Here is a 61,490-nt window from a genome sequence, read left to right on the forward strand (position 1 = left end):
ATGATATATTTAAATTTGAATTGATAAATTCACAAACTATGAATCTTGTACATAACTGTTGAGTCATTGATTACTCTTTTTGGCATCACCAAGTTCTTGGATCCTATTCAGTGTTATTATTTCTCGAACTTGCTAAGTTTTGTGGCTTACTTGATCTTCTTTGTCATTCCAGGTAAAGGAAAGGCTGTTATTGGGGGCGAGTCTAGTGGGACTAAGGTCCAGGGATAATGGTGTACGGAGACGCGTCATAGTTTAAAGATTCTTAGTAGTATTTTGGAGAGGCTTGTAATGAAATGAGTTTTATTTTGTTAATTCACACTAGAGTTTCTTATTTATTTTGTACGACCTTCGAACCTAGACTTATGAGGTATTGGAAATGTAACTGAATCTTACTTAAGTTTTCGCTGCTAATAATGAAATGAATTGTTTGTTTTAATATGATTTTGTTCTATATCATCACCGTGACGACCTCCTTTCGAATATCCTATACTAGTGAGAATTTTTTAGAGTAGGCCCTTACATATTCATCAATCGATTGGAGACAAGATCTTAAAAATATCAAGCTTTTGTGCTTGCATAAAAAAATCAAGTGAACTACTCATCAATGATGCAATTATTTGTGTCCACAAAAAGTTGGCTCGAATTTGCCTATAATTTCATGGGGCAAACCTGGAATGATCTTTCAATGTGTAAGTTAATATTTGATAAGGGAACATTTAATGGGTGAGATATTAAATTATCTCTAGTGGACGATGAAAAATCCTAACTTGTTACCAAATAATGAAACAATAATAGGTGTTGTTCCTTCTTGACCAAAAGAGAACGATCGGATGCGGGGCGCAACTCCAACGACGGATTAGTCCGGGGGGCGGCTGGCACCTGCAAGCACTTCGACAGTCAAGTGAGTAAAAGAGTAAGATGAGATAGTATATCAGTAAGTCAGAGGTCAAAACATACATTGACCCTAAAGAGAATTGGTTGATATAGGAGGATGAGATGTCCTCTTGCATGCGTGAGACGTGCACTTGCAGGTGATGGGACTAGTTATACGACGCCCTGGAGGTTCTCAAGTGGTAGTATGGTGGCGATGAGACCTCATTAATGTAGATGAGATTTGTCATTAATGAGAATGAGATCTGAGAAGGCTATGCGGATATCCAATGGGTTTGCAATGATGTCGTAGCAGGCTGGTGTTGGGTCAAAATTGGGTCCAAAAGGGAGATTAGATTGGGCCGAGGTCGGGTCTGAGGGAAGGGGCCGAGATTGGGGATGGATTGTCCAAGTGTCATTTTGAAAAATTTGGAACAAATATAGGGGATTTACTATTGTTATTCTAATCTGACCCGAACGAATCCTTCATCAACTCGTAAATGTTGAGCCCAAGAATCTTAAAAATAAATAATGAGTATTTGATCTCACCAAACTTACATAAGGATTAGGACCCTTCTCAGTTAAGGACATTTAATTCATCTTGTTCTCTATATACTTGCGAGTATTCATATGAACTTAAGACATTGAAAATTATATTGAGAGATTCAATCCCACTTCTTTTTATAATGTGGACATTAATTTAAAATACTGATAATCAGTCCCAACCATTATTGATATCCAAATCCACAAAAAGATATGCCAACTACTATGTCTTGCCGCTCCTGCGACTCCCTTGTGGCTACTGAAAACCATCGCCGACAGTGGCTTAGGCCAGGATGATTACGTTCTTGTTGACCAGGCGGCGATTGTGAGTTGGCATGGTACTGCAACCCACCATTCAATTTGTAGTATAGGCAGTGTGCTTTTCAAAATGGATTTAGTATGGAAAGGTTCATAGTATTTGTTGGGCGTAACAGAATTTTCTAGTGGTGAGGTCTTACGATGAGGCGTTAAGTGGTGTAACTCTCATGTATCCAATCCCATTATAAATACTTTGAAATAAATGTTTGTAGGAGAATGAGATTTTACTTGTTTGTTAGAGAGTTGAATTAGTAAATTATGGAAAAAGCATCAGATAAATTATTTGTTGAGAAATTTATATTTTGATTTATTGAGAAAATAATTTTTAAAAATTTTAAATAAATAAAAAAATATATTTTCAATAAATTTAGTTTATTAATAATTTTTAAAATATTTTGAAATACTCTTAAGTTTGATACTTTTATATTCAAGTATATTTTCAAAATAATCAAGTTATATACATTCATATTAATCCAGTAGTTCATAAAATTTGTGAGAGCCAAATTGAGTAATCTCTTGCGTTAATCAAGTAAAGATTTTAAAAATATTTTATGAAAATCAAATCAAGTAATGCTAAGCTCATTTTCAAATTAGTCGATTACATGTATTATGTTAATCGAGTAAAAATATTTTATAATCAAGTACCATAATCTCATACTTGAGTATGTTATGCAATTGTCATCTCAAAAATTAAACGAGTATCAATATTTTGTACTCGAGTAAATATTTTTGATAATTGAGTATGTTAATGTTGAATTTTCTTAGTATCTTTTTAATCGAGTAAAGCCGTTTTTATAATCGACCAATATGTTTTTATACTAGAGTAAATAATCCTTTTAATAAAGTAAAGATGGGTTGAATACTGATTATATTTCTGGTCTTAAAGTTAATCGAGTATCAAGTGTTTGCACTCCAGTAAAGATGTCTATTAATCGAGTAATCTTAGACTTGTAATCAAGTGAATAATGTAAGTTTCAAAATATTTTCAAAATTATAAAATAGTTTGAAAACATTTTCTTTTTACTTTTTTGACATTTCAAAAATGAAAATATATCAAAAATAGTGAAACGATATCCCTAAGATATTTTTGTATATCATAGCTTTGCATCATCCAAGTATTAATTCAAATATAAATTTAATAGAGGGGAACACATTCTCGACATTTTACTAATAATATGAAATGATCTTAAAATTTTTTAAAATTATAAAAATAGTCTAAAAATATTTTTTTACCTTTTTAGGTATTTTAAAAATAACGAACCGATGTTCCCGAAACTTTTTCATGTATCATAAGTGTGCATTATCTAAGTATTAATTTAAATATAATTTTAATGGACTGCATGCATATATATATATAAGTTGATAAGCATGCAAGTGGGAAAGGAGATGATGAGGCTGGCAGGTGGGGGTTGATTGTGCAATATTAGACTGCAGTAATGAAGTGGGCACAAGCAAAGATGGGGCAGGCCCTCAGGTGGTGGTGGTGGTCCTGGCGGCTGAGTTGTCAGTTAATTAAGTGATATATTGTAATTAATTAATTACTTATATTATGTGTCTTTGGTAATTGAATTTTAGGTTAAAATTTATTAAATTATTTTAAATATTACCATTTGGGATAATTAACTGAGAGCCTCGGTCTTCATTTTTTAATTAAAAAAGTTAAGTTTATATATTAGAAAAAGAAAATGATTATAATGGTCCAATTAATTTTTAAATAATTACACATAATTTTATTATTATAGATTAATTAAAAATAAAAACGTCAAATTTATCCTTAAATGAAAGAAAGTGATGTCATTTAATTATTATTTTTAATCCGTACTTAAAGTCAAGTAAAATCTCAATTTAATGATGAAAAATGATATTTGTGGCAGACATTGAGAGGAATTAATTTGAGGGCTGGTGGTGGGTGCCAAAGATAGAGCCACCTTGTGTCTCACAGATAGAGATGTCAAATTGTTTTTCATGTGTCAAAACAAAATTAACGTGAATAATGTTAAAAGTTTATTAAAAATTTAAAAAAAATTAAAATAATTTTTTTTGCATTAAAAAAGTGTATTTTTTTTCCTTATGAAGGGTACCAACAAAATCGGAAATAAAATAATTTTAATATTTAAATATTTTTTTTAAGAATTCTATGAAAAAAATAAATATTATTTATAAATATCTTAATTTTAATAAATTTCAAAATATCATGATGAACGTTATCTGAAACAATTCTAATTTTATAAAATTTGAAAAAATTGCATATTTCTTTATAAGTAGACATCATTTTAAAATATGTATATCTCTGATACTGATTTTATTATGATTTTTTAAGTTCTTAGTATCTGACATAAGAATTAGAGTGCTTGCACATAAATTTTTTGTATCCTCTTATCGTTTTCTTTTTTAACCCCAAATGACTTGATGATGATATTTTCAGTTAATAAATTTATTCTTGTGTCCGATAAACAAAATAATTTTAAATTGAAAAGCTAGTTTGGAGTAAGTGATTTAGTCTAGAATTAATCCCATGGATTTCATCCTTAATTTATATATTAATTTTTAATTTAATTTAGTTTGAGGTCAGTTTAAAATTAAAAAATAATTTAAATCAAATGAAAGAAAGTAATGTCATTTAATTATTAATTTTAATTAAATAAAAGAATGTTACAGTTTATAGTTGTGCCAGCTGGCAGCTTCAACAACCATAGGATGAGCTTGACTTAACCAGCTTACAGTGCATTTATAGCTTAATGTTACAATTTATCAATGATGGCAGACAAATCATAGAAGGTGTTGTCAATTAATGATTTAATTGTCCATAAAAGTCAAGTAACAATTAAATCATTAATTAACATCAATTGATGTTGGAAAATGATATTTAATGATGGAAAATCTCAATTCAATGATGGAAAATGATATTTGTGGGGGACGTTGTGACGAATTAATTTGAGGGCGGCTGGTGGGTGCCAAACACAGAGCTAATTAGATTTAATCAATTTAAACATTTCTCTTACTCTCTCACACACAATGGCATTGCCAGTGAGATGACACGTGATCACTAGCTGAATTTACGTGTCATGTTGGAGTTTTTGTTTTTAATAATATTTTAATAATATTATATTAAAATAATAATATAATATATATATTAATTGCTTAGATTTTTTGATAAAAAAATTTATTTGGATTATATATATGTGCATATTTTTTAAAATTTTATATTAAAAATAAAAATGTGTGACATGCTATAACTATGAGACATGTAACACGCTATAACTCACTTTTTTTTAAAAAAAAATGCATTAAAAATAAACTTATCAATAAATATGAAAAATGCTTTGCCTGCCAAAGAGACAAAGGAATAAACAAATGGATTGTCAATTGGGGAGGCCAAGAAGAATTCTAAATTCATTGCGTTTGACCAATCCAACTGCTTGGATAGGGTTGAGGTTTCATTAACAATAGACTTTGATAGGGTATATTAATTTCTAGTTTTGAATTTTGGTATAGTTTTGGACGATTAAATTAGTATTTGAAAAGGAATTGAAATAAATATGAGTGTGGCTCTAAAATTATATATGTTTATCTTCTAAAATCTTACTTATTATACATGCTAATGTATAATAGTTGTACGAAATTTTTAGTAAGATCTCTCAATTAGAATTTTTATATTCCTAGGTAAATATCTCTGGTGTATATAGATTATTTCTCCTTATAATAGTGGAGCTAGTAGATAACATATCACATTTTGACAGACAAATTACATAACATGTTATAATTAGTGAAACACATGACACCTGTGATTCACTGCTCTTTAAAAGAAGTATTAAAAATGAACTTATAAATAAACATGGCAAATGCTATGCCTACAAATAACTCAAACAAATCAATCTTATAAATGATTGATTCAAATTCTTTGTAGTTGTGGGTGGGTTTAGGTAGAAAGAGTGATTATTGGACTAGTTTGGTACTGTTATTTCTAAGTTATAGCGTGGTTAGTTCATTTTAATCGAATTATTAATAATTTTTTTATATTAAAACAAATTATATTAATTTATCTGATTTTTCTTTTACCTTTGTTTCCCAAGTGCTTGACATGCATTAGTAACGCAGGAAGATAGAAGCTTGGAACTAAATTTTTATATTATGTTAATTTTTGACTATTTTCATTTTAAGATTTAATATTGCTATTATTACATATATATATATATTGGTATTATGTACTAGTTATATTCAAATAAGTTGGAGATTGTGGTTGACATTAGTTTTATTTTATTTGATTAATTAAAATTTTTTAAAGTTATATATTGTGTTTTAAATTTCATCTAAATTGTATGGGTTGGTGTAAGTTTAGAGAAAAATAAATTTTTGTAGCTAATTTTTTATACAAAAAATTGGTTTGTTATGAAAATTAGTATGTTCCCCTATGATTTGTTATAGTGAGAAATATGTGTTTTTTCTACAATTTAACATTCATTGTGAAAAATGTGTTATTTGCTATAAAAATTAACATCACCACCTATAAAAATGGGGATAATTAGCTATGATATATATCATAGTAGAAAATTAATATTTTTTCTATATTTCTCTTATCGTAGCGAAAAATGTGTTATTTTTTATGAAATATTAAATTATAACTAAATAATATTAGTTACGAGTGTTTGGCTGCAATTCTTGCAACGAATAAATTTTTGTAGCTAATTTTTTGTTATGAAAATTGAATTTTTTGCAACAAAAAGTTTTGTAGAGAAAATCAAATTTTGTTGTAGAGATTATTTATCAGATTATTTTTTTTTTATTGGAATATAACATAACATCTCCCAATAAACATAAACGTGGTACCGGACTAGAGTCTATGGCTAATCAAACGAAATTGCAGCGAATTTAATCGGGAAGAGGGGTGGGCTCGGCTTAACAACCATAATTATGATGACCTTCACCTAACCAGCTTGCAGTGCATTTATAGTGGTCCGATGTAGCTTGACAAATATTGCAAGCAGGAGCTAGCAAACGGAGAAATGGGCAGTTGGGTGGTGGAGATGCAAGCCAGCCTCGACAACCCCGGCAATGGCCTTATTATTATATTTATTTATAACTTCAGCTTACCCCCTTCTCCAATTAGATAATATTTTAACCTTTTCGATCTTATTAGCGTCATAGCACTTTAAAAGTCCTAAACATTGTCCTAATTTGTTTTATAAGTAGTGAACAAGTAAAAGGAATAAATAAATCGATTGCCAATTATTGGGGTGGCTAAGAAGAATTGTAAGTTCATTAAGTTTGATTAATCCAGCTGCTTGGATAATATTGAGGTTTCATTCACAATAGACTTTGGGAGGGCCAACTCAAAATAATTTGGTAAATGATCAGCCATAAATTAACGTCTAATTTTGATGTTTTTAGAATTATAAAAATAATTTTAAAATATTATTAAAATTATAAAAATGATCTAAAAATATTTTTATGTGTATTTTTTTGACATTTCAAAAATAAAAACTTGTCGAAAACAATGAAACGAGACCCTAAGACATTTCCAAAATACTTTTTTAAGCGTTATTTGAACTTTTGAAATTTTCTTATTTTCTGTTTGGAATAGTGGTTACATATTTTTTTACCTTTTCTCAAGTTTTTGCTCTCAATTTATCAATTAATGTATTTTTTCTCCATTTAAGAGTATATTTGATATTTTATGTTTAATTAATTTACAATAATAGAATTTAATATAAGTTTAATGGGACATTGTGGTTTTTTTTGGGCATGTAAATTTAATTTTTGTCTAAAAGAAAATGTTAAAAAAATAAATATCTCAAATTATAAATCTTAAAGAAATTTAATAAATTTTAACCTAGATCTAATCGAATCATAATGATGAAAAAATGAAATCTGTGGTGGACGTTGAGAGGATTTAATATAGGGCGTGCTGGTGCGGGCCAAAGATAGAGCTAGTTCGTGTCTCAGCTTCTCCAACCTTTCCCCCTCACACACAGGCATTGCAGTGTGGTGATTGTCACCCCGCATGTCATCACCAGCTAAGGCTGTCTACGTGGCCCTAACTTCTTCCAATATTGTCAAAATAAAATTAACGTGAATGATGGAGATATCTCAAGTCTATGTGGACCATTTTTTCAAAAAATAATATAGTTATTAGATAATATGTCACGTTTGGACAGATAAAATATATAATATATTATAATTGACGAGACACCTAATATCTTTTGATTTACTCCTCTTTAAAAAATTATCAAAAATGAACTTATAAATCAAGGTAGAGAATGATATGCTTTCAAATAAGTTTGACTAATAACTCCTACAAATTTTGACATAACACACATAAATTTATAAGAGTTCTAATCAATTCATAATAATTTTACTCAAAATTGACAACAATTTATAATAATGAATTGAATTATTGTTAATTTTAGATAGAATTAATATGAATTTAAGTAAAACTATTACAAATTTGTATAGAATTATTATAAAATTAAGTTAGTTCATAGAGATTATTTATCAGATTATTCTTTTTTTTTTTTTTGGTGGGGGATATAATATAACATCTCCTAGTAAACATTAAACATAGAATTGAAAGCTTAACAACCATAAGATAAACTTGACTTAACCAACTTGAGGTGTATTTATAGTTGTCCAATGTAAGAGTTTATCAAGCTGACAGGCAAATCTTGTAAGCGAGATCTAGCAAACAGAGAAATGGGTAGTTGTGTGGTGGAGATGCAAGCCATGCTCAACAACCCCGAGCAATTGGGAAGGAAAAGAACGTCCATCTACAAAGTCCCTCCCTTCATCTCAAACATTAATGAGACACCCTATTTGCCTCGAGTGGTGTCGTTCGGGCCGTACCACCACGAGGAGACTAAACTAGCATCGATGGAGGCTCACAAGAAACGCACTCTAATCCACTACATCCATCAATCAGGGCTAACCATGCAAGATGTCTTTGCCCTCGTAGCAGAAATGGCTCAAGAATTGAAGGACTCATACGATTCCCTCGACGCTAAACGGCAAGATAACACTGAGAGATTTGTGCAATTGATGATCTTAGATGGCTGTTTCATGCTTGAAGTACTACGAGTTGCATACAAGTTTGAAAACTATTATTCTGATGACGATCCCATCTTTAGCCAACATGGAGATCTCTATGTTATACCGTTTATCAAGGCTGACATGTTGATGCTAGAGAATCAGTTGCCAATATTGCTTTTACTCAGGCTCAAACATATCCTAAAGAATGTAGAGGTATACATTGAGCTATTTTCTCATTCTTTTCTAAACATAAATCAGATTTGAAAGTCAATAACTAATTGAATTCATAAGATTTCATATGAGATTTGGACTATTATGAATTGATCTAAACTTGAGATTTTTGCACAATCAAAATAATTGTAATTATCTCAGAACTTTATCGAAAGATGGCACTATACTTAGATTAGAAAATAATTTGGGAGATAGCTTATAGGCATCTAATAGTAGTGTAGAGTATCATACATTTAGCTCACCCCTTAAGATCTTTCTATTCCTTTTGAGTTGAGCTTTATAGTGAGGATCATAAGGGGAATTAGTTGATCCTACCTATGTAGTTGATTTCTCCTATTTTCCTGAGTCCAATATTAATTTGGATTGAAATTACTAAATTATTATGGCATGTGACATAAAGGGAACTTAAGATGCCTACCATATGTTTCATCATATTGGGCATGGATTTATTTGTGAACTCTAAATCCTAAGGATTGCCTCATATTGAGGGATTTTCTTACTAAAATTACCTTTGAAGAAAGGCTTCATGTAAGTACTTCAAAACCTTCTCATGCGTGAACTATGCTTCTAGTGATTATTCTTATCTTACCCTTGAGGATATTTTTGGTGCCTATTTTCTACATGAGTTAGGCTATTTCACTTTATTTGTCTTCAAGTAATTCGGGAGCATAACTTATTCAAAATTTGGGTTCTTCGTGTTAATTAGGTATTCAAAGTCAATTCATAAGTTGATCAGGAGTTTGACTAATCATAAGTTGATCAAGAGTTTGACTTTCTAGAATAGATTTTGTGACATGACACTTTGTTATATGTGTATTTTTTTTATTTTTTTTTCAATATTATCAATAAGATATTATTGTATTTACTTGTAAAATACAGACACTTTCTACAGGTTTTCATATTGACAACACATATAAGGCAAACTCACATGGTGTGTCTGAGAATACTTTCTTAAAATTTTTCAAAAGGGAGGGGACACTTGCAAGACACTCGTGTTATTTATCTAGACATATGTATTATTTATTTCTTATTCTTCAATTTTATTAACTTGGTAATTGCATGATTATTTTGCTTTTTCATGTTTTGATTGCATGACCGTTTAGTTTTCATATCCTTCATTCTTCTATTCTCCCAAATTTTGACTAGATTGTGTATGAGCGACAAAGGCATCCATGTCCAAGGTTTCATACTTGCTTTACCCCTCACGTTATTTGTGCAGCCTGACATTAATGAATTGAACAAGGAGATACTCGACTTTCTCAACTACAACATTAGAGATGGCGAGTACTCAAAGATGGGTGAATGTTTGCACGTGCTTGACCTCCACCGCAAAGGCCTACTCCACACACACAACGAACATGGAAATGCAGCCCCCAATTCTACAAATCAAGGAAAAGGCAACTACCCAAAGATGGGTAAGTGTTTGCACAAGCTTGACCTCAACTGCAAACGCCTACTCCACACTCACAATAAACCCAGAGATAGACACAACGTCGTCCGCCCAGCCATAGAACTCCATGAGGCTGGAGTCCGCTTCATGAAAAGCAAAAGCAAAAGTCTCCAGGACATCACCTTTGACGGCGGCCTCTTGAAACTTCCCTATTTCATAGTTGATGACTTTACCAAATCAATGTTCTTGAATCTCATAGCCTTTGAGCGTTGCCACATCCCCGCTGGCAGCGACATCACTTCGTTCGTCGCGTTCATGGACCGCATCATTGATGACAGTCAGGATATCAAACTTTTGAGCTCAAAAGGGATTATCGACAACTATATTGGGAATGACAAGGAGGCAGCCGATTTGTTCAACACAATGTCTAAGGATTTGGTCATGGAGATGAACGAAAACCTTAAAAATGTGTACACAAATCTCATCGCCTATTGCGACATGCCTTGGCATAAATGGTACGCTAATCTAAATCAAACTTACTTCAGAAGCCCGTGGGCATTTATTTCTCTCATCGCAGCCTTCCTCCTCTTCTCTCTTACTATAGTGCAAACTGTCTACGCCATCCTACCATCCTAAATTAATCTCATGTGTTATTTGGGAACTTTTAATGATATTCATATAAATGTATGATAGATTAATGCACGAGTATTATTAAAAATATCATAACTAATGTTCAAATAATATGTCCATAAATTAATTGTTGAATCAAGAAGTGCAATAAAACCTCTCGAGCGAGTTCCACTTTTCCATTTTTTATTCTAATTTTGTGTATTTAATTGATGCGTACCTACATTTTTATCTCATTTTTTTAGTTAAATGCACTAACACGTTGATAAGAGTCTTTATTCCGTCTGAATTAACCTAGGACCAAACTAGATTGGGACCAAAATTTCTAAAAATCTCAAACTAAAGACTGGAGTGGTTCAGTTTAGGCCAATCGTAACCGATCTTGGATATTTTTTCTTACTTTTAATATGAAAGTTTTAAAAAATATATGCACATTTATCTTTTTATATATACTCAAATAAAAATTTTCACTAAAACAAATCTAAAAAAAAATCAACTGGCTTACATTTTATTAAAATGTAACCTAATCGAAGATTGGACTGGTTTGATTTGGGTCAATCGTAATCGGTCTTGGATATTTTTTCTTACTTTTTAATATAAAATTTTTTAAAAAAAATGCATATATGTCTTTATACATATCACTCAAACAAAAAATTTAAAAAATCTAAATAAAAATCAACTAGCTTACATTTCAATAATACATTATATACATATATATTAATATTATTTATTATTAATAAATAATATTGTTTATTTTAAACCAATTTTTCATCTTGGACTGAAAACTAGTTGAAGTAAAAATGTGAAACGAGAACCAAATTGGTCGGTTTGAACCAATTTTCTGGTTCATGTCAAAATTTGAGCACCCTTACACCTAGATATGATTATTTTGGTCTCTTATTGAAGTGTATATTTTGTAATTTCGAAACTTTTTTTTTTAATATTTTCAGAATTTTTGTGATAATTTTAGAACTTACCACAAGAGTTTGGTGGTCATAGTCAAGTATTTTGATTATTGCATATGGAACAAGTCAATTTTCTAACAAGTTGAGTAAGATCTGAAAGCTTGTTTAAGGAATTTAAGGTTTATATAACCTGATTTGAGATGTCCACAGCAAAATTTATACTAGGACCCTTACTTGTGTATGGTTCACTAGAGATACCAAACTCATATACCTAAGCTATCTTGATGGCCATACTCCTAATGGTCAGGGAGAAGAGGGTAAGCATACATGGTGATTCAAATGCCCTCAAAGTATGTTTAATGTAAAAGTTTTAAAATTGATTCACATGTCACTGTAGAATTAACTAATAATCAGGGGCAAATTTATGTGTGAGTTGCCTTAGGCTTTAGCCCAAGGTAGCCCATAAAAAAATTTAAATTTGTAAGGTAAATTTTTTGATTATTTAGTAATAGCCCAGTCTAAATTCAGTCCAACCCACCCTAATTTTTCCCAGCCTAGCCCTCATGCCTGCAAACCCTTATCTTCTCCTTCCTCTCTCGACCTCGCTCTAACTCACCCTTGCTGCCTTTTGCTCTTTGCTTTCTCTCTCTTGCTCGTTCGCTCGCACTTACCCTCGTTCTCTGCCTGACTGCCTTTCTCTTGCTCTCGCTCACCCTCGCCCCCACGCTTGCTCGTCTAGTCGGTCTCGCCCTCGCTCTCGCTCACTGCCTCTGATTCAAGTTTTCATTTTACCCCCCAAACTTCTAGATCTGCTTCATTGAGCCCAGATCTGTATAACTGATATGTTTTCTCTTCTTTGATTCTTTGGATTGATAACTAAATCTAGATATTTTTTTTTTTTTGCCGTAGTTTTTTACCTATTTATGCTTTATTTGTTGTTGAAGTCGCTGCCTTTTTTCAGCAAGTTTTAAGTAAGTGATTTTCCTGCTAACTTTGTGTCTACTTGCCTATTTGACTGTTGTGTTTAGTTAGGAATTGTCGTGGCTGGAAGCCTGGAATTTGTTATTATGAATCTATGATTTGAATATTTAATCGACCATACTTTTTCCTTCTCTTGTTTGAACTCTTGAAATACAGTTGTTGTATTGGCCTTACATTTGCCTCAAATCTCAAGTTAAATATTTTAATTGTTCGATTATTGGATTGTGCTATTTTTTGTTTGTGTATCTTAGAATTTAGAGGAACAATAACCTTTTGTGAAGAAAGGAAAAATATTGTTATCTTTTTTCAGAAAGAAAGATCATCATACTAGTGAAAGTACTTCAATTCATAGTGTACAAAATCAATCTAGTGAATTTACATCAATTCCTTTAAGTTTATCTCCTGAAATTGAAGCTTCTCCATATTCAAATCGTGAATGTCAATGGTCTTCTTGTATTGAACGAGATCTAGGGAAAAGAAAGCAAATTTGTGAATATCTCATTAATGCACGGGATGAGATTAGACGAGCATATCTATTAGTTGGGCCATATCAACTATCACTTTTGAATTACAGAAATACCACTTTTGGAAATCAACGTTGCAGTTTTCAAAAAAATTGGTTCAATCAATTTAGGTGGTTGGAATGTCCACCTTTAGAAGATAAAGCATATTGTTTCTACTGTTTTCTATTTATGAATTATGATCATCCATCAAATATTTTGAGATTGGCTACTGTGGGATTTGACAATTGGAAAATGGTTAACCAAGGAAATAAATGTGCTTTTCTTACTCATGTTGGTTATGCACCTTCGTCACCCCACTTGAATTGTGTGAGAATGGCTAAAGATTTAATGATGCCAAGTCATAATTGGAAATGCATAAATGCACACATATGGTCCTTGGGGCCCAAATAAGAGATCATAATTAATGGCTCCCAAGGCCTCATATACAAACCTGTTAGTAGCCATGACAGGCTACCACAACGGAACTGTGAACACCACCACATCAAAGATCTCAGGGATCTTGGGATGTTGTGGGACTCGAACCCCCAATCTTATGCATCACAATCACAAGTCGAAGCTCCATCGGGGCGGTACTCCCGACACTTGGAATAGTAGAACTCATGAGCCAACGCTCCCTCAGGACGGTCTTTCTGTCTCCGAAATAGATGTACATCTTACGGACAAAACTAGCGCGCCAAGAAACCATGTAATACAACATATAAAGAAATGCAATGGCTTATGCAGCATAAACGTGATGTCAAAGCCCCCATAAGTCAAGCATCAGGCTATGCTACGCCCACATAAGAACTCACACATACAAATGCTCCATGTGTCTATACACATCTACAATACACAGGTCAGTACTCACAAGCAAACCATGTCATGTCAATGCTCACGTCTCCATTGAATACAAAGCATGATCCCAGATGTATGCAAACCCATAGCTTAATGTCTCAATGCATCACCATGCAATGTGTAATAGTAAATAAATTGAAATACAACACCACCCCAAATAGCAACTGTAACACCTCGCCTTACACGGGCACGTCACTATAAGGGAATCCCGGAAATCTTTTTTTTTTTCCAAGTCTGTCACATGCGGTGCCATGAGAATAATCTTCATATGCAGATGAAACACTCGTCGCATACAATGGCCGAAGCCCGTGGTGATTTCAAGAGCAATCTTCGCGTGTAGGTAAAAATCCCGAGAACCCCAGTCTTACTCGTTTAACTAACAAGATCCATAGACTTAAAACTAAGAGAAATATAATATAACACAGCGGAATAATTAACATCAAAATGTCGTGGCCTACCACGAGTTTCATACAAGGTATTCCCACTTCCAAACACGTGTTACAACATTACAAAATGATAACAGCAGTATCATATAACCGTTCGTACATATACCAAAGTAAATACTGACATCTTCAAAATGGTACAACGACTATCAACTAAACACCGTCGGCCCCACCGGCCATGTCCTCGACCTTGCAGCAGTCCCTAGCTGGAAAGTTGAATGTTCCAAGGGCATAACCTAGGTTAGATGATAAAACATCTAAATGATGGCATGAAACAGTTTACATAATGCATGAAAGACATATAAGCATGGCATATACAGACAAATGACAACATGTAACGTGTCTAACTTGAGAAATCTCCCTGATATACTCAACCTCCCGTGGAAAATTCATTCCACACACCGTTGGGGTTGACCTTGCCGCGACATACTTAATCCCTTGAGTGCCCTACCGTGTCACTTGTTCACCAGGATTAACCATGTCTCATTCTCAAGAAGACCCCATCCTGTCCCATACGGACCCAACAACGACACGAACAATTGACACCCCGATGATATGAAAATCACACGCCATGCACCGACTCATTTGTAAGAAAAACAGTTGATGCAATAAACCACATATTCAATATGCAAAGTTGTCACAAGCACATAAGAGAAATGCCTTTGCAAAATAACCCAAGTTCTGGAGGGTATAACCGCTCACTAGAATTGGTCCAATCACAAATATCCTAAGTTTGGGAAGGTAAAATCGCTCACCAGAACTCACTACACATACTCCAACACACATTCAAGACAAGGTACAGCTAGAATCAAACCACTTATCCTATGCGAAAAGTCAATTTTTGCCTCGTAATGCATGTTAAGCCTTAAAATGCGCATCTGAGTAATTTCCTAGCTTTGGCATGCTCTTATAGCCTCAAATTAATCCTCAAAATTTTTTAGGATTTTTTCGAGAATTTTTCCCAATTTTTCATATTTTCTTTCTCTTTTTTTCATTTTCTCTATTTTCCTTTTCTTTTCTTTTCTTTTCTTTTCTTCTTCTTTCTTTCTTCTCCCCTGCTTCTTCTTCCTCCCTCCCGCCTCTGTTTCTTCCTCATCGCACCTGCCATGTGCGCACTACAGCCACCGCGTGCACCAGCCCTCCTGCCGGCCGCAGTTGGCCTCTCCGGTCACTGCTTTGGCCTCCTGCCGTTGCTGGTTGCTGGTCGCAACCGCCGCTGGCCGTGGCTAGCTACTACGTTGCTGCAACAACTTGCGGCCATAGTTGTCGCTTGCTGTTGCTGCTTGCTCAGGCCGCTTCCGGCTAACCTCCTTACTTCCTCTAGCCACTAGTCTTGATCCCAGCAATCCCTCTTGATTCCTCAAGCTCTCGGCCACTCGCTCTCTCACTGCAACTCTCGGCCACCTTCCTCCTTCGTTTTCCATTTTTCCCTTCAATCTCCTCACCTATTTATAGCAAACCCATCGACTTAAGGGCCTTGGCCACCACTCCTTGCTCGTACTTGCATCAAAACTTGGCCATTACTCCAAGCAATTCGGCCATGAAGCTTCTTGGCACATTCGCATAAGCCAACCACGCACATGCGTGGTATATATATATAACTATATAATACACTATTAATATAAAGAAATTACACATTAACCCCCCCTAATTTCCATCTTAATTTCACTTGGGCAATTTATTTATTGCACTTAGGCCCTCACACATCAAATTAATTTGTATTTCAATACCGAAAACGCAAAATTAATAATCCAAGATTACTAGATAATGATAATTTTGTCCCAGTGTCCTTACCGGGCTATTGTTTCATTCTGAAACCACTGAAGGGTTGTTCTTTACAAAAAATTGTAGCCCCCTCAGGCTTCTGTTGACCTCCCGGAAGTCCCCTATAATAATTCGGTTTCTGAGCCTGATTCACAACTGCATTTTAGCTGTACCGAAAATTATTCCCGATCCCACTTCTTTTGATACCTAAAATCATATCTCATATTACTCGTCAATACCATTGCATTTTCCTTAATCATCTAGGGTCCGGGGTATTCCCTTCGGCTAATTCGGTCGTTTAAGACTGCGATAGTGATCCCTAAAGCCTCATTTTTCTGAATATTCCATTTATACCTTTCATTAATTTCCATTTATAGCCTCAAGAAAATCCTGGGTATTACATTCTCCCCCTCTTAATAAATTTCGTCCTCGAAATTTGGCCTGTGATAATTGAATCACTACTATTGTTAATGACTCCCAATTGAAATGTCATAAATTCCATTCCTAACTTACATTTCTATATGGTCCAAGCTTACCAGACATGTTTCTTATTCTCTAAAATATCCCGTTGTAGCTCTATACCGACGGCTACACGAATCCCAAAATAATTTATAAAACCTAATACCACTTTTAATCGTGTTCTCAAATCTTATTTTATTTAACTATTAATTCTCCCAACCCACTTTTATGCTAGTGCATATGTCATAATCACACAGAAATTGATAACATTGAACTAACTCAGCTATCATGATTACACAAAAATTGATAACATTGAACTAACTCGGCGTACCTTTTCCTCAATTATCAGTACCTCGATTGCACATTAACTTTAGAGATAATTTCTTAGCTTCTTGCGGCTGGTCACATAAATCATCAATTTAGGTCTATCAAGAACTCAATTTCTCTTATGGCAACCTAACATCCTGGCATGTTACTATTTCTCTTCCAAACGCTATCCATCAATCAGATCAATTTGTCTCAACACAGAACTCTCATGTCGTTTCAATTTATCATTCATAAAACAACATTCCACCATTATACTATCAATTAGAGCACTTAAACCCATAAGTCATTCGTAGCATCTCACCCTAGTACTACCAAATGTTCTAGCTTAACTAAGCGATGCTTTTCATATCCCTCTCATGTGAGAAAAATCTTATTATTAAGTTAAACAAGGTCTCCGTCATCCTCAATTCTAGGAGCAGATTTTACTCGCTCTTTACTAGACGATTTAGTTCTCACACAACTACCTTAAATGGAAACCTTACAGGATAACTTTCGATTCTCACTGGGTCATTGGCAACACCTAGCATAGCTTTTATAACTCAGCCTATAATCCCACAACCCAAATAGAATTTCCATAGTGGAACTGAAAACTCATGTCTTCTAACAACTTTTTCATATACTTTCTCAAATCATAATATGTCTCTCGAAAAGAAAAACACTTTTGATTACTTATCATATCTTATGTTGACTTTGTACTATTTTTAAAGATCAACTCATGTTCTTGGGAGTGCCAAGATATACTTATTATTGCTCTAACCTTTTTATATCACCAAAGATAAGATTCAAGACAACTAAATCAGAGCCAACTGCTCACAATTCCTGGGATGCGTATTCATAGGCACACGAAACTAAGAGTCAAATCAACATCTAGAGTTAAATTCCTTCCAAATTCCTTATCTGGGAAACAACCATTCCACCACTTGCTTAATCCGGGAAACATATTTCCTAAGTAAATCCACAAAACATGTCTATGCCAGGGATTATTCCACTCCTGGGCAAGACCTACCTCGACCTATGAACATAATTACTTTTTCACCACAACTTTTGAATTCACAGGCCCACTTATCAAGTCTTAGTATCCATAACTTCACGAGTTTCTATTGTGAATGCAATTATCCTAGTAAAATCCTTCCACAAATTTCTAGTAATAGTTTGTCAAACATTATTTCTTCGCTCGAAATTACATTTCTTTCTTTTGATTCTTTTTTGACTATCATAATCCTCATAGAAATTATCCAGCTTGGGTCATATTCCAAGTCTTCAATCTTTTTATAATGGTTAGGGATTCTACCACAATGCTTCGGCCCATAGGAGCTTGAACTTTAGTTCGTACATAACATCCATGTTGCCGTCCAAACCTTAGCATCTGATCGTCTCCACAGTTCACTGTGTTGCTCTGACTCATGGGTATCACACCCCAAACCACAAGCCAACCACTAGTCCTCTACCTTGGTCCCTAGGCTCAGATCCGTTGTTACAGGTCAAGCACCAGTAGTGTTATCACTACGCTAGAACTCCTCGCTCCATCTCTGAGAGCTATAGTGGGTCTTATTAACACTAGTCCAAATCCCTGATCTCTTGGATTTTCTCTTTTTCTTTTCTAAAAATATCACTCAATTGAGTGGTGCATCCTTGTCCCATCAATTCCTAGTTCCTCGAATTTTCTTCTATAGTCTAATATGTTTCCGACTTCTTATTTCGCGATCGACTTTCAACTTGACACTTCACTTTATGGGTCGCACTTTCAATCATTCCTATTTCTTCCTTTGGATCAATTAAGATCAACGTGTTAAGACCTAATTACCATACCATGCCTCAAGATATCTCTACGAGTTTATCAAGTTTAGCGAATCTTATTTCATCGCTTGGTGCCTTAAAACTCAAGCCAAGACCTATATGATTACCCCTTGGTCCTTGACAATTATCGAGCTAACTATGTGGTTTATAAAGATTTGTCATCCATATGACTTTTTGAGTGAGTAATTTTCACACACCTTGCTAATAATTTTTCTGAGTTTGAACCTTCCTAAATTGACTAGGGTCATTTCAAGCTTAAGATATAATCGTCTCCACAGGTTGAAATATCATTTTATCTCCAAGCATATGTAGTACGTGTAAATTTTCCTTTAGAAACATCAAAGTTAAACTCGAAATTCTCTTATCAAAATTTTTCTAATCTCCAAGGTTTATCCTAAATCACAAATTTCTAGTTTATTATTGGCCCCTATATCATTTTCAATCCCAGATACTAGCGTAAAGTTTTATTTTTCAAATCCTCTAAAAGCCAAAAGATTCTTCTAAATTTCCAAGTAAAGGGAAAATTCTAATCTTCAAAATATACAAACTTCCTGTTTGATATCTTAATACTTTTCAGTCGCAACATGACCCTAACTATAGCTAACTTATGGTCATTCCCTCTTTGTCTAGTAGTGACCATATGTAAGGGAAATAAGTTTAGATCATACTCCAAAATTTTACTCGAAAGAGAAATTCTCATTGCCACCCAAAATATGTTACCCAAATCTCCAGTTGCCACCAAGAAAACTTCTAAAACCCCAAAATAGGAATTCGATCCTTATTTAATTCCGATTCATTTTCCTTGTCTGATCCTAAACTAATATCCTCGATACAGTTCTTTCTTTTATCATTACCTAAAACTTTCACAGGATTCTATCATTACCCAAGACATCCATAGGACTCAAGGCTACACCTTGACCCTCTTTACCCTTGAATCACCTATGAAACTAACACATACCGTTTCCTTATGGTAATCTTTCCTTATTTCCTTTATCATCACTTCTGGATCCTTTATTCCCATCATCAATTTTGGACTCCTAAAACCCTCAAATTATGTTCTCAAGGTACTTATCGAACCCTCCTAGGTTTCTTACTTCAGATCGTTCCTTAGGATCCTTGATTTATGCCAAGTCATTCTTATCCTCGAATCTTGGTGATTTCATATTATCCATTCACAAACCTGATTTTCAATTAGGTCATGTCATATTAGAATAACTATTCATAACTCGCTCATTCTTAATATCCACCAGATATCCTCACATTTAGCGAACAGGATTTTGACTAATGATCTCCAATTTACAGCTCGCAAATCTCATGGATCTTCAATTATGGTTACCAAACCAACATTACATTCAAACCTCATCATTGGATGCCAACTCCCAACCCGGAGTTTTTAATTAAAATTAATTTTTTTATTTTATAATTCAGGTCGGCCGTATTCTTGTTGGCCGGTTATTGTGACGCCATATAACTTGCCTCCTGAATTATATTTGAAAAGAGAGTTTATTTTTCTGACTGCTATTATTCCAGGTCCATCAAATTCGAAAAACAAGATAGATGTGTTCTTACAGCCTTTAATTGATGAACTAAAATTATTGTGGTACAAAGGTGTTAGGACTTATGATATATCAACCCAAAATAATTTTTTCATGAAGGCTGCTCTATTGTGGACCGTCAATGATTTTCCTGCCTATGGAATGTTATTTGGTTGGATGACATCGGGTAGATTAGCGTGTCCATATTGTATGGAGAAAACTAAAGCTTTCAACCTCAAGTATGATGGAAAGACGTCATTTTTTGACTATCACAGACAATTCTTGCCTATGGATCACGCCTTCCGGAGAAATACAAGTGCATTTAGAAAAAACAGACTCGATAATTATTCTCCACCATCATGGTTTTTCAGAGAGTCTGTAATTTTTCTTCTATCCTCCAATTACAGGACTGTGCGATGCCTGGGTATGGTGTTGAGCACAATTGGACAAAACGAAGCATTTTTGGGAATTGCCATATTGGAAAGATAATCTGATCCGACATAACTTAGATGTCATGCATATTGAGAAAAATGTTTTTGACAATCATTTCAATACAGTTATGAATTTGAAAGGTAAAACTAAAGATAATACTAAGGCTAGAATGGACCTTAAAGAATATTGCAAGCGCAAAGAACTTGAACTAATAGACCATGGCGGGGGAAAATATTGAAAACCTAAGGCCCAATACACGTTCACAAGGGAACAAACGTTAAGTGTTTTTACGTGGATAAAAGAACTTAAGCTCCCTGATGGATATGCTTCTAGATTAGGTAAGTGCATTGATATGAGAAACACAAAGTTATTTGGGTTGAAAAGTCATGATTGCCATGTTCTCATGGAGCGATTACTTCAAACGGCATTTGCAGCATTACCAGATCGAATTTGGAATCCGGTCACTGAGTTATGCCAGTTTTTCAAAGATATTTGCTCAACAATATTGAGAATTGAACACCTAGATATCATAAAACAAAATATACCCATCATTTTATGCAAATTAGAGTGTGTATTTCCTCTCGGATGGTTTAACCTAATAGAGCATTTCCTAGTGCACTTAGTTTACGAAGCAAAGGTGGGGGATTAGTACAATACAGATGGATGTATCCGTTTGAAAGGTACGTCTGATATAATTTGAATCGTTAATTTTTAAAGATAATAAAATTATTTTATATTGATTAGATTTTTGAATGATTTAGGTTTCTCAACACTTTAAAGAAGAATGTCCGCAATAAAGCTCATGTAGAAGGATCCATATGTGAGGCATATTTAATTGAGGAGACGTCCATATTTGGTTCATATTATTTTGCACCAAATGTTCCATCAAGAAGAACGAGAGTCCCTCGAAATGACGACGGGGGAGATTCTTCATATCCACAAATTTCTGTGTTTAATTATCTAAGCCGTGCTGCGGGAGCAATGAAAATCAGGTGGATGGATGGGAAAGAGTTTGAAACCGCCAAATTATATGTCTTGTTGAATACTCCGGAGGTCAAACCATATATCGAGTAAGAATTAAAATTTAAATGAATATATTTATAAGTTTATTCTTAGTTCATATTAAATTATTGATATATCATTTAAATTTTTCAGCATGTACACCAATCTATTGCGTCAACTATATTCAAATATCACAGATGCAAAAATAGACAAAGAAATCGAGAAACATTTTTCTAAGTGGTTCCATCATCAAGTATGTTACTTCATATTAGATTATTTTTTAATTGAATTTTAAAAATACATTAAGTGATTCAAATATTTTCTCAGGTTAATTCGAATACTCAAATTGTTACAGATCCATTAATTCAGAATATAGGATGGGGACCGACTCCAAACGTGCGGTATTGGCGAATGTATTTCGAGAACGGATATAAATTTCATACCATCGATTGGAATACTAGTAGATCTATCGAAAATTTTGGTGTTTGCGTGCCTAGGACAGGGGTTGGATTCTCAGAGACCTATTATTACGGAAAAATTTTAGATATTATTGAATTGGAATATGCAAGCCTACCAATTAAAAGGGTAGTTATGTTCAAAATCCACAAAAAGTATGGTATTATCGAGGTTCAATCATCAAGAAGGTATAAGAAATATGATCATTTCATTTTTGCTCAACAAGCTGAACAAGTGTATTACGCGTCGTACCCCAACACTTGCTATGATAAACGTGATTGGATGGTTGTTATTAAAACAAAGCCACAACCTACAATAACGGCTCCCGAGGCTAATATGGAAGAACCTTTTCAAGAGGATGAAATATCAGAACTTCTGCAAATTGATCAAAATGATGACCTTAGAGGTAGTTTACAAGATTTAGATGGGATAGTCGAGAAAATAGATGTTTCAAATATTATTCAACAAGAAGAAGAAGATGATGATGCAGAGGAAGAATCTATATTAGAAGACGACGAAGAAAAGTTATTATCTGATGATATAGATAGTGATGAATTTGTAGAAGAAGATTGATATATTTATGAATACATGTGAATTTAAATATATATATATATTATGATATAATATCTTTTGTATTTTTTAATGTCTGTGATCTTGTACGTTTTATTGTGTTTTTTTGTTTCATGTAATTTCAAAAACAAATGTCAGGACATTCATCTCCCAAACCAAGCAGGGGTAGGGGTAGTAGGGGTAGAGGAAGACATCGATCTTATAGGGACACACCTTCCTCAGATCCTAGTAGTGTTGGTTCACAGTTTTCTCCTTCTGTCTCCACACATGTTGTTCCATCTACTCCTTTATCCTTAGCCATCGCACCACATGCTTTCATTCCCATGCCTCAGTTCCAACAATCATTCCCCTCTATGCCATATCATATGGGTTATACTACAGTCCCACCCACCTGAGACTGCACCACATTTTGTCCCCTATCATGGGTCTACTTTTAATCCCATAGGAGGTTCATATCTATACTCATTTATGTTGATACCATATGCACATCCTTTGACATCTTTTCTTTGGCCAAAATGTTGACCAGACTCCATCTGAGCCAATTAATACCAACCGAACTGATCACCGAATAGAGTTATCCTGCAATCAGAATTGTGATCAGTGAGTATCTTAATTATATTATTTTTAATTAATTATTTTTGATTGTTTTACATATAAATGCAATTTCTTACATGATAAATATTGGTTTTACAGTTTTTACCCTAAGGTTGGCCCACCAGGTGTACAATCCAAGATTTGGAAGAGACGGTACACTGAAGCTTGGCTTCATTGGGATGACGTGCTTGAATTAACACGACGGATGTGGCTAGACGAATTTAGTGTAAGTTTAATTGCAATTCTTAATTATAGAAAGTTTCAATTTAAAATTGTTTACATATTTATTCATTTTTTATTTCTTATAGAAGGAGTTTAAGTGGCAACTCGATGAGAGTGATCGTATATGGATCACTTGGAATAAATCTGATCGGAGAAGTTTTAGAAATAATTTGAACAAAATTGAAGAAGGTGCAGATAAGGGGAATGGATGGATCCGATAGTGCGGCGAGCATTACAGGCCAAGTGGGATGAAGATGAATACAAGAAGAAAGTAGAATAAAATAAAAAGAATCGCGCATCCAAGACTGATGGGTCAGTCCACACAGGTGGATCCATTCCTTTCACAGAGAGCCGAAGAATGATGGTAATTAGTTTTTCCACTAATTAAATGTAAATTTTATAAATTTATATAATAGTTTATATTATTTTTTATTTATTTCATATATTTGTCATGCAGGCAAGGGAATTAAACCGCGAACCCAATAAATTTGAGATTTTTAGGAGAACCCACACTCGAAAGAATGATCAAGGACAAGAAGTATGGTTTGATAATAGATCAAAGGCCGTCGTGGTAATTGTATTTTGTACAATTTAATTAACATTACAATTTAATGATTTTTTTTATTAGTTGATAACGTCAATATTTTAATTTATATAGGAGGCGTTCGAGAGATTAAGTGCAGAGGCATCTTCAGCATCAGCCGATGGTAGTGAGTCGTCCTCTCTACCTACAATCGACGAATGTTAGATTTTTTATCAAGTTGTCTCTGGTAGGAACAAGAAGGGTCATGTCTACGGTCTCGGCTCTCAAGGTAGGCAATCATTCCCTGTTGTATTTGATAGCAATTCCAGTGGTTCATATGGTTTGTCGTCGGAATTAGAACAAATGAGATTGAAAGTCACCCAGATCAACAAAGAGTTATATTCTGCTCAAACTAAGGTTGTCGAGGTGGAAAATCAGCTGCAATCCACCGAGTCTTGGATGAACGCGGAGTTGCATTCTGCTTGGATCGAGGTGACAGAGATGAGAAATGAGAATGTGCAGCTGCGTCAGTGGCAGCAACAGATGATGGCGTGACAAGAGCAGATGAATAGACAAATGATGGCGTTACAACAACCTGACCCGTCTTATCAACAACTTGGATCGTCGATTCAACTAGGACCGAGTAATCGATTTTTTGATGATAAGAAACAAAATGATGATGATTGTAACTGAATATTTATGAATTAATTAGTTTGACTTACAAATTCAGTTTTGTTATTTTAATAATTAATATGAATTTTAATTTTTTTAAATAATATATTTTTATTTTATAATAATTAATTAAAATAAATTATTAATTATCATTAATTTCATTTATGTATAAATTTTATTTTAAATAAATATAAAATATAAAAAAATTTGAATAATAATTAAATATGAATTTTCTTATAAATATATTTTTATTTATTGTAAATTTTTAAAATTTTATTTTTCATTTATGTTAAAAATTATTATTTTTATTTTATCTATTAAAATTATTATAGAAAATAATTTAAAATTTATTAATAATTTAAAAAATTTTATTTATATAAATTTTTAATAATTTAAATTTTTTTATTTACGTTTAAATTTTTTTTTTTTATTTTACGGCTGATCAATGACGGGTTGTTTACCCGTTGCAATTTGTTTTTTTAAAAATTAGCTGATCAACAATGGAAAGGAAGCCCGTCGCAAAATCCCTCCCTTGCTAAATTTTAGTGACGCCAACTTTAACAACGGGTAGGCGCCCGTCACTAAATCCGTCACTAAAAAATTTAGTGACGGATTTTAATGTTTTAGCGACGGAAATTTCCGTTGCTAAAACTCTAATTTTTTGTAGTGAATTCCCCCAAGTCTTTAACTAGGTTCTTGTAGATGCTCTCATAGAGTTTCCTATCTTTGTGGAGCCTTGTGGAGATCTCAGTCAGGACATTTTCTCCAGAGGGATCCTCAACGTTGCTTACCTCACATTTAAATCTGGCAATGTAGTCCTTCAAGGACTCGTTTGCTTTCTGGAACACTATGACGGGGTGACATCGTGGGGCGAGCTGCCTTTTCAGCGCCTGTAACACCCCAAATTTCTTGAGCGTGTTATAACTTAGGATTTCGGGAATATAAAAATTTTTCATATTACAATAGCTGCCATACATCACACAATACCCCAAAAACCCTAATTTACACCTTCTCAGCTTAACAAACCCAATAATCGAATAGCTAAGACAAGCGTTAAAATCTCGAATGCGGAAGCTAGATCGAACCTGATATGGTTCACAACCATAATACTTTATTTATCATAAAATTGTTCAAGACGTCTACAAAATGTATTACATGGACGTCATCAAGTCTTAAACATATCTAAAATTACATAGGTTCGCACATAAACATAGATATGTTAAACATGCTACAGGCAGTAAATTAAGCTTATCTTTCAGCTACCTCTTTTCCCTTAGAGCTGCTTGTCAAACCTGGAACGTTTGAATATTCCAGGGACATAGTCCAATTAGAAGATGAATCTTCTAGTGAGAAACTAAAAAAAAAAACAGTTTATATCGATGCATGATCAGGTATAAAATGTATGAGAAGACAAGGAGAACTACTCCGAAGTGCCTCGTGAACACGTTAGCCTCCTCCAACAAGAGCTTTCTCAATGGTGCACGCATAGCGCCTCTCGGGAGGTCTCTAACCATGTCACTTCGGCCCGACCTCATAGCACTCATGCAAGCACCGCATCCGTTGTCCCTTAGGCTCACGGTTTTCCCCACGAGAGCTTTCTCGATGGCGCACGCATAGCGCCTCTCGAGGGATATCTGACTTTTGCCCTCGGCCAACAACAAGTAGGTACAACAGTATGGCCACACGAATTTTATAAATGCAACAGTTAAAAAGCCAATAGCATATAATTTTCAAAAAAATACATTTCATATATGCAACATGATTTCACGTAAGAGAATAACAAGAGTTTACGTACAAGAACTTCACAAAACATGTCTCATGCAATAGAAGACTCTCATAAGAGAATAAAAAATAGGATTTGGAGTACAAGAGTCTCACCTTGTTGGTTTATCACTTCAACGGTATAATTTCATAGCAAACGGCCTAGGTTTCTACAGAAAACACACGTTTTGGTAAATCTAAACTCAAATATTTTTACATAGGGTTGAAGGGTATTAAATTAGGAGTATAACTGGAAAATTTGGAGGAAAATAGGCCCCTCACGCGCCCTCACGTGCCCTGAAAAGGCGGGCCACGCGCCCTCATGCGCAGCCATTTTCCGGCGCGTGTAACTCACGCGCAGGCACCAGATTTCAGACAGCAACGCCTCGTTTTCGTATTTCGGCCATATCTCCCTCCTTTTAACTCCGATTCGACCCCCGTTTGAACCTACGTGACCTCTCTTCCCCCTCTATAGGATTATCCAAAAAAAGGACTTACCTCGCTTTTTTTCTAACTGATTTTGGTGAATTCTGACAAAGACCCGCAACTCCGACGAAGCTCGTTCTCCGTCGCTTCTTCGCCGCTTTCTTCCCGCCTTCTTGCCGAACTCCCTTCTCTCTCTCTAGAGCAAGCTCCTCCTCTTAGAGTGCTTCACTCCTCAAACTAGCTTGGAATGATTTGAGAACAACCCATGGTGCCTTTTTATAGATTTCTCCAACCAATCACATTATGCCACTTGTCACAATCTTAGCCATGGACTCCAAAGACTCAAACCTATAATTGAATGGATTTTAAAATCCAAAGCTAGAATGAATTCAACTTTTGAAATCCAAGCAACAACCGCAAACTTCTTTCAAATAACACTTTGGCCCTTATTTCAAGTCCTCAACTTTAATATTTTACCACAAAAGCTCTTAATTTTATTCTTATTTTGTTTGGATAATTCTCTAATTGCAATTATACCCTCAAACATCAAATTTATCGAGATACTTATAATCTCAAAATTAATAACTCAAAATTACTCGATATGTAAGATCTCCCGAAGCTCCTTACCATCATTCGACTATTTTAGGCTACAACTTAGCTTAACCGAAAAACCGTCTCTGATTTAATTTCTTTCAGCATCATAAATCTCGCCTCGAGACACTCGTCAAAAATATACTTTTATCCTCAGGTGTCTAAGAACTAGGGCACTCCCTGCGATTGATTTGGTCACTCGTTGCCATTTCAAACATATTTTTTGGTATTTTAAACTCACTTAAAATACGTGGCATCTTCACAAAAATATGGGGTATTATAACCCGGTATTGATTGAGGAATCTTCATTAGCATTGCTCCCACCTACTAATGCTACGAGGTGGAAGGCTCCTAAACCAAGCTCGGGGGATATCACCGAAGGTCACTGGAAAAGCGCGACATTTTACCAGCGAGCTGGTTGTCTGTAAATCCATTTGAACGTTGTATGCATCCAGGTAATCGTAGGGGTCGCTGTCCCCATTGTACTGTGACATGCTCGGGACTTTGAACCTTCGAGGGAGGGCTTCCAGTTCAACTTCTCGCGTGAATGGCGTCTTGTCTCTACGGCCATTATTTTGGCTGTGGACTCCTTGTTGAGCTTTCAGCTACCGAACCCTTTGATACAATTCCTCCACGGTCAAATCTAGGTCCCCGGATCGCTAGGCCTGACATCGCTTGCTTCTTTCCTATTCCAGAGAATGGTGGTTCGGGAATGGATAATTATCTCCGATATCTTCCTCTGCCAATGGGGGTCTTTCTTCCCGCGGCTGACGAACCCTTCAAGGCGAAGCCGGTGGATCGAGGACAACCCGCGCTTGGGCCTGGGCCAAGGCCCTAACCGCATCAGTGAGCTGCATTATTGTATTTTCCAACACCTCCTGGCATTGCTGCCAATCTTGGATCGCTTCTATCTCGGCAATTTGAGCAGTGGGTTAGACAGTGGCCCGTGGGGGCATGCCGGCAGCGTTCCCGGTTAGTGGTGGCATAGGGATATCCACCGTTGGAACAATGGGCCTTCCATTTGGTGGGAGATCTCGCAGTTGATCGCGGTGATTTTAGCCAGCCACGATTCATTTTGGGTCGCAGTGAGTGAATCCGGAATTGCAAGGAGCAGAAGAAAAAATGGGAAGAGCACACAGAATTTTTTACGTGATTCGTCCAGAACGATGCCTACTCTACGACCGCATCCTGATTATTCTTTCAGGGAGGCTGTTTTCTAATTATTCCCTATGTCCCCTTTATGAGATTTTTGGCTCCTATTTATAATGAGGGACCTTTACAATTTTCCTAAGATATAAAAATACAAAGATGATATAATGGGGAACAAATAGTCCTTATCATCTGCATAAAACAGGGAGTGGGATCCTCATTACGAGGAGTATGGTTTGCCTCAGATAAAGTAAGTAGGCCTCTTCTTCTAACTGCCCAGCAGCTTTGTTGTTTATGCGAGCAGGGAAGTTTTAGACCACCGAGCTGAATGGTTGAGCTAGCAAACTAGGGGCTTTATTGAGAGCCCGTTGAATTGATCGCTGGGAGTTCGCTGGAAGCTTGTTCGTTTCCGCGACCTAAGCTCGGATTTGGACAATATATATGGGTTTGCCTTGGTGAGCCTGTTAGGACCTCCTGGGCCTTAAGCAATTGGGTCGTCTTGCTAAACTGGACCTAGCCCATAAGAAGTGGTGCGGAAAACATGTATAACAGTAGTATTATAAAAATATCGAAAGGGATTTTCTTCCCCAAAGAGGTTAAAAATTTTGTCTCTAACCAAGTAAGAGTCGAAATTTTTTTCATCTCTAACTTAAAATTTTTTATTTTGTTCAGAATTTGTTTGAATTGCATTATAGAATTTATATTTATTTTTAAAATGAATAACTATTTTTTATAATTTTTATATTAAAAATTATATTTACAAAAAAGACTCCTATATTTTTTTATTTACATACTTTTCCTATGTCCTTGTTTTTTTACTTCTTTTGAAAAAGTCATTTTTCTATTTCCGTTTCATATCATATCCGTTTTCCTTTTCCATTTCTATGCATGGTAGTGTTTGATAGTAATTGTTTAAATTTTAATTTTTATAAAAAAATTAAATAAAAAGAGTTTTAACACAATAATAAAATCATCTTCAAAATTAGTTATTGTTTAAAAGTTAGTTATTATTGTGTCATGAGTAAAATCAAAAAAATCCCAAAAGCATAAAATAATTTTTTTGGGTTAAAAGTTATAAATTTCCCATACGTAGGGGCCCTACACAAACTACATAACTCCAACATTCGAAAATTTCTCCAAAAAGATAAATAATTATCTATAAAGAATTCTAATGCTAAGAGAATTTTGAAATATTGGAATAAATATCATCCATAAAAATCTTAATCCTACTTAGATTAAGAGAAATAAGAGTAAACACTATTTTTAAGAATTTCAATTCTAACAAGATTATGAAAAGTCAAGATAAGCATTATGTACAATAATTCTAATCCCAGATTAATTAAAATGACTCCATATTTCTCAATAAATAGGTAGACACTTATTTTTAAAAATATACGTCTCTAATATTGATTTTAATTTTAATCCACACTTAAAGTCAAGTAAAATCTCAATTTAATGATAAAGCTACTATGTGTACACTTGTTTCATTACGATTTTCAAGTTTTCAGTATTTGACATAAAAATCATAGTACTTACACGAGAACTTTTTTATACCTTTGATCGTTCTTTTTTTTGTAAAATCTAAACGATTTGACGATGACATTTTCAGTCGTAATACTTTTAATAACACTTGTGTATTAATCTATTATATATTTATATTAACATAATATAAAAATATAATTCATTGTTGTAAAAATATCATTAAAAAATATTATAATTAAATGTCCAAATAATATTTTTCAAACCTTTTTGCATTTTTTTTTCCATTTTACTCTAAGCAACAATTCTAATTGTTGGAGAAGTGGAGCCTCAACCTCAGCCCCAATATATATAAATGCTAAACGGTTGGTTAGTGTCCCAAATGTGAAAAAAAAAATTAAAAGTTTTTAAAGGAACGTTTAATAGTGGCATTTATAATGTACGGAAATGTTTTGAAGTACCATTTTAACGATTTTGAAACGTTTTTGTTTTTAAAATGTCAAAAAAATATTTTTGAGTCATTTTTATAATTATAAAATATTTTTGTTTCGTAATATTAAAAAAATGAAAAGATTAAAAATTCTATCCCTTTCCATGTTAGAGTTAGAAATTTTTTGTTTTTAAGTCAAAAATTTTAATTTTTTTTAGAATTTATTTGAATGCATTATGAAATTTATGTTTATTTTTAAATTAAATAATTATTTTTTATATTAAAAGTTATATATCCAAAAAAGTTCATATGAAACCTAAGGTGGCATTTAAATAAAAACAGTTTTAGTGCAATAATAAAATCATTTTTAAAGTTAATTATGATCTGTTCCAATTCAATTTAGGATTGATGAGGACTAGGTTTGTTCAAAAAAATTTCTAAATCGTGAAAATCAATTGCATCGCATGATTTTTTTAGAGGAATAAGTTGAAATGGTTTGAGAAATCTATAAATCATTCGGTTTGTGATTTAATAAAAATAATTTTTATTTTTAACTGAACCGCCAAACTATTAAGAGTCTAACACTATGAAAATTAATAGTTATGGCATGCTTTGGAAATATGTTTAAATTTGCATTTTGATTTTTGATTAAATTGTAGTTTGTTTAAATTATTTACTAATATAGTTTCTCCTATTTTTTTTCTTATAAAAAAGTTAATTTTGAACTGCAAACTTCAAATATTTTAAAATGATCAACCAAAAAAGCTTTAGACCCAATTTGATAATCTACCAACCCTTATAGAATGTCCACGTGGACAAATCGTGAAAACCGCATCGAACCGCACTGTATTTTGTGGTGCAGTTTATGAAGACCAAATCAGACTGTGCAATTTGGATTAATAAAAAAATCACACATGTAACATCTCGAAATTTGAGATAATTGACAATTTTTAATTTCGGCATTTGAAGTGATTTGAGGATTTAAGTAAAATAATTAATTTATGGGGTTTAGGGTAATTTATCAAGTTATGTGAGGTTTTATGGAGATTAATGGAAAATATTAAATTTGGTATGTTTTTGGGGATTAAAAAAATAATTATTTGAGGTTATAATTATTTTATGATTTTTTTTTAAGAAAAAGAAATTTTTTGAGCAGCCAAGCCCAGGCACGCGCGCGCGCGCGTGCCACGCAGGCCTCATGCGAGAGGCCAGACGCGGCCTAGCGCGCCACGCAGGGACCTGCGCGGCCCTGTTGTGCTCCCACGTGGCTGCCTCCTACAGCCACGCGTTCAGCCTAATTTTTTTGGTTAAAAAAAAATGTAAAATTTCTCCCATGTGTCATACCACCTATCCTACCCCCCTTGGCCTATAAATAGGCCATTGATACTGAGTGAAATGGGAGATTTTGGGGGGATGGTTTTGGAAAAATATTAGGGAAATTTTTGGAGAATTAGGGAAAATTCTGCCATTGAGTTTGGGCTTGGTATAAGCAACCCCAGTATGCTGCAAGGATAAAGAATAATATCTAAGGCAAGTTCTCTTCCTAGTTTTTGCAAGTTCTTCTTCCTCTTTGTTTCAATTAAGAAACAAGGTCTTAGTTTTTATTAATATGCAAGTTCAATTTCTCCCTCTTCTCAAGTTCATGTTTTTAATTTGCAAGTTCTTATTCCTATTAAGGCAAGTTCTTCTTCCTTTTTATTCCATTTAAGAGGCAAGATCTCAGTTTTCTTATTAATATGCAAGCTCTTAGTTCCTGATCTTTTAAATTGCAAGTTTTTCTCCTATTTTACAAGTTCAGTTCCTCATTTCTCAAGATATGTTTTAAATTACAAGTTCTATTTTCTAACTCTTGTCATTGCAAGATCCTACCTCTTAATTTTCTAAATTCCATATTATTTTCCTATTTTACAAGTTAATTCCCCTTTGCTAGTAAATTATTCCATGATTTACATTTATACCTATTGAATCTCAAATAGGGTTTGTATCACCCTATCTTTCCTTGGGAATGATGCTTTATTGTGGACATGCAAGAATTTGATGTTGTCTTGCATGAATATTGCCCCATTTTGCATCTTGCTTCGTTAATTGCATGTCAGTTATATATGAGAAGTTATTATGAATATGCATGTTATGATAACTCATGAAACATGTACATGAAAATGATTTTTAAAAAAAATATGTAAAGGCCTCATGATGCGCGCAGCGGATAAGTCCACAGGATATATCCGTAGAGAAAGTGTTGAGTTCAAAGTTGGACTTCGATTCCAAGTTTATGTTATCGACTTCGATCCCAAGTTTATGTTATGGAATTTGGTCCCAAGTTTATGTTATGGATTTCAGTCTCAAGGTTTCGGACTTCGATCCCATGTTTATAGTTCTAAAAAGTACTACATATGAGCATGAATGCATGTATCATCATTTTATCATGTGAAAGTATCTTAAATGGCATTCATGTCTCTTTTGTTTCTTGATATCCATGACTCTTATGCTCACTTTCTTCCAGTTATACTTGCTGGACCTTGTGGCTCATATTTGCTTGCATCATTCCAAGTAAGGGTAAGGTTAAAGTAGAAGGCGAGCCAGGTGAATCAGGATCCATGGGGTAGCAGTGTGTACAGAGCCGTCTCAATCAAAGGTCCTTGGGGGGTGTTTTGTTGTGTGTAAAATTAAGTTATACTTGTTTATGTTTTAGGTTGTACCCCTGAGGGGATATAGTGGGTTGTGAACCCTAATAAGGTGTGTAATATTAAGTTACGTTATAGGTATGTGGACCCGAATGTATTTTCCTATGAGTAAGAATATATGAGTGTGGCTTCCGTTGTCAATATCAAAGAGGATGTGTAATGTTTTAATGGGTTTTGGCATTTATGTCATCTTGTCGTGGGTTCCTGGCTAGGGGCGCCGACAACACATATAATTTGGTGTATTAAAAATGACTTAGATCGACCACATCGCATCGCAAACACCCCTAACAATGATAGATTGAACACTCCTAATTAATGAAATATATAATCATGACTTGTTAATGCCTTTCAAAGACTTAAAACAAAATTGTTTTCCAATTCTGTCTTCAATTATATATATATATATATTGATGACCCAGGTGTCCGACCTTCACCTAAATAATTCTAGAGAGAGCGGCATTCCCCCTTGATTCGCCTTTTGGGTAAATTTAGATGCGGTCGCAGTCTATACACATTCGGAGTGGACTTTTGAAAAACGGCTACCCTTCTCGTAAAGCCCACCTTTACGTTATGTGGACGGGATCCTCGAAGGGGTGACAAAGTGCACCATGATCATGTCTTTATGTGGACGACTTGCCTTCCACTCTTATTGTTGCCTTCTAACTAGTGCTGTCTTTCAGTAACAATTATGTCTTTTAAGAAATCACAAGGATTCGAACATCCGATGCTCTTGTTATTCTCCTTGTACTTTACCATTGTACTATGCCTGTGGGCTCAATTATATATTTTTGTTTGGTTGGTTTATGTGAATTAACTAAATGGTTTATGTGAATTAACTAAAATTGAATTTCCCACCACTAATATTAGAATTGACGGAAGGGTTGTGATAATTGAGGATAAGGCAAAGGAATAAACAAATGGATTGCCAATTATTCAGGAGGCCAAGAAGAATTGTAAGTTCGTTGCCTTTGATTAATCCAGCTCCTTTGATAGTATTGAGCTTTCATTAACAATAGATTTTGGTAGGGTCAGCTCAAAATAATTTGATAGATTATTAAGCATATATTAACGTCTAGGTTTGACATTTTTAAAATTATAGAAATAATCTTAAAATATTTTTAAAATTATAGAAATAGTTTTAAAATATTTTCTTTTTATTTTTATCATTTTAAAAACGAAAACGTGTCAAAAACAGTAAGATGACACCCTTAAAATATTTCCTTATATCATAGCTCTGCATCATTCAAGTATTAATTCAAATATAACTCTAATTGAGATATAATAAGCATGCATATGGGAAAGGAGATATTTTAGGAGGCTGAGTTGGGAGTTAATTAAGTGATATATTGTAATTAATTAATTACTTATAATATGTATCTTTGGCAATTAAGAAACATGGTCTGATTCTTAATTAAATTTTAGGTTACAATTTATTAAATCATTTTAAATATCACCATTTGAGATAATTAACTGAGAGCCTTCTAACATCATTTTTTTTTATTATAAATGTATTGTATTTTGAATAATTTAATCAACCAATAAAATTGCTTGAATATTTAAAATAAGACACAATAAATATATTATTTAAAAGCATATATATTTAATACTAATTATCCATTAATTTTAGAACAATAGTTGACAATTATTCATATATAATTAAAAAATTAAGAACTCTACATTTAGGTTGCACGAAAATGAAAATCAGAAATGAAAAATGGAAATGACATGAAATGAAAATGGAAAATAGTATTTTTTTTAAAAAGTAAGAAATGAAAATACAAAAAAATGTGTAAATAAAAAAATATAAGAGTATTTTTATAGATATAATTTTTAATATAAAAATTACAAAAAATAATTATTTAATCAAAAAATAAATATACATTATATAATGCATTGAAACAAATATATACATTAAGATGGGGCAGGGGCTCACATGGTTGTGACGATAGGGCTGGGGCAAGAGGTGGTGCAATGAACGGTGGAGGGAGGGGTGACGATGGCCGGTGGGGAGAAAGAGAAAATGGGTGAATAAAAATATATACATATATACACACAAACATAGATATATATATATGCACAAACACATATATATTTTATACAAAAAAAATAGAGGAAGAGGGCGGCCATGGCTGAACCTCGCGAGTTGGGGATGTTAGCGAATTGGGGCAACGACAGGGGTGGGGGGCAACCATGTGGTATGTGGTCGGTGGTGGGGGCGACGGTTGTGCGAGCAGCGGATGTAGGGACAATGGCGATGCGAGGGGGGGCGACGGCAGGCGGTGACTGCAGGCTACGAAAGTGCGAGCAGCAGTGGCGGGGTGATGGTGATGGCGGTGGCTCGAATGAGTGAGAGAGAAAGAGACATTTGGGCGGCTATGGGGGAAAGGGAGAGAGAAAGAAAATAGACAGAGGTGCGGCTATGGGGGAGAGAGCAGGTAGACAGAGAGTAGACAAAGCGGGAAATTGAAATGTGTGAATTGATCTAAGTCGTTCATTACACTGAAATTCATCTCAGTCGTAGGATGAAAAGACATTTTGAGATATTCTCAAAAACAGTGCTGCTTTATTATATAGAGATATATATATATTTTTTGATGACCCAGATGGCCGACCTTCACTTAAATAATCCTAGGGAAAGTGGTCTTCCCCCTTGATTCGTTATTTGGGTAAATTCTGATATGGTCACAGCCTATACACATTCAGAGTGAACTTTTGGAAAACGACTACCCTTTTCGTAAACTCCACCTTTATGTTGTGTAATACCCTGGAACGTCGTGAATAAGAAGCGTAATTTGTGGTATACGGGCCATAGTAAGATTATTAAAATTTTAGTGTCTATCAGTAGATTTAATAGAGTTAGGTATGTATAAATTATTTATATCGTATAAAATATATAATAAATAATGAGTTTAAGCATGGTTATACCAAAAATTATATAAAGATTATGTATTAAAAATTAGAATTTTCTTGCAAATATTATATACTGTGATATAAATTCGTATATATATATGTATATTATTAAAAAAACAAAAAATCATAAATCAGTCAGACGCCATGGCCATGCTCTGGCCGCGTCTGAAGCAAGCAAAATCAAAGGGTAAGGGAGGGTTAAGGCTGCAATGGCCTTCGGCATGGCAATTGAATGACTTGGATGGGACAATTCGCGTCTGGTTTTGGGCTATAAATAACCGAGTTCGAGTGATGCTTTTCATTCAAACATTTACTTTGAAAATCGGGTGTTAAGACAGTGTTTTGAGAGTTTGGTGAGTGAGATTTTAATCCTTGAGTTATGGGCAAGATTTCTGGAGAATTTGGTGGCCAACGGAGCAGAGGAAAGCGAGGAATCAAAACTCGCCGAAAAATCGCGCCTTCGCCAGAGCCGAGACTTTAAACACCAATTTGAAGTATGTTTTGATGTTTTCTCAAAATTCTAAGGCCATAATCGATGTCGGGAGGTCGGTTTTAGGGGGGATAGGGGTCGTTTCGAAGCTTGGGAACTTAGGAGGATCACCAGAGGCGAAGTGGCCGTTGGAGAAGACAACCTAGAGGGTTGGGTGCATGGCAGCACGTGCGCGCCAGGTGGAAAATAAAGAAAGAAAGAAAAAAAAGATAAGAAAGATAAGAAAGGAAAAGGAAAGAAAAAATAAAAACAATATAGGAAGAATTTTTCAAAAAATTTGGAAAAATTCCAGAAAATCTAGAATTTGATTTATGACTTATTTTGGAAAGAATTTTCTTGAAAATGCTAAATTAATTATTTATTTCATGATTTTGTTATTATGAAAAATAGAGGAAAAATAGGAATTAAATCCAAAAAATAGCAAGGAAATTTCAGAAGTCTAGAAATGCTATTTGAAGAATTTTAGTGAAGAAAAATTGGGTTAAGAAAGGGTTTAGGTATTTATTATGATTTTTTTTAGGAAATAAGGATTAGAAAATAAGAAGAAATTATGGAAAATTATGAGGAGGTTGGGAAACTGATATTTCGAAATCAATTTGATGTTAGGGAACCGTGAGGCCAAGGATTGAGAAATGGCACGTCTGGCACATTTATCGAGATCATCACGCTTACCAAGACAATTTGATTTTGAAAGGTAAGTGTACTTTTACAAGTTTTGTACGGTTATAAATTATTTACCCTTAAGTAGGTACTTGGTACTACGTAAGTGATTTATGTTAAAAACCCGATCCTCAAAAATGTTTCATCATATTGACATACCCTGATATGTATCCAACACGTAGACTGCATACATGACATGACTATGAAATGCATATGTACACGATATCATTGATCACGTATATTGTATACGTTTGGGAGTACGAACTGGCATCGCTGCTTTACCAAAGGTGCCCCCATACACCCCAGCTTCGAAAGAGGTGGCCGTAAAAATAGTGAGTAGCATCAATGGTGCAATTGACCCTTACGAAGACGTAAGACATTGCATCCATGCATGATAAAATATTTTGTATTTTACTTAGATGGTTCATCATCTAATTCGGGTTATGCCCCTGGAACATTCAACGTTCCAGTTGGGACTTGCAGTGAAGGTATCTAAATCGAAGATGTGTAACAACTCAAGTTGTTGAGGAGTGAGCAAGACGTACCATGTTTGTTGCAGCATAAATATTTCAAGTATTATGTAATATCTCATAACAAGAACGTATGTTTTAAGTCATATTTTGAAAGCTTATGTATTGTACCGAGTTTTGAAGAATTTTGTATTACAAAGCATGTTGGGTTGTCAATGTATGAGATGCTATGATCAGGTTCGATTTCAGCTTCCGCTTTATAGAGTTCTATTTAAACTTAGTGTATGAATTGTTTGGTCTGGCATTAGATAGGTTTAAGGGAATTTTGGGAATAATTAAATTTAGCATGGGAAAGGATAAAAAAAAAAAAAAAGTAACATGCCATGGGTAAGTGGGGTGTTACAGTTGGTATCAAAGCCCAACTAAGTAGAGAACCTAGTGAGGAGAATTTAGATTGAACATTAGCACTTATATTGAGAATCTGGGACGCTTAAAAGTATCAATTCAAGGTCAATTAGGGGTATTAACGGAGATTATGATGGCAGGATGGCAGGAAATTTCTCAAAACAGGTGTTAGTTGATCACTAGGCACATCGCCTTAGCACCAGGAACCCGGAACCTAGAACCCGACAAAGGCATTATGGAGCATTTGGTCCAAATAGGAGAGATTATTGATGACGTACCCCCTAGCTACCGTGTAAGCACCCCTGCTCGAATATCCCAACCACCCAGACTACTCGAACGGGAGCGCTTATAGAAGGAGAAAAAATGAAACACAAGACGGAGACTACCCTAGCATGCATACACAAGAATTAAAACAGCGAAACCTAAGCTATATACATGCATGCACTACGGGTACTCCGCTAGCACAGCGGTCACATAATAAACACTTACAAACCGACACCTGTGCCAAAATACATGAGACACGAGGAATGACCTGGCATAGTCAAAAAATAATGGAGTAAATCCTACTCAAACATCAGAGTTGACTAGGGCTGACAGGGAAATGACGAGGACTGACGGAACTACCTGTACACCATACCAACTCTGCCACTAGAAGCTGACTCCCTTGTCCTTGACCCATGCTGCCACTATCTGGAATGATGGAAAACAAAGTGAGTCAAGAGACTCAACAAGCATAAAGAAAGAAAGGCTACAGGCTAAACATATCCAGTAAACTCTCCCCAGAACACTAACCCCCAAGCACACACAAGTCATGAGACACCCAACACAGTATAAAAGCATAAATAACAGCACATAACAGTCCTTGGGGCCCACACAAGACACACGGCACCCAAGTCCCATACCAACATGCTGCTGCCCTGAAAGACAACAAATATCTCCAACAAACCTATGCACGTCGTCCCGGGTCGGTGCTCCTGTCACCCGAATGCTCGCGTCAGTCCTCCAAACACCCAAGCTTTAGGCTCCCTCAAAACGATCCTCCCGTCTGAGACCTATGAACTATCGGTAACCATGCAATGCACATAGAAATGTAATGGCGTAGTGAGCATCAACGTGATACACTGGCGCCCATACATCCAAGCATCAGGTCATGCTTCGCCCACATAGTAAACCACACGCGATGCATATGCTCATGCCAGATGCAATCTAACCATGTTAGAATGTTCGTGTCCAAGCATACTCAATAAATGAAAATCCCAACATGCGTCCCATACCCATGTGCACATCAAGCCATGAACGATAATACAACATAACGAATCATGCAATAAATCACATAATGGCAGAGCTAGTTCGTAGTGTCCGACACTGGTCAATGGTCAGTGACTATGAGTATTCGCTCGACTGTTCACTTCAGGGCCGTACGATAGTCTACTCCCTCGTCACCAAATAGTCAACCCCTACCCCACTACTCGATAGCCCTAGCCTACTCACACCCAAGAAATCCATAATCAAACCCACACATCTAGGAACCTAGTTCCCAAATTGGGTTCGGCATCATTCCCAAGAGGAGTAGGGGCAGTACTAACCTCCGTAGGCACACAACAAATAAAATTCTAGAAGTCCAAAATTTAATTTAAATTATACCAAATGGATAGTAACACAATGAGTAATGCCAGGCGCCGAATTGGAGTAAGAAAGGGGATAAAATATAAGAAACAACGAGGTCTTACACGAAAGTTTTAGGGTTTACAGAGGGGGTTTAGAGCTTGCCTTTACACGACCATTTCTTGCCTTTCTTGCACTCCTATTGCGAAGTAAAACATTTCCTAGCAATGAATAAAATCATAGCTTACATTAAGTAAATCTAACCATGTAATATAAATAATTTAATCGTATAAAATTCTTAAACATATAACACTTGTAATAATTTTTACCCACATACTCGGTCACTTTTCATGCCAAGACAATCCCAGAATCCCCTCATTTTTCTCAAATTTAATTTAGATTAATACATACTAATAAAATCCCCGATTCATATAATTAATATGCGAAATCGAAATGAATTAAGGGAAGACGTGGGGTTCACAAAATGGAAAGAGATCGCAAAGGTAAAAGGGAGCTTGCCTCTGTTTAGCTGATTTTAGTGCGTTTACTCTTGAATTCCACTAAATTAATACACGCTGGAAAATATGAAAAACTCCCAAAATTAATAAAATCGAACCCAAAATGAAATTCCAACTGTAAGAAATTATTAATACATACTTCTTTACTTACCTGGCTAATTAAACCACATTAAATCTTGAGTTTTTCCCCAAAATTTCCCACTAGCGTGCCTTTTTCTTCTCTTTATTTCCTCTCTCCTTCTTGCTTCAAAAATGGCTGAAATTAACCTTAAAAATGAAGCAAAAATGAAGGCTGCTCGAGCAAGAAAATGGGCGGCTGATAGCGCACCACGTGGTGCAGCCAGTAGCCGCGCACGCTACCATCGCCTTGGACTGAAACGACGTCATTTTGGCCCTCCTCTAGCCGAATAAAATGGGAAAAAGCCCCCAACCTCGTGCGCGCCCACGCGGAATCAACCCGCGTCCAGCCCCTAGTCGCCCTCGCCCGCAACTGCTCTCGCCACACGCTTCCTTCAACATATATATGCCTTCAATTAAATTTAAGGTGACTTCCAACCACTTTTCAGAAATTCCAAAGGCACCCCAAAACTTCCAGAAACTCACTTGCACCCCACATTTAATTACACAAACACCCTGAAACTTTTGGGAATCCCACCTACACCCAAGTTTCTAGAAATCCAATAAATTAATTTATTCCACTATTTTTATAAATACTCCCAATTAAATTAATTAATTACCTTATTTACCCATTTCCTCAAAGTAACATAAATAAATATTTTATCTTAATTTCTCAAATATTCCATAATGACTTCAAACACCAAAATTAATCATCATTATTTATTTTCCAAATTTTGGGATATTGCATACCGTCTCTGGCCTAATTTAGTTCAGTTTCAAATGGATATGCTCGTCGTTGTTTTAAAAGGCAACCTGCAGGACTTTGCCAAATGGGCTCGATAGGGCGAAGAATTTCTCGAATTCCATCTCTATTGTGAGCGGATTCGCGAACAATTGGCAGAACCATATGTACTTGTATTAGTCAAGGAATCTGAAAAAGAAGAGGAAGACCCGATCGAGGCTAAGGAGGAAGAAAATGTACCTGTGCTCTGGATTGAAAATAACACTCTTGAGTTCGAGGACGCCAACTCCGAGGATAAGGAAGAGATGGAAGAAGTTAGAGATGACCTCGAAGGACCACCTTATGAGTCCGAAGACGAAAAAAACACCTGGATATGGAAGTTATCCGGCCCAAAGTAGATATAGCTAGAAAATGTTCTAACTATCCTAATGACTCACATAGTACGTTAGCTATGCTTTAACGAACTAGGTAGTGTATTAACTAGAACGTTTTGGGAGTAGTCGAATGTATAATATCCTTATAAGTCTATAAAGGTTAAGTTTTAATGAATGGTAAGACTTCGTGATCTAATCAAGAATGTTATTTTTTTTCCACATGATAAATACCTAAAGGGAGATAGTTGTAGGACCTAGGACACTTAATCAGCGAGCTAGCAATGCAGAGGGGAATGCAAGTGACAACTCGAGAGGCAGCATTATCCAGGAGAATGGGAGCAACTGACTTGACCAAATAGAACGAATAATGGGAAACATGATAGGATTTATGTAAGGAACTCAATTCCGGGACGGCTATGCAGTCAACATGCTCAACCTATATCGTCGACAAAATCCTCCCGTCTTCCAAGAAAGACTTGGGGCAAACCTTAGCGAAGGGAAATTCTGGATTAAACAAACAGAGATGTTGTTAGACCACTTAAACTGTGGAGAAAAGGAGAAAGTCAATTGTGCCACTTTCATGCTTCAAGACGAGGTAGACAAATGGTGGAAGGGAGTTAAGCGAGCAATAACCCTGCGAGCTAGAGCACCATATGTCACATGGGATCAATTCAAGGAACTTTTCAAAGAGACGTACTTTCCTCTAAGTTTGAGAGTGAAGAAGGAGAGAGAATTTATGGAGTTAAGGCAAATCGGGGACATGACCATAGCCTAGTATGAAGATGCCTTCAACCAGTTGATCAAGTACATGCCCATTTATGAAGGAGATGAAATGATCAAAGCTCAAAAGTTCTTGGGGGGACTAAATCTAAGGCTTTAGATAGCCTTGAGCAGTATAAGTACTTAGTCATACCCGGAAGTAGTATTGCTAGCCGTCACCACTGAGGCTAATTTGAGCCGGATCGAAGCCATTCAATGAGAAAATCAGCAAGCAAGCAGTCATAGAGCAAGCAATAAGCTAAATCTCAAGAGACCTACGTTCAAGCCTAGTAATTTGTGTAATATCCTACTATTTTGAGAATAAATAATAATTAATTTTGTATTTAAAATATTTTTGACATCAATTAGAGATCATAATTGAAAAAATTAATGGGTTTAGAGTTAGTGGACTAAATTGGAAAAATAAAGACTAAGTAAATGGGCTTAGAGTTAGTGGGCTAAGTTGAAAAAAATAAAAGGCTAAGTAAATGGGCTAATTAGTAAGCTAAGAAAATAGGTCTAAAATTAATGAATTAAATAAAATAATAATTTATTTAGAAGAAGATTTAGTGAAAAATAATTAAGGTGACAAAATAATTAAAGATAGTGAGTGAAATAATTGAGAAATGTTGGAAACAAAGTAGGGTGTGGACAAATAATTAAAGATTATGAGTGAGATTTAGTGAAAAATAATTAAGAAATATGACAAAATAATTAGAGATGATGGGTAAAATAATTGAGAAATGTGGGAGACAAATTAAGGTGTGGATAAATAATCAAAAACAATGAGTGAAATAATTAAAAAATGTTGGAGACAAAGTAGGGTGTGGACAAATAATTAAAGATTATGAGCGAGATTTAGTGGAAAATAATTAAGAAAGATGACAAAATAATTAAAGATGATGAGTGATTTAATTGAGAAATGTGGGAGACAAAGTAAGGTGTGGAAAAATAATCAAAAATAATGGGTGAAATAATTGAGAAATGTGGGAGACAAAGTAAGGTGTGCATAAATAATTAAGGATTTTTAGTGAGATTTAGTGAAAAATAATTAAGAAATGTGACAAAATAATTAAAAATAGTGAGTCACTACAATTAGGTTAAGCTTAATTGAACCTCCTATAAATAGAGAAAATTTGAAATGTTTGAGGACTTAAATTAAAAGAAGAAAGGTTGAAAGAAAGATTTGAGAGTGAGAAAGAAAAAAAATAGAGAGAGAGAGAGAGAGAGAGAAATACCAAAAAAATTTCTAGAAAAACCTTATAGGCTGGGTTTAGTAGTTTGTGTGAAAATTTGTAGTAGAAGGCATTGTTGGATGCGCAAATTGAGGCTTCGTTGCAATATAAAAGAATACCGAATCGCTCCGCAGAAAGGTGAGTTATCTTCAAAAATTTCTTCAAAAATTTCAGAAATATGAGGATGATATTTTAGAATTTTTGATGATAAAATTGGAAGAGAAATGCATGATTAGTATTTATTATAGATTTTTTAAGGCAATAGATGCTTGAAAATCAAAGAGAAAATAAGAAATAAATAGAACATGGATTCTGAAAATTATGAGAAAATTTATGGGGCTTAGGAATATTGCTTTAGGAATTATTGAGAAGATAAATTGAGAAAATTTTATGAGGAAGTATTTATTTCATAATCTTGAGGAAATAATAGGAGGAAATGAGAGAAATTAGGAAAATTAGAGAAAATTAGAAATCTGATTTCATTAAATAATTATGATGCCCAGGATACGTCAAGGTTTATAATTGAGTATGATTGGAAGTCCGATGCGAATTTTGAGGCAAAATTATATTAGGGGCAAAATTATCTTTTTATAAGGTAAGTGGTACTTCCCAACTGGATTTAGTTTTATGAAAATGTTTGATTTGTAAGTTGTTCGACCCCAAAAAATTGATTTTAAGTTAATGATTTTATCATGTTGCCATGCCTTGATGTGAGTATGTCACGTAGTTTGCATTTACATGTTTGATGATGAAATATGCATATGAGCATGATGAGATTCACGGTCATACGTTGCATGGGTTTGGGATTAGGTACTGGCTCCGTTACTTTGCCAAGGGTGCACCCATACACCTCGGTCTAGTAGGGAGACTGGAAAAATGGCAGGTAATTTTAAGGTGCAGTCGACCCAAACATGAGAGTTATGATGTTATGTGCATTGCATACATACATGAGCATTAAATGTTTTGTTCCCTTACTTAGATGATTCATCAACTAACTTGGGCTTTGCCCCTGAAATATTCAAACGTTCCAGATGAAGATAGTAGCAGAAACAAGGATGAATGAAGCATGTAATGGCACTTAGTAAAGTACATGATGAGTTGTATGATCAGTTGAACGTATGTTACGTTGCTCATGTATTTAATTTCTGCTACTTCGAATTCTGAACATTTTGAGAAATAATGATGTAGAACCCTATTTAGGGCTAATGTTAGTTGAGAACTTATGTTATGTATTAAGTCATGTTGAGAAATTTATGTTCTCGTGATGTAAGAACTGATTTATGATTAATGTTATGATGTTAGGTTCGATTCTAGCTTCCACATTTAATGTTTATGATAATTCTCCTTGGAGATAAATGAATGGAAATTTTGGGATGTATAAGAGCAATGATATGGTTTAGTCTTAGTTTTAGTAGTATAAAAAAAAAATTATCCCAGAATTGTCCTGAGTTATAACGCGCTCGAGGAACGGGGCGTTACAATTGGTATCAGAGCGAACTATAAGAAAACTTAGGAAAGATCATCAGGAATCCATGAACCTGAGGTTTAGAAAAACTTAGAGTTAGAAATCTCTATTTAGAGATTCAGGGATGGATAATCGAAGTCTCAAAAGTTACTGGATTTAAGTGTGATGTAGTGGAAGTGCATGTCTAGAAAAGTTCTGGCTAAGGAAAGACTTGGTATTTAAGTGTGTCCGTTTGTGACCCACCTCTCTTTCCTTGGAACTTACCTGGTGTACTATTCATGAATAGACACGATTCTAGTATACGACTACTATTTTCAATAAATAGTGGAAGCTTGATGGAAGCTGAGGCAAGTAGAATAATCTAGCTATTAAAGTTAGTATCCGATGATGAGATTCGGGTGTAAGGTTGACTTGGTAACTGTGATTATGAGAGATTTAGAGACTGTCGATTTGAGGTCATTAGTTGAAATCATTGCGATAACTAGCAGTTATTGAATCATGGATGATCAGTATGATGTGACATAACCTAGTTATTGAGTTAGCATCGAATGATAAGTATTTTCGAGAATCATTTAGAGTATCGGAAATAATATGTGTTGATCAAGAACCCTAGGATTTGGGTCAAGGCAAAAAGATATGATATCAAACTTAGATATTTCTATTCTAAGGATAAGAAGATAGTATTAGCTAAGATGATGGGCCCAATTCCCAATGGACAAGGGAGCGAGGTGTGCCACTAACATGTTGAACAAGCTTGGAAAGAAATCAACCCAAAATAAGATGGACCATTTGGTGAAGACACGATCCAATGAAAGAAATGTCTTGAATGTCGGTTGTGTCCTATTTAAAGGAATTGGATCGAGGTTCGTGGTTATCTTGAGAACAGGTGATGAGTTGAGCGTTGTGAGGTTCGAGGGGTAGATTAAACTCGATGTCTAGTATGGCAATGCTAGTGGGATCGTGAGATAGGTCATATCAACCCTAAGAGAGGATGATGAGAAGCCTAGTTGGCAGAATTTGCGACTACAATTTAATGTGCCAAGTGGGATTGGGATTCAGAAATCTGTGAGGAAAGACATGTGAATGAGTGCAACCACTTAGGGACCTGAATTATTATGAGATTAAGATATTCTAGGGTAAAAAAAAAAGTCCTTGGAGATTTTTGAGATTTAGTTGTTTTAAAATTATAAAAGATCTTTGGAACCAGATATCATGATCTGATTAAAGGTTTTCGAAGATAAATTGGTTTGAGATTTCTGAGGAATTCCTTTAAATGATTGATTTTAAGAACCATTAAGCATCTAGGAATTCATGAGAAAAAACTTCAGGGTTTTCAAGAAGAAATCCGGTAAGAATTGGAGTCCATAAGTGACGTAAGTATCTATCTGGTTTAGATAGTGAGACATTTATGGATTGTTGTGTTGATGATTAAGTGATTCTTTCGACATGCTTGAGAGAAAGCAAGTAATGAAAAATGTGCCAGAATGTATTCCCAGAAGATGTACAGGGATTAATTCTTGATAAATAAGTTTGGAATTTCCATTAATAACTTGAGGTTATCTAATGACCAGTTATGTGTGGCTTGACTGAGGATGTAAATTATCAGGTTTTGAAAGAGGTGATAATTAAGAGCTGATATTTAATGAATTATTAAACAGTTGCAAGAGCCTGAAATATTTATGATTGTTATTCGATCAAGGATAAAGATATATGAATGAGACATTAGAGTATCAAAGAATATAACATTCATTACATATGTTCAATACAGTTACAAAAGATCAAGCCATACAATTACCGGAAAAAAAAAAAAAAAAAAAAAGAGAGAGAGCTAGATCCCAAAATGTCGCCAATACTCAATGCTGCTGATGACTACCAAAAACGTCGGGTCCAAGCTCGTCGACGTCGTCGGGAAGAGGCCACTGACTACTGCTAGTTTCGCCGGGGTGAAATAGAGTAGTCTCTAGAAAACTAGAGAATGAAGCATGTTCGGGCATATTAGGATACTCAAGCCACTGACTACCGCTAGTTTCGCCAGGGTGAAATAGAGTAGTCTTTGGAAAACTAGAAAGTGGGGCATGTTTGGGCATATTGGGATACTCAGGCCACTGACTACCGCTAGTTTCGCCGGGGTGAAATAGAGTAGTCTCCGAAAAACTAGAGAATGAGGCATGTTCGGGTATATTGGGATACTCAGGCCACTGACTACCGCTAGTTTCGCCAGGGTTAAATAGAGTAGTCTCTGAAAAACTAGAGAGTGAGGCATGTTCGGGCATATTGGGATACTCAGGCCACTGACTACCGCTAATTTCGCCAGGGTGAAATAGAGTAGTCTCCGAAAAACTAGAGAATGAGGCATGCTCGAGCATATTAGGATACTCAGGCCACTGACTACCGGTAGTTTCGCCAGGGTGAAATAGAGTAGTCTCTGAAAAACTATGAAGTGAGACATGTTCGGGCATAATGGGATATTCAATCCACTGACTACCGCTAGTTTCACCGGGGTAAAATAGAGAAGTAGCCTCTGGGAAACAAGGAAGTGAGACATTCTATGGGATAATGGGATAACTAGAGCTCTCGAATGGATTTGGATCATCCATGGGTAATGATCCATGCGAGGTGGGTCCAAAAATGTTGGCAAAACTCGGATCAAATTCTGGAATAGGGTTTGGATGAGGTTGTGGGTGAGACCAATTTGGAACCGGTTGAAGATATGTAGAATAGTTTGTAAATAGTAAATCCTGCAATAAAGCTACATGGGCTTGCAAGTCAATAACCTGTTATTGGAGATCAACAACTTGTTGTTGAAGGGCAAAAATGTTGGACACACAGCCGAAAACAGGATCTTGAAATCGAGCTAGAGCTTCCATAATGAGTGTAATAACTGCCCCATGCCAGTCACTTACCAGAAGTTTGGCTAGGAGTTTGGAGGAATTACTAGTACCAAAGACCTGATAGATGGCATAAAAATGAACAGATGCTCCCTCATAGAAGAAGTAAGGAGCAAAGACACAAAATGGGGAGCATCTCCTCCTCAAGACTTTACATGCACCACATGAAAAACCGGGTCCTGACATGATTTATAGATGGATTTGGGTACTGGTTAGATCTAACCAGATATGGGGACAAATCTAATGGGTCGGATCTAGATGAATGGGATAGATTTAAGTGAATCTAGTCAAATTAGATCTAATTTAAGATCTAGATTGTAAAACTAAGGCTAGGAGAGAAAAATGACAGACCTAAAGAAGAACAGCATCATGCAAGATCCGAGACCAGGCGGCGATCGGTGACATCACAAAAAAGCAAGCGTAGGAAATAGCGAGGCCGGAGTTGGCCGACGGGGGCAATCGGTGATAGCAGCGGGTGGCCGTGATGGTTCGATCGGCGATCGCACGGCTACTAGAGGCGGCCAAAAGTTACAGCGGCGATGGGGCACTGTGCGCGTAGGAGGTTGAGGCCGTGGAGACGACGATCGGCGATAGAGATAAAGGGGCCGAAGAAGTCGGCCGAAGGCGGACGCAGCAGTTACGGTGGAGGCAGGGCTGTGCACGATCGGTTGGCGTTCGTAGAGAAGAAGAAGAAGAAAAGAAAAAATCTGGGCACGCGAAAGTTGAGTTCGAGGTTTTCGGATATTTATAATCTCAACCTTATATTTCCAAGCATGGAACAACATAGATAGGTAATCGGGTAGGTTCTTCCCTAATTATTCAACCAATCTGGTGCTAAATATTGATGATGAAATTTTGAGATTTGTAATATATGGCAAATTTCAAGGACAAAATTTTTGTAAGGAGATGAGAATGTAATATCCTACTATTTTGAGAATAAATAATAATTAATTTTGTATTTAAAATATTTTTAACATTAATTAGAGATCATAATTGAAAAAATTAATGGGTTTAGAGTTAGTAGGCTAAATTGAAAAAATAAAAACTAAATAAATGGGCTTAGAGTTAGTGGACTAAATTGGAAAAATAAAGACTAAGTAAATGGGTTTAGAGTTAGTGGGGTAAGTTGAAAAAAATAAAAGGCTAAGTAAATGGGCTAATTAGTAGGCTAAGAAAATAGGTTTAAAATTAATGAATTAAATAAAATAATAATTTATTTAGAAGAAGATTTAGTGAAAAATAATTAAGGTGACAAAATAATTAAAGATAGTGAGTGAAATAATTGAGAAATGTTGGAGACAAAGTAGGGTGTGGACAAATAATTAAAGATTATGAGTGAGATTTAGTGAAAAATAATTAAGAAAGATGACAAAATAATTAAAGATGATGGGTGAAATAATTGAGAAATGTAGGAGACAAATTAAAGTGTGGATAAATAATCAAAAATAATGAGTGAAATAATTAAAAAATGTTGGAGACAAAGTAGGGTGTGGACAAATAATTAAAGATTATGAGCGAGATTTAGTGGAAAATAATTAAGAAAGATGACAAAATAATTAAAGATGATAAGTGAAATAATTGAGAAATGTGGGAGACAAAGTAAGGTGTGGACAAATAATCAAAAATAATGGGTGAAATAATTGAGAAATGTGAGAGACAAAGTAAGGTGTAGATAAATAATTAAGGATTTTTAGTGAGATTTAGTGAAAAATAATTAAGAAATGTGACAAAATAATTAAAGATAGTGGGTCACTACAATTAGGTTAAGCTTAATTCAATCTCCTATAAATAGAGGAAATTTGAAAGGTTTGAGTACTTAAATTAGAAGGAGAAAGGTTGAAAGAAAGATTTGAGAGTGAGAAAGAGATTTGAAAAAAAGAAAGAAAAAAAATGGAGAGAGAGAGAGAGAGAGAAATACCAAAAAAATTCCTAGAAAAATCTTATAGGCTGGGTTTAGTAGTTTGTGTGAAAATTTGTGGTAGAAGGCGTTGTTGGATGCGCAAATCGAGTCTTCGTCGCAATATAAAAGAATACAGAATCGCTCCGCGGAAAGGTGAGTTATCTTCAAAAAAAATTTCAAAAATTTCAGAAATATGAGGATGATATTTTAGAATTTTTGATGATGAAATTGGAAGAGAAATGCATGATTAGTATTTATTATGGATTTTTTAAAGCAATAGATGCTTGAAAATCAAAGAGAAAATAAGAAATAAATAGAACATGGATTCTGAAAATTATGATGAAATTTATGGGGCTTAGGAATATTGCTTTAGGAATTATTGAGAAGATAAATTGAGAAACTTTTATGAGTAAGTATTTATTTCATAATCTTGAGGAAATAATAGGAGGAAATGAGAGAAATTAGGAAAATTAGAGAAAATTAAAAATCTGATTTTCTTAAATAATTATGATGCCCAAGATACGTCAAGGTTCATAATTGAGTATGATTGGAAGTCCGACGCGAATTTTGAGGCAAAATTATGTTATGGGCAAAATTATCTTTTTGCAAGGTAAGTGGTACTTTCCAACTAGATTTAGTTTTATAAAAATATTTGATTTGTAAGTTGTTCGACCCCAAAAAATTGATTTTAAGTAAATGATTTTATCATGTTGCCATGCCTTGATGTGAGTATGTCACGTAGTTTGCATTTACATGTTTGATGATGAAATATGCATATGAGCATGATGAGATTCACGGTCATACGTTGCATGGGTTTGGGATTAGGTACTGGCTCCGTTACTTTGCCAAGAGTGCACCCATACACCTCGGTCTAGCAGGGAGACTGGAAAAATGGCAGGTAATTTTAAGGTGCAGTCGACTCAAACATGAGAGTTATGATGTTATGTGCATTGCATACATACATGAGCATTAAATGTTTTGTTCCCTTACTTAGATGATTCATCATCTAACTTGGGCTTTGCCCCTGAAATATTCAAACGTTCCAGATGAAGATAGTAGCAGAAACGAGGATGAATGAAGCATGTAATGGCACTTAGCAAAGTGCATGATGAGTTGTATGATCAGTTGAACGTATGTTATGTTGCTCATGTATTTAAGTTCTGCTACTTCGAATTCTGAACATTTTGAGAAATGATGATGTAGAACCCTATTTAGGGTTAGTGTTAGTTGAGAACTTATGTTATGTATTAAGTCATGTTGAGAAATTTATGTTCCCGTGATGTAAGAACTGATTTATGATTAATGTTATGATGTTAGGTTCGATTCTAGCTTCCGCATTTAATGTTTATGATAATTCTCCTTGGAGATAAATGAATGGAAATTTTGGGATGTATAAGAGCAATGATATTGTTTAGTCTTAGTTTTAGTAGTATAAAAAAAAAATTATCCCAGAATTGTCCTGAGTTATAACGCGCTCGAGAAACGGGGCGTTACAATTCGTGCCCAAAATAGCAGAAGAAACACCCCGAGAAGCCGTGTCGGCTAGGAACTAAAGGTTGCTACAACTATAGAAAGGAAGAACATATCAACCTAAACTGCCCCAAGAAAGGAATCACTTGTTTCAACTGCCAGCAAACAGGACATTTTGCAAGGGACTGCTCCAAGCCAGGGTAGATGAGTCAACCGCAGGCGTCATCAGGAAATGTTAGGGTACAGCAACGAAGGGTATTCCATCTGACTCGACAAGGTACGATAGAAGATCCAGCTGTAATTGAAGGTACCATGTTTATATTTGGTATTCCTATGCATGTCCTGATAGATTCAAGAGCAAGTCATTCATTCATTTCACATGCATTTGCTGAAGTACTAGGAGAAAAATCAGAAAAATTGAACTGTCATATGATCGTGGCAACCCCGATGGGGAAATCTTTAGAAACCTCCTCAAGATATAAAAATAGGAAAATTCATATAGGAGAAGTTGAGTTGCTGGCGGATTTAATCCTTCTGGAATTTTGAGATTTTGACATGATTATAGGAATGGATTTCCTAACCAAATACAATGCTTCATCGGATTGTAAGGCTAAGACAACTAGTCTCAGGATTGGAGACTCGAATGTCAAGTTTCGAGGGCAAAAGGGGGCAAATGAAAGAAAATGAATCTCGGCCCTAAAGGCTGAGAAATTATTACGATAAGGGAAACAGGGGTACTTGGCTTGTGTCCAAGGGAAGAACAAGGAACTGTTAAAAATAGAAGAAATGCGAATCGTTAAGGAGTTCGGGGATGTGTTTCCCGAAGAGTTGTCTGGATTGCCATCGTAGAGAAAGATCGAGTTTTTAATAGAAATTGTGCTAGGGGCAAGTCCGGTTTCCATACTCTCGTATAAAATGGCTCCTGCGAAATTAAGAGAATTAAAGGCCCAACTTCAAGAGCTATTGGACAAGGGGTTTATCAGACCGAGCATGTCGCCATGGGGCACACCAATGCTCTTTATTAAGAAAAAGGATGGGAGTTTGAGAATGTGTATAGATTATCGGCAGCTGAACAAGATAACTATCAAGAATAAGTACCCACTCCCAAGAATAGAGGAGTTGTTTGACCAGTTACAAAGAGCCAATGTCTTCTCAAAAATCGATCTGAGATCAGGGTACTACCAATTGAGGATCAAGGTAGATGATGTACCTAAGACAGCTTTCCGTTCTCGGTATGGGAACTACGAATTTATGGTGATGCCTTTCGAACTAACCAATGCCCCAACAACTTTTATGGATACCATGAACCGAGTTTTCAGATCATTTTTGGACAAGTTTGTGATCGTGTTTATAAACGACATACTGATATACTCTCCCTTTGAGAAAGAGTATGAGTCGCATTTAAGGGTGGTGTTGCAAACGTTGCAAGAGCATAAGCTTTATGCCAAATTCTCTAAGTGTGAATTTTGGTTAGACCAAGTGGCATTTTTTGGGCATGTCATATCGGCCAAAGGAATATTGGTCGACCCAGCAAAGATAGCGGCTGTGAAAAGTTGGAATCAACCTCAGTCTGTTATAGAAGTTAAAAGTTTCTTGGGGTTAGCTGGTTATTATAGAAAGTTCGTGGAAGGATTTTCTAGGATCACAACGCCCCTCACCATGTTAACCCAAAAAGGGTGAAGTTCGATTGGAATGAGCAGTGCGAAGAAAGCTTTCAGATGCTTAAGGATAAACTCACTCCCGCTCCAGTACTGGCTATGCCAAATGAGTCAGGAGGATTTATGATGTATACCAACGCCTCAAGGAACAGTTTGGGATGTGTGCTGATGCAGCACGGTAAGGTCATTGCCTATGGGTCCCAATAGCTTAAGAACCATGAGCGAAATTACCCGACCCATGATTTAGAGTTGGCAGCGATGGTGTTTGCCTTAAAGATTTGGAGGCACTATTTATATGGCGAGAAGCTTGAAATTTTTACTAATCACAAGAACCTACAATATGTATTCTCGTAGAAAGAGTTGAACATAAGGCAACGGAGATAGATGGAGCTATTAAAAGATTATAACTGCACTATCCAATACCATCCAGGTAAAGCTAACTTTGTGGCTGATGCCCTAAGCAGAAAAGAAACCACTTGTATGGCTGGAATGATGGTGTCCGAGTGGAAGCTAGTTGAGGCTTTTAGTCTGATGACAGTGGGAGTAGTTTCTCGAGGAAACTTTGCTTATGCAGCTAGTCTAACCCTGCAATCGGACTTAATGGATCAAATACAACAGGCTTATTCAAAAGATTCCCGAATTAAGTTATAGGTTGATGAGCACGGGCGAGTAAAGAGACAGAAATTTGAGGTAAGAGAAAACATTTTTCGGTTTCAGAGAAGGATATATGTGTCTCACGTGAAGGAATTACGACAAGTAATTTTGAGAGAAGCTCACCGATCCAAGTACTCGATACACCCTGGTGCCACTAAGAAGTATAGAGATTTGAAGGCTATATATTGGTGGCCTGGAATGAAGAAAAGTATGGCAAGGTATGTTAATCAATGTGATACATGCCAAAGGATCAAGATCGAGCATAAAAAACTAGGTGAAAGTTTGCAACCATTAGAAATTCCAGAATGGAAATGGGAACACATCACGATAGATTTTGTGACGGGATTGCCAAGAAGTCCTAAAGAAAATGATGTTATTTGGGTGATTGTCGACAGACTGTCCAAGTCTGCTCATTTTCTGGCTATGAAAGTAGGCCAACCAATCAACAAGCTAGCCCAGTAGTATCTCAGCGAGATTGTCAGATTGCATGGGGTATCTGTAAGTATTGTGTCAGGCCGCGACCTAAGGTTCACTTCTAGGTTTTGGGGAAACCTGCAAAAATGTTTAGGTACTCAGCTTAGGCTAAGTACAGCCTATCATCCCCAGACTGATGGTCAATCAAAAAGAATCATTCAGACCTTAGAAGATATATTGCGAGCCTGTGCTATTGACTTTTCAAGAAGATGGGAGGAACATTTACCATTGGTGGAGTTCGCTTACAACAACAGCTATCATAGCAGCATTGGAATGGCTCCATATGAAGCTTTATACAAACGAAAATATAAATCCCCGATATGCTGGACTGAGGTAGGAGAACGTCAAATTTTGGGACTCGAAATAGTTCAGGAGACGTCAGAAAAGATAAAGATCATTCGAGAGAGAATCAAAGAAGCTCAGAATCGTCAAAAATCCTATGCAGACACTAGAAGAAGGAATTTAGAATTCCAAATTGGTGACAAGGTGTATCTAAAGATATCTCCTCTAAGAATGGTAACTCAAAGCAATAAGAAAAATGGCAAGTTAAGTCCTAAGTATATAGGTCCGTATGATATAGTTGAAAGAATTGGACTAGTCGCTTATTGACTTGCTCTACCCATGGTCCTGTCAAACCTCCACGATGTATTTCATGTATCCCAACTCCGTAAGTATAAGACAGATCCCTCTCAAGTAATGCTAGCCGAAGCTATCGAGATTCAAGAAAATCTTTCGTACCTTGAGAAATCGATCAAAATTTTGGATTGTAGAGATCAAATCCTGAGGAACAAGTCAATCCCATTAGTGCAAGTTTTGTGGAGAAACCCAGTAAGTGAATAGATAACTTGGGAACGAGAGGAAGACATGAAAATTAATTTTTTGTACCTATTTGAGGACCCTATAGTCGGAATAAACGAAGAATGATCAAATTTCGAGGACGAGATTTTTGTAAGGAGGGGAAAGTGTAATACCCTAGAAGGTCGTGAATAATAAGCATAATTTTTGGTATACGGGCTATAGTAAAATTATTAAAATTTTAGTGTCTATCAGTAGATTTAATAGAGTTAGGTATGTATAAATTATTTATATCATATAAAATATATAATAAATAATGAGTTTAAGCATGGTTATACCATAAATTATATAAATATTATGTATTAAAAATTAGAATTTTCTTGCAAATATTATATACTGTTAATAAATTCGTATATATATATATATATGTATATTATTAAAAAAAACAAAACAAAAAATCAAAAATTTGTCAGATGCCATGGCCATGCTCTGGCCTCGTCTGAAGCAAGCAAAATCAGAGGGTTAAGGCCGTAATGGCCTTCGGCATGATAATTAGGGCATGGGAATGACCTGAATGGGACAAGTCGTGGTTGGTTTTGGACTATAAATAGCCGAGTTTGAGCGATGCTTTTCATTCAAATGTTTACTTCAGAAATTGGGTGTTAAGGCAGTGTTTTGAGAGTTTGGTAAGTGAGATTTTAATCCTTGAGTCGTGGGCAAGATTTCTGGAGAATTTGGTAGCCAATGGATTAGAGCAAGGGAGTCAGCTTCTAGCGGCAGAGTCGGTATGGTGTACAGGCAATCCCGTTAGTCCCTGTCAACTCTGATGTCTGAGTAGGATTTACTCTATTATTTTGTACTGTGCCATGTCTTTCCTCGAGTCTCGTATATGTCGGAACAGGAGTCTGTGTTCATTTATTTATCATGTGACCGCTATGTTAGCGGGGTACCCATAGTGTATGCATTTGTTTAGTTTCGCTTTCATTGTTCTTATTTTTGTGTATGCATGCCAGGGTGATTCTTGTCTTATGTTTTATTCTTTCTCCTTCCGTAAACACTCTCGTTCGGGTAGTTCGACTAGTTGGAATATCCGGGTGGGGGTGCTTACAATGTTGGTCGATGGGAATAAGGGTGTCGAGTGGTTACCTCTAATCTTCAAAAATCATCGGTCATAGTGGTTAGTGGCGACTGCCAGTACTTTTTTGAGTATTAGCTAAAAATTAAAAATAAGATATAAAAAAATTTGACCAACTTTTCTTTTGTGTATGTTAACCTCTATTGACCATTTCTTTAACTATGCTTTAATTAAAGGGATTAATTTTTTTTATTTCTTGTTACAAATTTGTTAATTGCATATTGGAAACTATGGTAGAAAACATATTTTCTATCATAAAGTTTGTTAAGATTCGACTATGTAATTGAATTGGAGATCAATGATTGAATGATAATTTGTTATGAAACTTATCAAAACTCGACTACGCAATCAAGTTGAAGATTAATGATTAAACGACAACTTAGATGTGTATATTAAAAAATTGATAATAATATTATTATGCGACGTAATTAAAATATATAAATACATTGATTGTATAATTTATTGATATAAATTTTTAATATTATATTATTTTAATTTTTTATATTATTTAATTTTAAATAAAATTTAAAATTTAGAGTTTAATTTTTATCCACCCTAACTAAAATTTCTGGCTCCACTTATGGACGGAAGGGTTGCGATAACTGAGCGGGTTGTGATAATTGAGGATAAGGTTAAACAAATGGATTGCCAATTATTGAGGAGGCCAAGAAGAATTGTAAGTTCAGTGCCTTTGATTAATCCAGCTGCTTGGATAGTATTGAGCTTTCATTAACAATAGATTTTAGTAGGGTCAACTTAAAATAATTTGGTAGATTATTAAGCATATATTAACGTCTAGGTTTGACATTTTCAGAATTATAGAAATAATCTTAAAATATTTTTAAAATTATGGAAATAGTTCAAAATATTTTCTTTTTATTTTTGTTATTTTAAAAACAAAAACGTGTCAAAAACAGCAAGAGGACACCCTTAAGATATTTCCTTATATCATAGGTCTGCATCATTCAAGTATTAATTAAAATATAGCTCTAATGGAGATATAATAAGCATGCATGTGGGAAAGGAGATATTTATGGAGGCTGAGTTGCAAGTTAATTAATTGATATATTGTAATTAATTAATTACTTATAGTATGTATCTTTAGTAACTAAGAAACATGCTCTGATTCTTAATTAAATTTTAAGTTACAATTTATTGAATCATTTTTAATATTACCATTTGAGATAATTAACTGAGAGCCTTCTAAAATTGCTTGAATATTTAAAATAAGACATAATAAATATATTATTTAAAAGCAATATGTATTTTATACTAATTAGCCATTATTTTTAGAACAATAGTTAACAATTATTCATATATAATTAAAAAATTAAGAACTCTATATTTAAGTTGTAGGAAAATGAAAATGAGATAGGGAAAATGGATATGATATGAAATGAAAATAAAAAATAGTATTTTTTAAAAAAGTAAGAAATGAAAATACAAAAAAATGTGTAAATAAAAAAATATAAGAGTATTTTTATAGATATAATTTTTAATATAAAAATTGTAAAAAATAATTATTTAATCAAAAAATAAATATACATTACATAATGCATTGAAACAAATATATACATTAAGATGGGGCAGGGGCTCACATGGTTGTGGCGGCGGCGGCTGAGTTGTGAGTTAATTAAGTGATATTTCATAATTAATTAATTACTTATAGTATGTGTCTTTAGTAATTAAATTTTAGGTTAAAATTTATTAAATCGTTTAAATATTACCATTTGGGATAATTAACTGAGAGCCCTCGGTCTTCACTTGTTAATTAACAAAGTTAAGTTTATATATTAGAAAAAGAAAATAATTATAGTGGCCCAATTAATTTTAAACTACTACACGTAATTCTATTATTAAAAATTAATTGAAAATAAAAATGTCAAATTTATCCTTAAATGAAAGAAAGTGATGTCATTTAATTATTAATTTTAATACGTACTTAAATGTGAAGTAAAATCTCAATTTAATGATGGAAAATGATATTTGTGGCAGATCTTGAGGAATTAATTTAAAAAATAATTTAAATTAAATGAAAGAAAGTGATGTCATTTAATTATTAATTTTAATCCGTAAATAAAGTTATTTTAATTTTAAATGAATCAAAGAATGTTACAGTTTATCCAAGTATTAATTCAAATATAATCTTAATGGATTGCACATAATATATAAACCTAATTACTAAAATTAAAAGAATTTAATAAAATTACAAATTGATGGATTAGGCTGATCGTGAAATAATACACTTGTACAGTTTATGGTTGTACCAGCTGGCAGCTTCAACAACCATCAGCTTGCAGTGCATTTGTAGCTGTAAGTAAAATCTCAATTTAATTATGGAAAATGAGACTGGTGGCCAATGTCGACAGCAATTAATTTGAGGGCCGCTGGTGGGTGCCAAAGACGGAGCTACCTTGGTTTATCCCGCACATTCAGAGGCATTGCTGGTGCGATGACGTGTCATCCTGCACGTCATCACTAGCTGAGGTTGTCGACGCACCTTAAGTTCTTCAAATATTATCAAAACAAAATTAGCGTGAATGATGGAGACATCAAATTTTGCTTTTTCTGTGCCTTTAGTAAACGTTTATTAATACACTAAAAGAATTTTAAATAATTTTTTGAGTTAAAAAAGATGTAATTTTTTCTTTATAAAAAGTTCTGAACAAAGTACAAATAAAATCATTAGAACATTTAAAAATCTGTACGAGAGTTTTACAAAAAGAATAAATATTATCTATAAATATCTTAATTTTAATAGATCTTGAAATATCAGTATAAATGTTATCTGAAAAAATCTTAATTTTAGAAAATTTGAAAAAACTCTATGCTTTTGTGTAAATAAATTAGTGTTATTTCAAAAAACGCACGTCGTCTCTTATATTGGTTTTAATATGATTTTCAAATTTTTAATCTTTCACTTAAATATTGAAGTGTTTGAATGAGATTTTCATGTGCTCTTTGATTGTTATTTTTCTTATAAATTTTAAATAACTTGACAATGATATTTTTAATTAATAAATTTATTATTATATTTACAATAACTTCAAATTGAAAAGTTAGTTTGGACTTAGCAATTAAGTCTAGAATTGAACCCAACTTGATTTCTCCATTGGTTTATTTATTAATTTTAATTAATTTTTTATTTAACTTAATTTGAGATCAATTAAAAATTTAAAATTAAATAATATTATTTATTAATATAATAATAATAATAATAACAAAATAAATATATGTATATTTTTTAAAATTTACATTAAAAATAAAATAAATATTCATAATCGATTAAGATTAGACTAGATCAAGCCGATTCTATCTTGACTGAATGAATATCTGTATAGAAAATCATCCCATTTTTATTATCAATAGCGATCAATAAATTTATTGAGTTCACAAAATTAATGTGGCAATAGTTACATGCCACATTTTAATTAGTTTAATAAGTATTAAATATTAATGTTCAAAATTAATTAATAAATATTAAAATTTACTAAAAACCCAAATAAATTTTATTAAATCTTAACTGAATTTCTTTTGCTAGTCAAAATCATGTCAAAAATATTATTTAGACATTTAGTTGTGATACCTTTAATAACACTCGTGTATTAATTTATTATATATTTATATTAATATAATATAAAAATATAATATATTATTGCAAAAATATCACTAAAAAATATTATATAATTGAGTGTCCAAATAACACTTTTCAAACCATTTACAGTTTTTTCTCATTTTACTCTAATCAAGAATTCTAATTATTGGAGAAGTGGGGGCAATAGCCCCAACCTCAGCCCCAATATATATAAATGCTAAGGGTGTGTTCTCTTTGTTTTTCAATTTTTAATTTTGAGTTTTGAATTTATTTTTAGTTTTTTGTTTTGGTAATCTGTTTTTAGAAAATTGAAAACGCGTTTTTTTTGTCATTTTGAAAAACTATTTTTCAAAACAGAAAATTAGAAATCGCGTTCTGTTTGAAATTTTGAAAATATTTTTTTAATGATATTTTATTCAATAAATTTGATTATTAAGTAAATTATAAATATTTAATATTAATATATTATTAAAAATATATATAGATTTTAAAGTTAATAAATTTTATAATATTTTTTCCTATTACAATAATAAAATATGAATAAATAAATAAATAAATATGTTTTGAGTTTTGAGTTTGTTTTGGATAAAAACACTCAAAACAACTTTTTGTTGTTTTTAGTTTTCTTCACAAATTTTTTTTTTGTTTTCAAAAATGCATTTTTAAAAACAGCAAAAAGAACGCGTTTTCATTATTTTAGAAAATTGAAAACTAAAAATGACTTGAAAACAGTAAAGAGAACGCAACCTAAACGGTTGGTTAGAGTTTCAAATATGAAAAAAAAAAATTAAAGAGCTTTTAAAGGAACGTTTGTTAGTGACATTTATGATGCATAGAAACGTTTTGAGGTATCATATGGGTGATTTTAAAATGTTTTTGTTTTCAAAATGTCAGAAAAAATATTTATGAGTCATTTCTACAATTTTAAAAGCATTTTGAGGCCGTTTCATAATATTAAAAAAATATCAAAAATGTATTTTGTCCACTAAGAGGTTAAAATTTTTGTCTCTAACCAAGTTAGAGTTGAAATTTTTTTCATCTCTAACTCAAAAAATTTAATTTTTTTCAAAATTTGTTTGAATACGTTATGAAATTTATGTTAATTTTTAAATTAAATAATTAACTTTATATTAAAAATTATATTTACAAAAAAAATCCTATACTTTTTTATTTATATGTGTCCCCTATGTTTTTGTTTTCCACTTTTTTGAAAAAAAAAATCATTTTCTCATTTTAGTTTTGTATCGTATTCATTTCATTTTTTCATTTTTGTGTTTGATAGTAATTGTTTAAATTTTAATTTTAATACAAAATTTTAAATAAAAAGAGTTTTAGCACAATAATAAAATCATCTTTAAAGTTAGTTATTGATCCGATCTTTGATATGAAATTCATACAAATTTCATTCTCGATCTGTTCCAATTCAATTTAGGGTTGATCAAGATTGGTCGAACACTCCTAGTTATCAAAATATATACCCATGATATGTTAATGTGTAATACCCTAATGAGACTCTAGAAAAGTTAGTATATATATTGAGAATAATAAAGAAGGAAATAATACTACTTGGATATTTTTTGGGCTAAATATGAATAAAGAACTCCCTCAT

At 34.2% G+C, this 61,490-nt stretch overlaps 1 protein-coding gene across 1 annotated transcript; it reads left to right on the forward strand.

Moving 5' to 3' along the window:
- Positions 1-8,421: 8,421 nt before the first annotated feature.
- Positions 8,422-24,925, forward strand: LOC127786771 (UPF0481 protein At3g47200-like). The gene is made up of 3 exons (XM_052314420.1): positions 8,422-8,967; positions 10,205-10,890; positions 24,622-24,925. Exons 1-3 carry the CDS (start codon positions 8,422-8,424, stop codon positions 24,923-24,925), a joined length of 1,536 nt encoding a protein of 511 aa, XP_052170380.1.
- Positions 24,926-61,490: the final 36,565 nt, after the last annotated feature.

This window comes from Diospyros lotus, chromosome 12 (assembly GCF_014633365.1).
Source record: "Diospyros lotus cultivar Yz01 chromosome 12, ASM1463336v1, whole genome shotgun sequence".
In the NCBI taxonomy this organism is placed as follows: domain Eukaryota; kingdom Viridiplantae; phylum Streptophyta; class Magnoliopsida; order Ericales; family Ebenaceae; genus Diospyros; species Diospyros lotus.

Coding starts and splice junctions, on each gene's coding strand:
- LOC127786771 (XM_052314420.1), top strand. CDS start 8,422: ATGGGTAGTTGTGTGGTGGAGATGCAAGCCATGCTCAACAACCCCGAG. Junction 8,968..10,204: donor ATATCCTAAAGAATGTAGAG/GTATACATTGAG, acceptor TTATTTGTGCAG/CCTGACATTAATGAATTGAA. Junction 10,891..24,621: donor GACATGCCTTGGCATAAATG/GTACGCTAATCT, acceptor TGTCTCTGGTAG/GAACAAGAAGGGTCATGTCT.